We start from the raw sequence: 72,089 nt of genomic DNA on the forward strand, positions 1-72,089 counted from the left end.
TTTTGTGCAGATTTAGGGCTGCTTCGGCATATATGGGAGGCAACCGATTTGCGATGCGAACAGATTTAGTGAAATCAGCGGATTTGGGGGTATACGCAGCTTTGGTCTCTTTAGGAGAGTTTCGGCGAGTACGTGTGCACAGTGATGGGTGGATTTGGAACCACATACGGTTTCTGATTGGGAGGTCGCATATGATTAGGAATGTATCAAACAATATGGGTGCACAGGACGTCAGTATGGATTTGGGGTGCACACGGGTGCCTGACGATTGGGGATGAGGACAGGTTTAGGTGAGTGTCGGCGGGTATGGGTGCTCATGAATTTGTTAGTGTCGGTCGATTTGGGGTTGTGGTGAATCTCAAAGTTATAGTCTCTTTAATAATAGCTGCACTATGTCCTCGCGATTTATTTAAGGTGAATGCTGTCACTCTAAAGTGACCCTTCCTTTGGGAAAATCAAATGTGTATACGTGATTTGGTGATGTCCACGGTCTTAGATGCTCCCGGATTTGGGTTGTCTTTGGTTTTGGGCTGCTTCCGCCGATTTGCGATGCAAACAGATTTAGTGAAATCAGAGGATTTGGGGGTACATGCAGATTTGGTCTTTTTAGGAGAGTTTCGGCGAGTACTTGTGCACATCTGATGGTGCTTTCTGAATGGGACGTTGCAATAGATTCGGATTGCATCAACCAATATCGGTGCACAGGACGTCAGTATGGATTTGGTCCTAGCGATTTCTTTAAGGTGAACGCTGTCACTCTAATGTGTATACGTGAGTATCAACAGGTTTGGTGATGTACGCGATCTTAGATGCTCCCGGATTTGGGGGTGTCTGTGGATTTGGGGTCCTGACAAATCTCACGGTTGTTTCATTGATAGGTACTTTATTAATAGATACACTTCCGGTTTTCTACTCTGCTCTTGCTGTGATTTTTAAGTTGGAAGTTGCTACTTTCTGAACTATTTGAAATTATTTCTCCTCTCGGATAATCTACTCTGTAAGTGGGAAGTGTTGACACCTTTTGGGTGTGCATACGGATTTGGGAGTGCACGTGGATTTTGGTTGTCGGAGGAATTGGGTATAATGCCAAAATTCAAACTGTTTATTTTACAGATACTCGGATAAATAATGCACTTTAACGTTGAGCCTTGTTCTTGCTATTTTTTAAAGTGGATTAAGCTATCTTGTGAAATATTTAAAATGTTTCTCTCTCTAGGATAAACAATTGTACATGTAGGGGCGGACTCGGATTTGGGGGTTCTCAGAGATTTTGACATGTGCGCGGCGAGTTTGGGTACACACGGATTTGGGCCTTGCAGAGTCCTCTTCGGGAAATAGTTGACTTGATCAGTATTTCTGATCGTGTGCTCACGATCACACTTAATAAAAAAAAGGCGGTCATAGCCTGAACAGTTTGAAATGATAACGTCGTGATCATGTGGATGTGTCAGCGGGCTTATCAACAAGCTCCACATCCCGGACGGTGCATCTCCCTCTGCAACAGAATGTTTTACTTCCTCATCGGAAAACCACACTCAGTGTGGATCGGCCATAACATTTCCGATCAACAAACAGTGTTGTAGCAGACAGGCTACAGCGGGGTTTTTACAGTTTAGGAAAATGGGTAAATTCGTGGCTGATGGAATACCGTTTCTGGAGGTACATGGTCAGGCCATTAGTTACAAGAAGTAAAACTGTTGACTGTTTTCCAAATTGAGCGACAATTCAACAATCTACGGCACAAAGAAATTTTGGGATCCTTCTGCAGGATTCCCTTAAAATTAAGTTACAGGAGGAGTAGTTGGTGAGGAAGGCAAATAGAATGTCAGCATTAGGAATACTCTCCTAATCAACGATCAACTTCTGACTGAAAGTTACCATCGGACGTGGCCTCCTCCGCAGTCTGTGGCAGAGCATTCCAACAGCTTCACTACTACCTGGCTAGAAAAAAAAATCCCTCCCTACCTCAAAGCGCGCCTCTCAATTGTGTGGATGTGTACGCTGGTTTCGGATAAACCCAGCAAAGGGAGCATTCTTCCGTATGCACCCGATCTAATTCTTTCAGCATTCGGTAGGTTTCAATGAGATCTCTTCCCCGCTCCCTGCGCATTCTTCAAAATTCCAGTGAGTACAGGCTCCATGCGGCCAAATGGTCCTTAAACGTTACCCCTTCAGTCCCGAAGTTATCCTCGTGAACCTCCTCTGGACTCTTTCCAACGAGGGCACGTCCCATCTGCGATATGGGACCCAAACCTGTTACAAATACACAAGGTGCTGCCTGACTGGAGCTTTAAAGAGACTCGCCGTTATCTCCTTGTTTTTCTGTTCCACTCCCCTTCAATGAGATTACATTGCGTTTGCCTTCTGTACCACAGACTAAACTGTAAATTAACTTTCTGGGACTTTTTCATTTAGTCTCCTAAGTTCCTCTGCACCTTTGATGCTTGAAACATCTCCCCATTTAGATAATAGTCCGCCCTGTTGTTCGTTTTACCAAAATGTATTCGCAGACGTTTCGCAACACGGGCTCCATCCGCCATTGTTTGCCCATTCGTCCCACTGTGTCTGTTTCTTGTTGTACTCGTATTGCTTCCTCGGCACGAAACACCCTTGCATCTACCTTTTTATCTTCGTCACGAAACCATCAATTCTTTGATCCAAATCAATGACAAGAAAGGTTAAAAGAACTGTCCCAATTCTGTCCACTGAGGAACACGATTATTCACCGGCAGCCAACCAGAAAAGATACCCATTTATTCCCATTTACTGCTTCCTGCCTGCCCGCCATTCAGCTCTCCATTCCAGAATTCTTCCTGTAATGCCATCGGACACACACACACACACACACACACACACACACACACACACACACACACACTAGAAGGTTAAGGGGTGACTTGATACAGGTATTTAAAATTATGAGGGGGATAGATCGAGTTGACGTGGACAGGCTTTTTCCATTATGAGTAGGGGAGATTCAAGCAAGAGGAGCGGAAAAAATTTAGAGGTAACGCGAGGGGTAACTTCTTTATTCAGAGAGTGGTAGATGTGTGGAACGAGCTTCAGGTAGAAGTGGTAGAAGCAAGTTCGATATTGTCATTTAAAGTAGAATTGGATAGGCATATGGACAGGTATGGAATGGAGTGTTATGGGCTGAGTGCAGGTAGGTGGGTGGGTCTAGGTGAGAGTAAACTTTCATCACCAAATCCGGCGACACACACACAGATCAACCCAAATCCTTATGAGCTCCCAGATACAGCATTTGGATTAATCACCCTCCCCACTCCCCGTTTTGTTAGGTATTCAGTTATATGGGGCAGTAATGTACAGCATACAAGACTGTATATACCTTTGATCCAGTTAATCGCATTCAGCCAACTCAAGGAGTTGGTTAACTCTCCAGTTGAATTCTATGCACAGGGGAGGGCCAAATTTGTTATCCCCAAATACGAGCACGTCCCCATAACAAGAACAAACCCCAAAATCCGTGTGCATCCATGTGCACCCCGAGACCCTATGCAACCCATTTTCGCTGACACGCAATACCCAACACCAGGTGCAGCCCGCACCCTAAACCCGCTGACACCCCCACATGCCCATGAGATTTTTCCGAGCAAGATACATTCGAAACAGTTGAGAAAATGGCAGCCTCGAAGTCAACAATCCGCACTCAACACATTCGTGTGCAAATCTTGATCCGCCAACACACCCAAATCTATGTGTATCCCCAAATACGTGTGCACGTCCATGTCTGAGACTAAATTTCGAGTGATGTCTAAGTTTCTTCCTTAAATCTCACCGGCGGTTCTTTTTTTCGCATTCGCTTAAATTGCAGCAATTTCTAAATGTACCTTTAAATGTAAATTTAAAATATGTTACAGTATTGATTAAGAATTAAACCAATAGTCTGTAAAGTTGCCCAGCGCTCCGGATAATCGGAATTTACTTTAGCGGAGGCTTTGCATCGATAAATCAAAACTGCCCGCCATGAATCCACAAAACATGTGCATATCACCAAATCAGTGCGCACTCCAAACACACTGACACACCACATATATAATAGATAATTCCAAAGCAGAATTCATGTCCAGCAGTTCAGAAAATGGCTGTTTCAACATTTAAAATTCGCACCACCCGAAAATATGATTGCAAATGTTGATTGGTAAACAAACAGCCCCCGGAATATACGAACATCACAACATCTAATTACGTCCCCGTAATTGACTACAGACCCCTAAATTTGCGCGTATCCCCACATCCTTGTGCTTATTTGCCGCCAAACCCTAAATCAACGCACACCCAAAATCAGTGCTCACCCCATATATTTAAGGACTCAATGTTAAATCCGGGCGCATTCCCAGATCCAATTTCACACCATAGCAGTGTGCACCCCTTATTCTCCGACACTGCCCAATAACTGCACAACCCCATTCAGTGCGCACCCCCAAACCGCTAACATCCTGACATGCAGTTTAGAATCCTGTCAAGAATTCATTCCTCGACATTAAAATCCACACACAGCCCAAAATTCATGTACAACTTCAGATCCGCCAACACGCCCAAATCTTTCTCTCACCCCAAATCCGTGTTTACATGTACACAATCCCAAATCCATGTACGCCTCAAATATGGGCACCACATCAACTAGGAGGGCATCCTAAAATTCATGTGAATATCATACCCCCGGAGAAACCCACTTGCACATTAGATTATCCCAGAGGAATTATCATTCAAAATACTTCATGTCATTTTTAAAATTAAATTCATTATGAAATGAAATGAAATGAAATGAAATGAAATGAAACAACTTTGAGATTCGGCGCACCTCCAAACCGCAGACACCCCAAATACGTGAGAAATCCGTGTGCATCTCCAAATGCAAATGCATCCCCAAAACTTCAAAACCGTGGACACACACCCGCTACTTAGATTATGTCAAAAGAAAAATTTCAGACCTTCACAAGATGACATAATCTGTGTACAACGAGTCCCACAAATGAATGTGGGGGTTTCAGCGTGTTTGGGCTGCGCATAGATTTGGTGATGCGCACCGATTTGTCGATGCACATGGATCTGGTGATGATTTGGGTTGCCTTTTCGATCATGGTGAGTTGACGGATCAAAATTTGAGTGCGCATTATTAATGCCGAGGCTGCCATTTTCTCAATTGTTTTTTATTGATTGTTGCTCCCGGAAAATCTGATGTACAAGTGGCGGAGTCCGCGGGTTTAGGGTGCGCACTGAACTTGCGATTGCGCAATTTTATTTTTTGTCATCGAATATGGGTTGCACACGGTCTTTTGGTTCATATGGATCTGGGGTTGGGCATGGATTTAGGAGCGTTCTCTAATAAAGGGTTGCAAACTGATGTAAGGGTGCGCACCTTTTTACGGATAGCATATTTAGGGTAGAGTCTCCATGTCCGATATAAGGGTGCGCACCTTTTTAGGGATAGCAAATTTAGGATAGAGTCTCCATGTTTTTGTAAGTGCATATCGATTTGGTGACGTACGTAGGGTCTTTGGGATACGTGGTGGTTTTTACCAGACAGCCATTTTGTGTTTGCAATGATTCTCCATCTGGGTCATCTAATATGCCTGTGGGGTGCTCTCGTATTTGAGGATGTGCTCAGATTTGGGGGTGCGGACGGAGTTTAGTGATCAGTGTCCAGTTAGGGGTGTAGACTTGAATACTGGGTTGAACACGGATTTGGGTTGAGACGCAGATTTGGGTGTGTTGCCGATCTGCAAAAGGATTTTGGCGCACATATGGCTTGCTAACCTCGAGACGGTCATTTTCTGAATTGATTGAAATGTTGCTTTGTCTGGGATAATCCATTATGCATCTCGGGTGTCAGAGGGTTTGGGGTGCGCACCGATTTTGGGTTTGCGCAGATTTAGGGCTGCTTCCGCATCTATGGGTGGCAACCGATTTGCGATGCGAACAGATTTAGTGAAATCAGCGGATTTGGGGGTACATGCAGATTTGGTCTTTTTAGGAGACTTTCGGCGAGTACTTGTGCACATCTGATGGTGCTTTCTGATTGGGAGGTTGTACTAGATTAGCAATGCCTCAACCAATATGGGTGCACAGGACTTGGTCCTCGCGATTTCTTTAAGGTGAACGCTGTCACTCTAATGTGTATACGTGAGTATCAGCAGGTTTGGTGATGTACACGATCTTAGATGCTCCCGGATTTGGGGGTGTCTGTGGATTTGGGGTCCTGACAATTCTCACGGTTGTTTCATTGATAGGTACTTTATTAATAGATACACTTCCGGTTTTCTACTCTGCTCTTGCCGTGATTTTTAAGTTGGAAGTTGCTACTTTCTGAACTATTTGAAATTATTTCTCCTCTCGGATAATCTACTCTGTAAGTGGGAGGAGTTGACACCTTTTGGGTGTGCATACGGATTTGGGAGTGCACGTGGATTTTGGTTGTCGGAGGAATTGGGTTTAATGCCAAAATTCAAATTGTTTCTTTTACAGCTACTCGGATAAATAACGCACTTTAACGTTGAGCCTTGTTCTTCCTATTTTTAAAGTGGATTAAGCTATCTTGTGAAATATTTGAAATGTTACTCGCTCTAGGATAAACAATTGTACATGTAGGGGCGGACTCGGATTTGGGGGTTCTCAGAGATTTTGACATGTGCGCGGCGAGTTTGGGTACACACGGATTTGGGCCTTGCAGAGTCCTCTTCGGGAAATAGTTGACTTGATCAGTATTTCTGATCGTGTGCTCACGATCACAATTAATAAAAAAAAAGGCGGCCATCGTCTGAACAGTTTGAAATGATAACGTCGTGATCATGTGGATGTGTCAGCGGGCTTATCAACAAGCTCCACATCCCGGACGGTGCATCTCCCTCTGCAACAGAATGATTTACTTCCTCATCGGGAAACCACACTCAGTGTGGATCGGTCAGAACATTTCTGATCAACAAACAGTGTTGTAGCAGACAGGCTACAGAGGAGTTTTTACAGATTAGGAAAATGGGTAAATTAGTGGCTGACGGAATAGCGTTTCTGGAGGTACATGGTCATGCCATTAGTTACAAGAAATAAAAGTGTCGACTGTTTTCCAAATAGAGAGACAATTCAACAATCTGCGGCACAACGGGATTTTGGGATCCTTCTGCAGGATTCCCTCAAAATTAAGTTCCAGGCGGAGTAGTTGGTGAGGAAGGCAAATAGAATGTCAGCATTAGGAATATTCTCCTAATCAACGATCAGCTTCTGACTGAAAGATACCATCGGACCTGGCCTCCTCCGAAGTCTGTGGCAGAGCATTCCAACAGTTTCACTAAACCTGGCGAGAAAAAAAAAATCCCTCCCTACCTCAAAGCGTGCCTCTCAATTGTGTGGCTGTGTGCGCTGGTTTCGGATAAACCCAGCAAAGGAAGCATTCTTCCTTTTCACCCGATCTAGTTCTTTCAGCATTCGGTAGGTTGCTACCGCCCCCTGCGCATTCTTCCAAATTCCAGTGAGTACAGGCCCCATGCGGCCAAATGGTCCTTAAACGTTACCCCTTCATTCCCGAAGTTATCCTTGTGAACCTCCTCTGGACTCTTTCCAACGAGAGCACGTCCCATCTGCGATATGGGACCCAAACCTGTTACAAATACACAAGGTGCTGCCTGACTGGAGCTTTAAAGAGACTCACCATTATCTCCTTGTTTTTCTGTTCCACTCCCCTTCAATGAGATTACATTGCGTTTGCCTTCTGTACCACAGACCGAAACTGTAAAGTAACTTTCTGGGACTCTTACAGTTGGGCTCCTAAGTTCCCCGGCACCTCTGATGCTTGAAACATCTCCCCATTTATATAATATTCCGCCCTGTTGTTCGTTTTACCAAAATGTATTCGCATACGTTTCGCAACACTGGCTCCATCCGCCATTGTTTGCCCATTCTTCCCACTGTGTCTGTTTCTTGCTGCACTCGTATTGCTTCCTTGGCACGAAATACCCCTGCATCTACCTTTGTATCTTTGTCTCATCAACTCTTTGATCCAAATCAATGACAATCGAGGTTAAAATTAGCGGTCGCAATTCTGTCCACTGAGGAACACGATGATTCACTGGCAGCCAACCAGAAAAGATACCCATTTATTCCTGCTTACTGCTTCCTGCCTGCCCGCCATTCCGCTCTCCATCCCAGTACCCTTCCTGTAACGCCATTGGACTTTCTCTGTTTGCTTCCTGATGCGTGGCGCCTTCGCAAACGTCATCTGAATATCCGAGAAAATGATATTCCCTGTCTCTCCTCCGCGCTCTCTGTTTGTTACTTCATCTAAGACCTCCAAAATGCTCGTCAGCAAGATTTTCATTCACTGAGACTGTGCTGACTCTGACCTATTTAACCATTCCTTTCAAAGGACCATAATCCTTATCCTTATTAATAGACACTGATATTTTCGCAGCTAATGGGGTAAGGACGATTTTGAAAACGTTTCCATCATCCAATTTCCCACCCCTTTTGCTACCTTACATGCCCTTCCTTTGGCTTTAATGCAGTCCTTAATTTCCCTCATCAGCCACGGTAACCTACCCCTGCCATATGAGAACTTCTCCTACTCAGGGGCATATCTATCCTGTGCCTTGTGAACTGTTCCCAGGAAATCCACCCAATTCTGCTCTGCCGTGATCGCCCCCAGTAACCTCCTCCAATCCACCTGGGCAAGCTCCTCTCTCATGCCTCTGTAATACCCTTCATTCCATTTTGATACTGATACATGTGATTTATGTTTCTGCATCTCAGAGCGAAGCATGAGTCCAATCCTGCGTTTTCAGTTAAGAGACTTGTAGCTGTTCACCCTCACGCTTAACTATCCTGACTCACTACCAGGGACCTGACTACCGTAACTTTCTTCTTGTAGGTGGTCCTCCGCCCACACCCTGCCAGTATCCAAAAGTGATATTCCTGTTGTTCAGGGGGATAGCCACAGCAGTATTATGTACTGGTTCCTTAACAGCTTACCCCTTCCTGGCTGTCTCCCATTTTCCTCGGTCCTGTACCTTGGGTGTAACCACCAGGCGCCGGGCCCGGATGAGATTTACCCCAGGCTACTGTGGAAGGCGAGGGAGGAGATTGCTGAGCAGCCGGCGATGATATTTGCATCATCAATAGGGAGACTGGAGAGGTTCTAGAGGATTGGAGGGTTGCGAATGTTTTCCTTTATTCAAGAAAAGGCGGACAGATAGACCAGGAAATTATAGACCAGTGAGTCTTAACTCAGTGTTTGGTAAGTTGATGGGGAAGATCCTGAGTGGCAGGGTTTATGAACATTTGGAGAGTATAATGTGATTAGGAATAGTCTGCATTGCTTTGTCAAGCGCATGTCGCGCCTTACGAGCCCGATTGGCTTTTCTGAGGATGTGAGTAAAGTTATTGAAGCAGGGAGAGCAGTGGATGTAGTGTAAATGGATTTTGCCAAGGCATTTCATTAGGTACCCCATGCAAGGCTAATTGAGAAAATAAGGGGGCATGGGATCCAAGGGGACATTGCTTTGTGGATCCAGAACTGCCTTGCCCACAGAGGGCAAAGCGTGGATGTAGACGGGTCATATTCTGCCTGGAGGTCGGTCACCAGTGGATGTCCCGCCGATCAGTTCTGGGACCCTCAATCTTCGTCATTTTTATAAATGTCCCGGATGCGGAGGTGGAGGGATAGGTTAGCAAGTTTGCTGATTACACTAATGTTGGAGGTGCTGTGGTTGGTAGGGAGGGCTGTCAGAAGTTATTCGGGACATTGATAGGATGCCAAACTGAGCTGAGATGAGGCAGATGGAGTTCAACACAGATAAGTGTGAGGTGGTTCATTTTGGTAGGTCAAATATGACGGCAGAATAATGTATTAATGGTGAGACTCTTGGCAGTGTGGAGGATCAGAGGGATCTTGGGGTCCGATTCCATCAGACGCGAAAAGCAGATGCGCAGGTTGACTCAATGGTTAAGGAGGCGTACGGTGATTTGACCTTCATCAATCGTGGAATTGAATTTTGGCGCCGAGAGGTAATGTTGCAGCTCAAAAGGGCCCTGGTCAGAACCCACTTGGAGTACTGAACTCAGTTTTGGTCGCCTCACTACAGGAACGATGTGGAAGCCATAAAAAAGGTGCAAAGGAGATTTACATGGACGTTGCCTGGATTGTGCAGCATATCTTTTGAGGATTGTTTGAGTGAACTCGGCCTTTTCTCCTTGTAGTGACGGAGGATGAGAGGTGACCTGATGGAGGTGTACAAGATGAGGAGAGTCATTGATCGTGTGGATAGTCAGAGGCTTTTCCCCAGGGCTAAAATGGTTGACAGAAGAGGACACAGGTTTAAATTGCTGGAGAGCAGGTACAGAGGAGAGGTCAGGGGTAAGTTTTTTTTTGCTCAGAGAGTGGTGAGTGCGTGGAATGGACTGCCGGCGGCGGAGGTCGAGGCGGATACTATAGGGTCTTTTAAGAGAATTTTTGGATCGGTACATGGAGCTCAGAAAAATAGAGGGCTATAGGTAAGCCTAGTAATGTCTTAGGTAGGGACATGTTCGGCATGACTTTGTGGGCCGAAGGGCTTGTATTGTGCAGTAGGCTTTCTATGTTCCTATGCTTCCATGTCTGTATATGTCCAATCTATCATCTTATAAGCCTCTCGAATTATTTGAAATTTCCTGGATGTTTGCATCGCAGAGGATCTACATTGAGTCCAACCGCTACATTGAGTTGACCCGCTGCATCTTCCCTCTCTCCAGGGTGGAAACTCACTTGCTCGCCACTGGGCCTTGGACCATGTGGACAACAGAAATACCTACGTCAGGCTGCCGTCAATTGACAACAGCTCAGCGTTCAGCCCAATCATATCCTCAGTTATAATCAACAGAACCCATACCCTGGGCCATTGTATCTCCCCCTGCAACAGAATATTAGACTTCGTCTTCGGGAAACTACCATCTGTGTAGATCGGTCAAAACATTTTTGATCGATTACAGTGTCGGGAAAGACATGGACCTGTTCCTGTACTCACTGGAATTCAGACAGCTTAGTGTTGTCCTCATTGAAACCTATCTTTCCAAATCTGTACTCTGGTCGAGGCGGATACGATAGGGTCTTTTAAGAGACTTTTGGATAGGTACATGGAGCTTAGAAAAATGGAGGGCTATATGTAAGCCTAGTAATTTTTTGGGTTCAGCACAACTTTGTGGGATGAAGGGCGTGTATTGTGCTGTAGGTTTTCTATGCTTCTATGTTTATACATCTCCATATGTCCCATCTATCATCTTGTAAGCCTCGTGAATTACTTGAAATTTCCTGGATGTTCGTATCGCAGAGGATCTATACTGAGCCCAACACGTTGACCGGCTGCATCATGTTCCTCCTCAACAGGTCTACGGTGGGTGAAAACTCACCTGCTCACCACTGGGCTTTGGACCATCTGGACAACAACAATACCTACGTCAGCCTGCGGTTTATAGACAACAGCTCAGCGTTCAACACGATCATTTCAGTTATAATCAACGGAATCCAAATCCTGGGCCATTGTATCTCCCCCTGCAACTGAATGTTAGACTTCCTCATCGGGAAACCACAGTCCGTGTAGATCGGTCATTACATTTTTGATCAACTGATGGTGTTGAGGAAACAGGCAGTTGGACAGAGAGGAAAATGGGCAAAAAAGTGGCTGATGGAATACAGTGTTGGGAAAAGTCATGGATCTTTGCCTGTGCTCACTGGGATTCAGACAGCTTTGTGTTGACTTCATGGTAACCTCTCTTTCCATATTATTATTATTATTATTATTATTACTATTATTATTATTATTATTATTATTATTATTATCATCATCATCATCATCATCATCATCATCATCATCATCATCATCATCATCATCATCATCCAAAATCATATGGAAATAGGTAACACTTACAATGTCTGAAATGAAAAATAAAGAAAGTTTTTAAGTTTGAAAATTATGGTAACACAAAAAAGAAAAGAAAAATAAATTCTAGTAAAGCAAAGAAAAGTGAGGGAAAAAAAGAGGAAGCCATCAGGTGTTCAACCCCGGAGTCATGCGCCATACAAAAATCTTCTAAAGATAAATATCAAACCGCCATTAAAAAAAAATACAATTAGATCGTGAAGGAAATCTGTCAATTTACTCAAATGGCAGTGACGAGCAAATGAACCCCATCTTTTCTCAATATCAAACATAGTTTCGAAGGTTCGAGTTTCTAATTTTCTCCAAACTAAGACATAACATCACTTGAGAGAGCCATTGTGACAGAGTGGGAGCCGACGCGTCCTTCCACTTCAACAGAATGGCCCTTCCAGCTATCAACGTAACAAACGCAACAACATGTTGGTCAGACAAAGATATACCGCGTATATTTTGAGGATTTATTTCAAAGAGTACAGCTAAGTTGTTAGGTTGTAAATTAATTTTAAGTGCTTCAGAAATTGTACAGAAAAACTGACTTCGAAATCTGTTCCAGTATAGAACAGGGCCAAAATATGTGTGTCAGTGTAGCTGTCTCAGTTTTACATCTATCACAATAGCTATCAACATCAGGAAACATTTTCATTTTCCATCTTTTTATTTATTTAAAAAATAAGGATAGATACAAGTCAGAGGAGAAATAATCTCAAATACATATTTCAATAATAGTCCAAAAATGACAAGAGTATACACTGCCAAATCATGTAGAGTATAATATTGTGCTTATATAAAATAAGAACCACAGCTCTTCTTAACAATTCATAGACAAAAAAAAAGACTGAAATAGTAACGATGTAAAATTTCAAATTGGATCAGCGAATGACTAGCACAAATCGAAGAAGTGTTCAGCAACTTCAGAATCCGCATCCAGTCCTCAGTCATAAAAGTCAAATTAAGTTCCTTTTCCCAATCTTGTTCAATCTTACATAAAGGTCGCTTCTCCCATTCTAATAATAAATTATAAATTTTCCAATGGAACCCGTCATCAAAGGGTTCATGCTCATAATAGTATCGGCATCAAATATGCAAGGAAATTTACTTAAATAGTTTTGATAAATGACCAATAATTAGTAAATGTCACTTACCAAAAATGGAAAAAGGATGGATGTCTGGCTGTTCCTAATTTAAGAATGTATTACTGGGATGTTAATGTGCGATATATGTCCTTTCGGTTACACTGGGTTGATAAGAACGAGCGGCCAATTTGAGTAGATTTGGAATTGAAAGCTGTGAAACAGTTTTCTTTAACCTCGTTATTGGGAGCTGTTCTACCTATCCAATTAGGTAAAGTTGCTAATTTAAACTTATACCCTGTGATTAAGTATTCTTTAAATTTTTGCTCCAGTTCTGTAATGTTTTAATCTTAAAAGAAAATAAAATTTGTAGTTTAATTTACCGAAAATATTTTAAGCCTTCTTGAGGGATCCATTTTTTTATTTTGAAAAAATAAAGGTATTAATTCTTCATTTTTAGATCTATTTAAAGAAGATAGACTGGTCTTTTGAAAAATTAGTTGATATATATTCCTTCATACTCACACATTTTACAATATCTTCAAGTTAGACATTACTTACAAAAATATTTAAGTAATTGACCTCATTGAAACCTATCGAATGCTAAAGGAACTCGGTGGGGGGACTGGGAGAGAAGTTTTCCTCTGTTGAGGGAGACTGAGACATGCAGGGGAGATTCAGAATAGAAGCATTCCAGTTTAGACCGGAGATTAGGAGGAATTTCTTTAGCCAGAGAAGAATCGAATTCTGGAATTCGCAGCAGCACTGCAAATATTTACGGTATATTTATGACAAAGATCGTCCGAGGAAAGAGGTTATGTTGAGGGAATTTCAGAATCTGGGGCCTAACGTGAAAAGCAGAACCAAAAAAGGATTACTTCCCGATCTACGTGCAAATTGGCAGAGGGTAAAGAAGATTCGAGAAGAAAATCGATGGCTCAAGAATTGGTTTGTGAGAAGTGGGTTTGAATTCATGAGAAATTGGCTCCAGTATTGCAGAAGGAGGGAGCTGTTCCAATGGGACGGGCTACACCTGAACCGTGATGGGACCTGGATCCCAGCGAGTCGCATAACGAGGGCTGTGGAATTAAACTAAATAGTAGGTGGTGGGTTCAACAGAGTGGCGGAGTCTGAATAAAGTAAAAGAGACAAGTGTGGATAAAGATGAAGTAAAATCAAAAGATTAAAAAAACAAAAATAAGAGTGGAGTGAAGTGAAGCGAAGAAACTTTAAGTGTAAAGAGAGAAAGATGACATGATTTTAAAAGCAAAATGAGTGTAAAAACACTTTATCTGAATTGCCGTCATTTTCCAAATAAGGTCAGTGAACTTGTGGCACAAATTAGTACAAAGGGGAAGTGATAGTGGCCAGTGGAGAAATGGGCTGCATGGTGGAGAGGATTGGGAATTAAATATACAAGTATATCAGTTAATACAGAAGGACAGGCAGGAAGGTCAAGGTGTTCCGGTAGTGCTCGTCATTAAGGATGAGATCAGGGCGAATGTGAGAGAACATATAAGTCCTAAGGAACAGAATGTTGAATTTATCTGGGTAGAGATAACGAATAGTATAGGGGAAAAAAATCACTGGTTTGAGTTGTCAATGGAACAGCGAATAATATCATTACAGTGTCACAGGCAGGAAACAGAGGAATATCTGAGGCATGTAAGACTGGAACAGCAGTTATCATGGGGAACTTTATCGTGCACAATCAATTTGTTCGAGGCAGTCTTGAGGAGGGTTTCATAGACTGCAGCGGTGATGGCGTTCCGGAACAGCGTGCTGTTTAACCAACAAGGGAACGCGCATCCAAGTTCGGCGCTCCCATTCCCCGGAGTATGGAGAGCTGTTACTTTCCATGTGAGACTCAGACTGCCAATATTGCCTACCACATTCTTTCGTGGAGTGTCTGTAGTTAAAAGACTCGTGTTGAGCACTCTGTGCACAACCGTAGGAGTTTCATTTCCTCTTTGGATTTAATTACTCTAGTCTTGGTTATTTCTAATCTGAGTCTGAATGTATTCTAGACCTGACTCTGCACGGACCTTCACCACCGTCCATATCTCTCTCTTTACAGAAGGGATTACAACGTCAGGAGTTTGAGGAGATGTGGTCTGTCATTGAAAACTCGCGAGTTTCTCCGGATGTGCGGCGGAGATTATTCTGGTTTGTCGCATCGCCGCCTGGTGTGGAGGCTGCAACGCACAGGGTCGCCAGAGGCTGCAGAGGGTTCTAGACTCAGCCAACTCCATCGCGGGCAAAACGCTCCCCTCCGACGAGGAGATCTTCAAGAGGTACCGCATCCATTATTGAGGACTCTCACCACTCGGGAAATGCACGGTCATTATTCGTACCATCCGGGAGGAGGTACAGTAGCCTGACGACCCGCACTCAACGATATCAAACACGTTACTTTCCTTCCACCATCAGATTACTAAACGTTTCCTGAATCTATGAACACCCTCGATATTCCCCTATTCTCTGTATTTATTAATTTTTGGAATTTACATTAAATTTACATTTTGGTGAGGTACCGATTGTGCAAATTATCAACTCTCAGGTGGTCTAAGTCACAGACAATAAATCAGATGGTGATTCTGGTGGCAAACACGCGATACAGATAGACAGGACATGTGGCACGCTGGTCTTCACTGAGTACAGGGTTCGGGAGGTCATAGAAGCATGGAAACATCGCCTTTCAGTATGATCATGGCTGATCATCCAACTGAGAACTCTGTACCTGCTTTCTCTCCATACCCCCGATCCGTTTAGCTACAAGGGCCATATCTAACCCTCTTAAATATAGCCAATGAACCGGCCTCAACTGTTTCCTGTGGCAGAGAATTCCACAGATTCAGAACTCTCTGTGTGAAGAAGTTTTTCCTCATCTCGGTCAGAAAAGGCTTCCCCTTTATCCTTAAACTGTGACCACTCGTTCTGGACTTCCCCAACATCTGAAACAATCTTCCTGCATCTAGCCTGTCCAATCCTTTTAGAATTGTATACGTTTCAATAAGATCCCCACTCAATCTTCTAAATTCTAGTGAGTATAAGCCTAGTCGATCAAGTCTTTCTTCATATGCAAGTCCTGCCATCCCAGGAATCAGTCTGGTGAACCTGCTTTGTACTCCCTCTATGGCGAGAATGTCTTTCCTCAGATTAGGGGAACAAAACTGCACACAATACTCTAGGTGCGGTCTCACCAAGGCCTTGTGCAACTGCAGTAGAACTTCCCTGCTCCTGTACTCAAATCCCTTTGCTATGAATGCCTACATACCATTTGCCTTTTTCACCGCCTGCTGTACCTGCATGCCAACCTTCAATGACTGGTGTACAATGACACCCAGGTCTCGTTTCACCTCCCCTTTTCCTAATCGGCCACCATTCAGATATTAATCTGTTTTCCTGTTCTTGCAACCAAAGTGGATAACCTCACATTTATTCACATTAAATTACATCTGCCATGAATTTGCACACTCACCTAACCTATCCAAATCACCCTGCATCCTCTTAGCATCCTCCTCACAGCTAACACCGCCTCTCAGCTTCGTGTCATCCGCAAACTTGGAGATGCTGCATTTAATTCCTTCGTCTAAATCATTAATATATATTGTAAGCAACTGGGGTCCCAGAACTGAGCCTTGCGGCACCCCACTAGTCACTGCCTACCATTCTGAAAAGGTCCCGTTTACTCCCACTCCTTGTTTCCTGTCAGCCAACCAATTATCTATCCACATCAATACCATACTCCCAATACCATGTGCTTTATGTTTGCGCACTAATCTCCAGTGTGGGACCTTGTCAAAAGCCTTTTGAAAATCTAAATATACCACATCCACTGGCTCTCCTCTATCCACTCTACTAGTTATATCTTCAAAAAATTCTATAAGCTTCGTCAGACATGGTTTTCCTTTCACAAATCCATGTTGACTTTGTCCGATGATTTCAGCTCTTTCCATATGTGCCGTTATCACATCTTTGATAACCGACTCTAGCATTTTCCCCATCACTGATGTCAGACTCACCGCTCTATAATTCCCAGATTTTTCTCTCCCTCGTTTTTTAAAAAGTGGGGTTACATTAGCCACCCTCCAATCCTCAGGAACTAATCCAGAATTGAAGGATTTTTGAAAAATTATCACTAGTGCATCCACTATTTCTTGGGCTACTTCCTTAAGCACTCTGGGATGCAGACCATCTGGCCCTGGAGATTTATCTGCCTTTAATCCCTTCAATTTACCTAACACCACTTCCCTACTAACATGGATTTCCCTCAGTTCCTCCATCTCGCTAGACCCTCGGTCCCTTACTAATTCCGGAACAGTATTTATGTTCTCCTTAGTGAAGACAGAACCAAAGTAGTTATTCAATTGGTCTGCCATGTATTTGTTCCCTATGATCAATTGACCTGTTTCTGACTGTAAGGTCACATCCTAGTTCTACAAGACATCGGTGAGGCCACACCTGGAGTACCGTGTTCGGTTCTGGTCGTCCTGCTGTAGGGAAGATGAGCTGGAAAGAGTGAAGAGGGAGATTTACGAGGATTTTGCCGGGATTCGAGTTGCTGAGTTGTGGAGACCGGGCTGGCGTGAGGAGTGTATTCTTTGGGGATCACGGATGACATTATAAAGGTGTATAAAACCCCGAGGGCATAGATAGAGTGAATGCGCACGGTCTTTTACCCCAGGATGGGGAATCTGTAAGCCAGAGTGCACAGGAATAAGGTGAGAGTGGGTGGGGAGGAAGGAGAGACATAACTGATTTATGAGGGGTGGAGAACGGTGCAGGGCGTGGTGAGAAGATTGGTGAGTTGTCGAGAAAGTAGGAGATTGATGGGGAAAGAGGAATAGGATGCGAATTGTGGAGGAGAATGGTTGGAGGATGGACAGAGTGAATGAAGCGGGAAAGTGAGGATAAGGTGGATGAGAGTGGGGAAGAGAGACGGGGTAGGAAAACGGTTTGTAATGTGATTCAAGTTAGCCCTAGGGACTGTTGACAGAGATCCTGGATCTTTGCAGGAATGTCCGTGCACAAGTGTGCACACTTCTCGCAGATGAAATGGTTTTGACGATTGCAACGGTTCCTCCATGCGGACAAGTCGCAGCTTCCGCAGAAGGACGTTCCAGTGTAATCCTTGAACATAATACCAGAAGCCGCTTTCCTATGAAATAATGTTAAGCAATTTCAACAGGGTCAGATCAGCTCCAGGTGGACATCCGTGACAGTCACCAAGCTACTCCCACTGCATCCCGCTAACCACACATCCCCGTGACAGTCCCCAAACCCATCACCCTGACCCCCTTCCTCCTCATAGTATCATTCCCCAATGTAAAGCCATTGCCCCACAGCCCTGTAACAGAAACCAATCCACTATCGCTCACTACCCACATCCCCTGTGCGTCTCCAAACTAATCCCCCTGACCCACTTTATCCCCAATACACTGTGTCAGAATGTAATCTACGATGGTGACGCCCTCACTTCGCACAGCCCCGGTGTGTCTCCAAACTAATCTCACTGCCCCAATCCCAATCAGGTAAAAATCCGAAACTCACCCGTCTTCGCATTTTCCAATCCAATATGTTCTGTGATCCTGTACGATAGCGTTCGAAACAACATCCTGTGAAATTAAACTTCCTCAGTTAATGTTTAGAAGGATCCTTCTTCTTTGTTGTTGTTGCTATTTTATTTCATCATCATCATCATCATCATCATCATCATCATCATCATCATCATCATCATCATCATCATCATCATCATCATCATCATCATCATCATTTTAATGCCTGAACCAGGGAGTGCGAGATATGACGGTCACTCTCTGTCTGACCTCGGGAGTTTGTAATGCGAATTTGCAGAGGGAGATTCACTCTGCAGGAACGCGGGATTGTGTGATCCAACGGTGTGGAAGGAGCTTCACTCTGTGTATCACCCCGTGACTGTGTGACGGAACTGTATGATGGGAGTTTCACGCAGTGTCAGACACCAGAAATGTGCAAGGAAACATTCGGCAGGGAGATACACTCTTGTGTCTCACTCCGGGATTGTGTGATGGGACGTTGTGGAGAAGCTTCAATTTGTATCTGACCCCGGGAATATGTGATAGGACGGTGTGGAGAGAGCTTCACTCTGTGACTGACCCCGAGAGTGTGTGATGGGGCGGTGTGGAGAGAGATTCACTCTGTGTCTGGCTTCGGGAGCATGTGATGGGCGTGAGCTTCACTGTCTGTCTGATCCCGAGACTGTGTGATAGGATGGTGCAGAGGGAGATTCACTCTGTGCTTGATTCAGGGAGTTTGTGATTGTTGTGGATATCTTCCCTTTCGGTGTGACACATACCTGCTCTTCTTTTGAATTAATTTCCAGCAGCCTTGCATCAAAATTTGAACAACTGTTCTTCGCTCCATCGTAAGATATTTCCAACGTGGATATGAAATAACACCGGTCTTCAGTTCTGATCCAGTCCGTGGAACACGATTGCTCTGGAAACCAGAAAGAAAAAGAAGTAAATCTACCAGTGAACCGTCTCATCACACACTCCCACGGTCAGACACAGAGTGAATCCCTCTGCACCATTTAATCACAAACCCAGTGGGTCTAGCACTGTGAGATGCTCACTTTACACACTGAAATTACTCATACTAGGAGTCAATCAGAGAACTAAGCTCGCTTCGTCCGTGCTGTCACAACCACCCGATATCGAACGCAGGGTGAACCTCGTGATGCCCCATCTAATCACTTTGACGCACGGTCAAGTTATCTCCGTCATGTCGCATCATGCACATTCGTGTTCAGACACTAGGTGTCGCTCCCTCCGAGATCGTCCCATCACATACGCCAGGGATCAGACGCAGAGTTAAGTTCCCACCATACCGTCCCATCACACACTCACGCAGACAGACACGGAATGTAGCTTTCCAACTCTCCCTCTCACTCACTCCATCCTTTGTGATGAACAGCGGGGAAGAGGGGGATGTTTGGTCACCTCTTCTGCAGGTGAGGTATTGGCGAGTTTGCCCTTTAGTTTTGGTGATAGTTCTGTTCTTCATTCCGAGGCGGTAGAATTGATGACGGAGATTGGTGTGCGGTCGATTCAGAATTAAATGGTCGGAATTGAGAACAGAGAGGGTATTTTCGTGGATGCAGATGCGGGGATACTGTGATGTCCTGGATTCAAGCGTTGAGTTCAACTCATGGACTTCTAGTTGATATTGGCGCTGCGTCCTATTCATCTCCTGATGCTTTTCCCAAAGTCTCCGGTAGGTTAGGTCGGAGATGATCAGAGACTGACGAATCTGTAACACTGAGATTGTCGTTGTCAGGCGACGCTGTGTGGTGTGTCGGCGTCACGGTGAAGGGAATGTCAGTGTCACGGTGTCGGCTGTGTCGGTGTCACAGTGAGGGTTGTGTCGTTTTCACGTGTGGGCTGGACGGTGTGAGGGTGCGGAACGTGACATTCTCACTGTGAGGGCAGTGAGAGCGTTACTATGAGGGTGTCATGGTGAAGGACGAGCAACATTGAGAGTCCTGTTGGTGTCAGGGTGTTTGCTGTTTCGTAGTCACGGTGTTGGTAGTGTCTGTTTTACCGTGTGAGGGAGTGTGGGTGTCTCGGAGAGGTGTATATCGGAGTTATCGTGAATGCTGTTTTAGTGTCATGGTGAGAGTGACTCCACCTCCACAACGTCCCACCACACTCTCCTGGATTCAGTGATAGTGTGAAACTTCCTAAACGCATCCAATCACACACTCACCGGGTCAAACACAGAATGAATCACCCTCCATACCATCACTTCACACACTCCCGATGTCAAGCACAGAGTGACGCTTCCTCTCTCCATGCCTGCCCTGTGATGAGGAGCGGGTGAAAGAGGGAGATAATGCCTCACCTTTTCTGCTGGTCAACAATTCACAGATTTGAGCCTTGGTTTCGTTGAAAGATCTGTACTTCGTTTCCATCTCAGTGAACCGGTGACGGAGATCGCTGTGCTTTAGTTTAAGATCGGACAGACTAGAGTTGAGCGCAGAAAGCTTGGATTGAAGGATTGAGTTTAACTCATGGTAGTTTCGTTCGGAGGTGACCTTAGACTGACGAATCTGTGATACTGAGAGAGATGGTGAAGGATGTTTAGCGTTCACAGTGACACGTGAGTAAGCGTCACGCTACCGAACGGGTCACAGAGAGTGTTGTGTCAGTGTCACGGTGAAGGGAGTCACAGTGAAGGATGTGCTGGTGGCACAGTGAGAGGCAACGGCGCCACCTTGAGGGGCGTGTCTGTTTCACGCTGAAGGGTATATCAATATCTAGTGAAATGTTTTTAATTGTTACAATGGGGGTCTGCGTCAGTATTGTACGGGGTATGTTCGAGCTGCTGTGAGAGACGTGTCGGTGTCACTGTAATAGGTGTTTCTGTGCCCCGGCGAGAGGTGTGCCGATTGAAAGGCTTGGGAAATGTCGAGTGAGGGGCCTGGTGGTGTCACGGTTGGTGGAATATCTGTGTCACGGTGTGGGGTGTGCTGGTCTCACAGAGCGGGGAATGTCTGTGTCACGCTGAGAGACATGTCATGGCCACGGTAGGTGTGAGAGGGTCACGCTGATCTGTGCAACGGTACTATGGAGAGTACCCGGAGAGTACTATGTCGGTGTCTTTGTGAATTTAGGTGCCGGTATCTATTAAGGGGTTTGCCTGTGTCAGGGTGAGGTGTGGGTAATTGCCTCAGTGAGTGGTGCATCGGTATTATGTTCAGGGGTGATTCTGCCCGGGTAATGGTTTGGGGTACTTTTAAAACCTTGGTGTTTTCCTCTACCCCACACGCCAAGACCTTCTCTTGCTCCTTTCTTTCTGTCCACAGCCCCTTCTTCATCACTTTTCTTGCTACCCTATGTTCCTCAATAGACCCATCTGATCCTTGCTTCCTAAATCTCCCGTCTGCTGCCTTCTTCCATCGGTGTTACAGTAAGTGGTGGGAGTGTTGGTTTCATTTTATAATCTCAGTATATTGGTTTCACTGTTGTGTTTTTTGCAATCTCAATATATTCCACACTCTTTATTTACGTTATGACTCCACTCGGAGACCGTTCCACTCACCATGGATCGACAGACCGGCCACTGTCACGATGAAGGCGGATGTAACTAGGCAGAGTAGGCAGATCAGACGGTACGGTCTATTTCCGATCTTCACGTTCGATTCCTGTTCTTGCGCAGCTGTGGAAAGACCACACGAACACAGGATGATAATAAATACTTATCAAGACCATAGGAACTACTTAATGAATACTTTACTTCATTATCTTAGTGACTGTAGTGATGAATTGCAGCAGACTGGAAAATCTGAGCATGTGGATATTAAGAAAGAGGATGCAATGGAGCTTTTGGAAAGCATCGAGTTTGATAAGTCGCCGGTACCGGACCAAATATACCCCAGGTTACTGTGGGAGGCGAGGGAAGAGATTGCTGAGTCTCTGGTGATGATCTTTCCATCATCAATGGGGACGGGAGAGGTTCCGGAGGATTGGGGGTTTGCGGATGCCATTCCTTTATTCAAGAAAGGGAGAAGAGATAGCCCAGGAAATTATAGAACAATGAGTCCTACGTCAGTGGTTGGTAAGTTGATGGAGAAGAACCTGATAGGCATGACTTGGAGATGAATGACATAATTAGGAATAGTCAGCATGGCTTTGTAAAAGGCAGATCGTGCCTTACGAGACATTGAATTTTTGTGGGGATGTGTCTAAACTCATTGATGAAGGAAGGACAGCTGATGTAGTGTATATGGGTTTCAGCAAAGCATTTTATAAGGTTCCCCGTGCAAGGTTTACTGAGAAATTAAGGAGGAATGGGATCCAAGGGCATATTGTTTTGTGGATCCAGAACTGGTTTGCCCACGGAAGGCGAAGAGTGATTGTAGACGGGTCATATTCTACATGGAAGTCGGTCACCAGTGGAGTGCCTCAGGGATCTGTTCTGGGACCCTTATTCTTCGTGACTTTTATAAATGAACTGGATGAAGATGTGGAGAAATCGGTTAGTAAGTTCGCTGACTACACAATGTTTAGGGGTATTGTGGAAAGTTGGAGGGCTGTCAGAGGTTACAGCGGGACATTGATAGGATTCAAAACTGGGCTGAGAAGTGGCAGACGGAGTTCAACCCAGTTAAGTGTGAAGTGGTTCATTTTGATAGGTCAAATCGGATGGCAGAATATAGTATTAATGATAAAAGTCTTGGTAATGTGGAGAATCAGCGGGATCTTGGGGTCCGAGATCAAAGCAGCTGCGCAGGTTGACTCTGTGGTTAAGACGTCGTACGGTGCATTGGCCATCAACAATCGTGGAATTGAATTTAGGAGCCGAGAGGTAATGTTGCAGCTCTATAGGACCCTGGTCAGACCCTACTTGGAGTACTGTGCTCAGATCTGGTCGCCTCTCGAAAGGAAAGACGTGGAATCCATAGAAAGGGTGCAGAGGAGATTGACAAGAATGTTTACTGGATTGGTGAGAATGCCATACGAGAATAGGTTGAGTGAAATCAGCCTTTTCTCCTTGGAGCGACGGAGGATGAGAGGTGACCTGATAGAGGTGTACAAGATGATGAGAGGCATTGATCGTGTGTATAGTCAGAGGCTTTTTCCCAGGACTGAAATGGTTCACACGAAAGGACATGCTTTTCAGGTGCTTGGAAGTAGGTATAGAGGAGGTGTCAGGAGTAAACCGATCCATACTGAATTCTTTGTCAGTCCCCTACGCTGCCCACAACACGAACTTTCCTCGTATCATCTGCAAACCTACTAACCGTACTGACAGTCAGGAGAGGGAAGGGCAAGAAGCAGGTATTAGAGAGTACCCCAGTGGCTGTGCCCACTAATAATAAGTATTCCTGTCTGATTACTTTTGGGTGGGGACGGCCTACCTGGAGGAAGCAACAGTGGTCGCGACTCTGTGACAGAGTCTGGTCCTGTGGCTCGGATGTGTAGGGAAAGGAAGAGGAATGCGGCAGCGATAGGGGACTCTGTAGTTGGGGGGTCAGATATTCGATTCTGTGGACGCAGAAAGAAACGCGGATAGTTGTTTGCCTCCCGGGTACCAGTGTCCGGGATGTTTCTGATCGCGTCCACGATATCTCGTAGTGGGAAGGAGAACAGCCACAGATCTTGGTGCATACTGGTAGCAACGACAAAGGCTGGGAAAGGGAGCAGGTCCTGAAGAAATACTACAGGAGTTAGGGAAAAAAAAGTTAGGAAGCAGAAACTCAAAGGTAGTAATCGCGGAGTTCCTGCCTGAGCCACGTGACAGTGAGAATAGGAATAGAATGAGGTGGAAGATAAATGCGTGGCTGAGGGATTGGAGCAGTGGGCAGGAATTCAGATCTCTGGATCATTTGGAGCTCTTTTGCGACCAGGGTGACCTCTACAAAAAGGATGGGTTTGCACCTGAATCCGAAGGGGACTAATATCCTGCCGGGGACTTTTGATCAGGCTACTGGGGAGAGTTTAACCTAGAATTGCTACGGGTTGGGAACCGAACTGAAGTGACAGAGGAAAGGGAGGTTGGCTCACAAATAGAGAACGTTTGGAGACTATGGTGAAAGGAAGGATAGGCAGCTGATAAAGAAGGGTCGCGCTCAGACCGATGGTTGACTCACAACTAGAGAAAGCTTGGAGACAGTGCGAGAGGGAGTATAGTCAGGTGGTAGAGAAGGGACGCGCTCAGACCGATGGTTGACTCACAACTAGAGAAAGCTTGGAGACAGTGCGAGAGGGAGTATAGTCAGGTGGTAGAGAAGGGACGCGCTCAGACCGATGGTTGGCTCACAAATAGAGAAAGCTTGGAGACAACGGAGAAAGGAAGGATAGGCAGCTGATAGAGAAGGGACGCGCTCAGTCCAATGTTTGAGGTGGGTCTATTTTAATTCGAAGAGCCGATGAGCTTAGAGCCTGGATCAGCACTTGGAGCTATGATGTTGTGGCCATTACAGAAGCTTAGATGGCTCGAATTCAGGAATGGCAACTTCAAGTGCCGGGTTAAGATGTTTCAGAAAAGATAGGGAGGAAGGGAAAATAAGGTGGGGGCCTGACACTGTTGATCAGGGATACAGTCACCGCTGCGGAAAAGGAGGACGCCATGGAGAAGTTGTCTGTGGAGTCTCTGTGCGTGTACGTTAGGAATAGGAAGGGGTCAATAACTCTAATGGGCGTTTTGTATAGACTATCCAATAGTAACAGGGACATCGAGGAGCAGAGAGGGAGACAGATTCTGGAAAGGAGTAATAACAAATGGATTGCTTTGGTGGGAGTTTTTAATTTCCCAACTATTGATTGGCATCTTCCTAGAGTGAGGGTGTTGAGATGGGGTAGAGTTTGTTAGGTGTGTTCAGGAAGGATTATTGACACAATATGTAAATAGTCCTACAAGATGAGAGGCAGTACTTGATCTGGTTTTGGGAAATGAACCTGGCCAGGTGTCAGCTCTCTAAGTGGAGAGCATTTTGGAGATACTGATCACAATTCTATCTCCTTTACCATAACATTGGAGAGGGAAAGACACAGACAAGTTAGGGAAACTTTTAATTGGATTAAAGGGAACTATGCGACTATCAGGCACGAAGTTGGAAGTTTGAATTGGAAAGCAGATGTTCGCAGGGAAACGTACGGAAGAAATGTGGCAAAGTTCAGGGGGTACTTGTGTGGGGCTCTGAGTAGGAACGTTCCATTGAGACATGGAAAGGATGGTAGGGTACAGGAACCGTGGTGTACAAAGGCTGTTGCATATCACATCAGATGAAAAGAAGGCCGTACGAAAGTTTCAAAGACAAGGTAGTGATATGAATCTAGGAGATCTTATGGCGAGCAGGAAGGAGCTTAAGAATGAGATGAGGAGAGCCAGAGGGAGCCATGAGAAGGTCTTGGCGATCAGACTTAAGGAAAACTCCAAGATATTCTATAGGAATGTTGAGAACAAGAGGATGAGACGTGAGAAAATAGGACAAATCAAGTGAGACGATGGAAATGTGTGTATGGAACCGGAGGAAATAGCGGAGGTTCTGAATGAATATTTGCTTCTGTGTTCACGAAGGAAAATGATCTTGGAGATTGAATGGATGACTTGCAGTGGATTAAAAAGCTTACGAATGTAGAAATTAAGAAAGAGGATGTGCTGGTGCTTTTGGAAAGCATCAAGTTGGACAAGTCACCGGTACCGGATGGGATGTACCCCAGGCTACTGTGGGAAGGGAGGTAGGAGATTGCTGAGCCTCTGGCAATGACCTTTACATCAATGAGGACGGGAGGGTTTTCGGAGGATTGGAGGTTTGCGAATGTTGTTCCGTTATTCATGAAATGGAGGAGGGACAGCCCACGAAATTATAGGCCAGTGAGTCTTACTTCAGTGGTTGGTTAGTTGATAGAAAAGATCCTGAGAGGCAGGATTTATGAACATTTAGAGAGGTTTAATATAAATATGAATAGTTATCATGGCTTTGTCAAAGGCAGGTCGTGCCTCACGAGTCTGATAAAGTTTTTTGAGGACGTGACTAACCACATTGATGAAGGTAGAGCCGGAGATGTAGTGTATATGAATTTTCGCAGGGTATTTGATATGATACCCCAAGCAAGGCTTATTGAGAAAGTAAGAAGTCATGGGATCCAATGGGATATTGTTTTGTGGATCAATAACTAGCTTGCCCACAAAAGGCAAATTACGCTTGTGGAAGGGTCATATTCTGCATGGACTCCTGTGATTAGCGGTGTGCCTCAGAGATCTGTTCTGCGCCACCTACCCTTTGTGATTTTTATAAATAACCTGGATGAGGAAGTGGAGGACTGGGTTAATAATTTCGCTGGTGACACTATGGTTGGTGGTATTAAGGATAGTGTGGAGGGTTATCAGATGTTACAGCGGGACATTGAAAGGATGCAAAACTGGGCTGAGAAGTGTTCGATGGAGTTCCACACAGATAAGTGTGAGGGGTGGTTCATTTTGGTGGGTCAAATATGATGGCAGAATATAGTATTAATGATAAACTCTTGGCAGTGTGGAGGATCAGAGGGATCTTAGGGTCTGAGTCCATGGGACACTCAAAGCAGCTACGTAGGTTGACTCGGTGGTTAGAAAAGAAATACGGAAATTGTCTTTCATCAATCGTGTAATTGAATTTAGGAGCTGCGAGGTAATGTTTCAGTGATGTAGGACACTGGTCAGACCCCGGATGGAGTACTGTGCTCCGTTCTGGTTGACTCACTAAAGGAAGGATTTGGAAGCTATAGAATGGATTCAAATGAGATTTTCTAGAATGTTTCCTGGATTGGGAAACATGCCTTATGAGAACAGGTTGAGTGAACTCGGCGTTTTCTCTTTGAGCAACGGAGGATGAGTCGTGTCAGGGCTGAAATGCTTGCCACAAGAGGACACACGTTTAACGTGCTGGGGAGTCGGTGCAGAGGACATGTCAGGGGTAAGTGTTTTAAGCAGACAGTGGTGAGTGCGTGGAATGGGCTGCCGGCAACGGTGGTGGATTCGGACACGATAGGGTCATTTAAGGACCTTTTGGATAGATACATGGACCGTAGAAAAATAGAGGGCTATCTGTAAGCCTAGGAATTGCTAAGGTAGAGACATGTTCGGGATAACTTTGTGAGCCGAACCGCCTGTATTGTGCTGTAGGGTTTCAATGATTCTCACTATATGAAGGACCTGGAAACCGTAAGAGATTTACAAGGATGTTTCCTGGATTGGGGAGCATGCCTTATAAGAATAGAATGAGTGAACTGGGCCTTTTCTCCTTGGAGTGATGGAGGATGAGAGATGAATTGATAGTGGTGTACAAGATAAGGAGATACATTGATCGTATAGATCATGTAGGCTTTTTCTCAGGACTGAAATGGTTAGCACGGGAGGGAATAGTTTTGTCATAGAGATGTCAGGGGTAAGTTTTTTACACAGAGAGTGGTGAGTGCGTAGAATGGGTTACCGGTGGCGGTGGTGAAGGAGGAAATGATACGTTCTTTATAGGACTCCTGGATAGTTACATCCAGCTGAGAAGAACAGAGGGCTATGGGTAAAGACTTGGTAGTTCTTAGATGGGGACATGTTCGGCACAGCTTTGTGGGTCGATGGGCCTGTATTGTGCTGTATGTTTTCTATGTTTTTTATGTGTCTAAAGCACCTCTCTACAATTTAATCCAGATCATTTTTATACATCACGGAGAGGCGAAGTCCCAGTGACATCCAGAGATACAAATCCTTTCATAGTTGAAGAGCAGCGTTAAACAATCACAGATTGCAGAGCAAAGCGTCACAGTTACAGAGAGAGGGCAGTGCAGGCAGACGATAAGGTGCAAGAGGTCACGACGAGGTCGATCGTGAGGTCAGAAGTCCATCTGAACGTTCTAGCGGGCCTTTCGATAATCTGATATCTCAACCACACCACACACTCACTCCGATGGGAGGGAGTCCGGGTTGGGTAGGGGTCTATGATTAATCTGGCAGATGCACCGAAGCAGCAGGAAGTGTAGACAAGTGTCCACGGAGGGAACATGTTAGGTTTCCATTTTTGGAAAGAGGCACCAAGACGGCTGATGAGACAGTGCAGTTGACATGATGTGCAGGGACTTCAATAAGGCATTTGTTGGGCCGCTCTGCATAATGGGGTGAGGCCTAGGGCGATTAGACAGACAGATTTGATTGGGGATGACCCGCTTGTCCTGATTGGTTGATAAAATGCGCACTGACATTAACAAGTACAGTCACAAGATCCCAGATGGCAGATCACTCTGGGAGATGGAAGAGAGGAAGGGAGGGAGAGACGGAGAAAGAATTGACTGATGAGAGAGGGAGGGAGTGGGGAAGTAAGGAGTGTGGAAGGTGGAGGAGGGAGAGAGGTACTGGATGGCGTGAGACCCAGGGAGAGCTGTCGGGCTACTTTGATTTGGAAGGACGGATCAAGCACAGGGAGTAGATGTAATCTGCCTAGACTTTAACAAGGTCTCAGATGGTACACTGCTTTGGGTGCCGGGAGACAGAGGATACAGGATTATGTGAAAGTGGATGACGAGGAGGAGAGAGAACTGAGGGAGAGAGGGTGTGTTAGTGAGAAAGGAGGTAGACAGGGACGAGAGAGGGGGAAGGAGAAAAGGAGGGGATACAAATCCTTTCATAGTTGTAGAGCAGCGTAATACAAACACAGAATGCAGAGTAAAGTGGCACAGTTGCAGAGAGAGGGCAGTGCAGGCAGACGATAAGGTGCAAGGGGCTACTACGAGGTCGATCGTGAGGTCAGAAAGCCATCAGATCACTCTATTCGATAATCGGATATCTCAACCCCACCACACCCCCACCCCGATGGGATGAGTCCGGGTTGGGTAGGGGTTTATGATTAATCTGGCTGCTGCACCAAAGCAACAAGAAGTGTAGACAAGTGTCCACGGAGGGAACATGTCAGTTTTCCATCTTTGGTGAGAGGGACCAAGACGGCTGATGAGACAGTGTAGTTGACATGATGTGCAGGGACTTCAATAAGGCATTTGTTGAGCTGCTCTGCATAATGGGGTGAGGCCTAGGGCGATTAGACTGACCGACTTGATTGCGGATTACCCGCTGGTCCTGATTGCCAGATAAAATGTACACTGACTTTAACAAGTACAGTCACAAGATCCCAGATGGCAGACCACTCTGGGAGATGGGAGAGAGGAAGGGAGCGAGAGACGGAGAAAGAATTGACTGATGAGAGAAGGAGGGAGTGGGGAAGTAGTGAGGCTGGAAGATGGAGGAGAGAGAGATGTACTGGATGGCGTGAGACCCAGGGAGAGCTGTCGGGCTACTTTGATCTGGAAGGCCGGAACAGGCACGGGGAGTAGATGTAATCTACCTAGACTTTAACAAGGTCTCAGATGGTACAAAACTCCGGGGTGCCGGGAGACAGAGGACACAGGATTAGGTGAAAGTGGATGACGAGGAGGAGTGAGAACTGAGGGGGAGAGGGGGTGTTAGTGCAAAAGGAAGAAGACAGGGACGAGAGAGGGGGAAGGAGAAAAGAAGGAGAGATAATAGGGGAGGAGTGTGGGGCAGAGGGGGAAGAGTGGGGAGCTGGGGAGATAGAACGGCATAGACGGGCAAAGTCTTTTTTTAGGAGAGTGGTTGGGGAGAATCGGGAACCGAGTAGAGGAGGAGATTCGTGTAGGAGAGGGGCAGAGAGTTTGGGGTGAAAGTGGAAGAGAGCGAAGGAGGAGAACGAGGATGTTGTCTAGTCTCGAGGGACTGATTTGTGCAGAGAGGTCGGTCAGTTTGGGACTTTAATTCTTGGAACGTCGTGGTGACCTCACAGAGACGTATAAAACCACGAGCGCTGAATGGGGAGGGTTTAAAGAAGATTTGCAGGGGGGTGGGAACTGGAGGGCCAGAGCAGATCATGGAGCGGGGGTGGAAATAAATTGTGTTAAAAGTTCATGCAAAGTCAGAAATAGAAGTGTTGTGTATGGGTATTACAATCTTCGGAGGCGTGTCTATTTCAATGCGAGGAGTATATTGTCCGGAAGGCAGACAAGCTGAGGGCGTGGATTGACACGTGGAATTATCACATCATAGCCATTAGTGAAACTTGGCTACAGGAGGGGCAGGACGGCAGCTTAATGTTCCAGAGTTCCGATGTTTCAGACGTGATAGAGGCAGAGGGATGAAGTGTGGGGGTTGGGGTGGTGACATTGCCAGTCAGGGAAAATGTTACAACAGTGCTCAGGCAGGACAGATTAGAGGGCTTGGCTACCGAGGCCATATGGGTGGAGCTGAGAAACAGGAAAGACATGATGACCACATTAATGGGGTTGTATTATAGACCACACAATAGTCAGTGAGAACTGGAGGAGCAAATCTGCAGAGAGACAGAAGACAACTGCAGGAAACATAAAGTTGTGATAGTAGGGGATTTTTATTTTCCACATATTGATTGGGGCTCTCATATTGTTAAAGGTCCAGATGGTTTAGTGCTTGTATAATGTCTTCAGCAAAGTTTTCTATATCAATATGTGGAGGTACCAACTAGAGAGGATGGAATTTTAGATCTCCTATTAGGAAACGAGTTAGGACAGGTGACGGAAGTCTGTGTGGGGAAACACCGAGGGACAGTGATCATACAGCCATTAGTGTCAACTTGATCATGAATAAAGATAGATCTGGTCCTCGGGTTGAAGTTCTAAACTGGAAAAGGGCCAAATTCGATGAAATGAAAAATGATCTAAAACGTTTGGATTGGGACAGGTTGTTCTCTGGCAAGGATGTGATTGGTAAGTGGGAGGCCGTCAAAGGAGAACTTTTCAGAGTGCAGAATTTGTATGTTCCTGTCAGGAATAAAGGCAAAGTGAATGAGATTAAGGAACCTTCGTTCTCTAGGGATGTTAGAACTCTGATAAGGAAAGAGAGAATGTATGAAATGTATAGGAAACAAGGAGCAGATGAAATTCTTCAGGAGTATAAAATGTGCAAGAAAATACTTAAGAAAGAAATCAGGAGGGTTTAATGAAGGCATGAGGTAGTTCTGGCAGTCAAGTTGGAGGATAATCAAGAGCTTCTGCAGGTATATTAAGTGCAAAAGGATAGTAAGGGATAAAATTGGTCCTCTTGAAAATCAGAGTGGTCGGCTACGTATGGAAGCAAAAGAAATGAGGGAGATCATAAAACTTTTTTGTATCTATATTTACTAAGGAAACTGACAAGGTGCCTATGGAAATGAGGGAAACAAGTAGTGAGGTCATGGAACCTATAGAGGTTGAAGAGGAGGAGGTGATTGCTGTCTTGAGGCAAGTCAGAGTGGATAAACCCCTAGGCCCTGATATGGTTTACCCTCGGTCCTTGAAGGAGACTGGTATTGAGGCAAGTCAAAGTGGATAAATCCCCAGGCCCTGACAGGGTTTACACTCAGACCCTGAGGGAGACTCGTGTTGCAATTGCAGGGACCCGGGCAGAAATATTTAAAATGTCGGTATCCACGGATCAGGTGCTGGAGGATTGGAGGATAGCTCTTCCGTTTTACGTTATTTTTTTTTAAAAAAGCTCTAAAAAAATCTGGGAAATTATAGGCCGGTAAAATTACCATCAGGTGTAGGAAAATCATTGGAAGGAGTAATAAGGGATAGAATCTACAAGTATTTAGAGAGACAGGGACTCATTAGGGAGAGTCAACATGGTTAGTGCGTGGTAGGTCATGTTTAACCAATCTAATACGGTTTTTCGTGGAGGTTACTAGAAAAGTGAATGAGGGGAAGGCGGTGGATGTTGTCTATATGGACTTCAGTAAGGCCTTTGACAAGCTCCCGCATGGCAGGTTAGTTAGGAAGATTCAGTCCCTAGGTCGCAGTCGTGGTAACATAAAGTAAGAAGAAACCTCTTACATATACATGGTGAGGTAGTAAATTGGATTAGACGTTGGCCCAACGGAGAAACCAAACAGTGGTAATGGAGGATTGCTTCTCTGAGTGGAGGCCTGTGACTAGTGGTGTGCCACAGGGATCAGTGCTGGGTCCATTGTTACTTGTCATCTATATCAATGATCTGGATCATAATGTGGTAAATTGGATCATCAAGCTTGCTGATGATACAGAGTTTGGAGGTGTAGTGAACAGTGAGGAATATTTTCAATGCTTGCAGAGGGAATTGGACCAGTTGGAAAAATGGGCTGAAAAATGGCAGGTGGAGTTTAATGCAGACAAGTGTGAGGTATTGCTCTTCGGCTGGACAAACAAAGGTAGTTCATACAAGGTAAATTATAGGGCACTGATGAGTGCAGTAGAAGATAGTGATCTGGGAATACAGATACAATAATTCCCTAAAAGTGGCGTCACAGGTAGATAGGGTAGGAAAGAGAGCGTTTGGCACATTGGCCTTTATAAATCAGAGTATAAGAGTTGGAATGTTATGTTGATGTTGTATAAGGCATTGGAGCGTAGAAAAATGAGGGCAGATTTGAAAGAGGTATATCTACTTGGATAGATCGTTGGCTGTTCGGCAGGAAACAGAGAGTGGGAATAAAGGGATCCATTCTGTTTGACTGCCAGTTACCTGTGGTGTTCCATAGGGGCCCGTGCTGGGGACTCTTCTTTCTACGCTGTATGTCAACGATTTGGATTATGGAATAGATGGCTTTGTGGCTATGATTTCTGATGATACAAAGTTAGGCGGGGTGCCGGTAGTCCTGAGGAAACAGAGAGTCTGCAGAGAGACTTGGATAGATTGGGGGATGGGCAAAGAAGAGGCAAATGAAATACAATTTTGGAAATTGTACGTTCATGCACTTTAATTGATGAAATAGAAGGGGAGACTATTATTTAAAAGGGGAGATAATTCAAAGTTCTGACATGCAACGGGACTTGGGAGTCCTCGTGCAGGATACCCTTAAGGTTAACCTCCAGGTTGAGTCGGTGGTAAAGAAGGGGAATGCAATGCTGGAATTCATTTCTGGAGTAATTCAGTTCTAGGAGCAGGGATGTGTTGTTCAGGCTCTATAAGACACTGGTAAGATCTCACTTGGAATACTATGTGCAGTTTTGGGCTCCTTATTTAAGAAGTGCTGTGCTGACGTTGGAGAGGGTTCAGAGAAGATACACTGGAAAGAATCCGGGAATGAGAGGGTTAACATTTGAGGAACGTTTGACCGCTCTTGTACTGTACACCTTGGAGTTGAGAAGAATGTGGGGGGACCTCATAGAAACATTTCGAACGTTGAAAGACATGGACAGAGTGGATGTGTCAAAGTTGTTCCCCATGGTGGGGGAGTCTATTACGAGAGGACATGACCTACGGATTGAAGGGCGCCCATTCAGAACAGAGATGCGAAGATTTTTTTTTTTTTGCCAGAGGGCGGCAGTGGAGTTCAGATCATGGGGCGTATTTAAGGCAGAGTTTGATAGGTATCTGTGTAGCCAGAGCATCAAAGGTTATGCTGAGAAGGCGGAGGAGGGGGAACAAATGGGAGAATAGATCAGCTCATGATAAAATATCGGAGCAGACTCGATGGGCCGACTTGCTCTCCTCTGCTTCTTTGTCGTATGGTCTTATAATATTATGATGGGTATACAGAGAGGGAATGCAGGAAGGATTTTTCCACTGTGGCTAGGGGAGAAAAAAAAAACAGAGGACATGGGTTAAGGGTGAAGTGGGAAAAGTGTAAAGGAACATGCGGCGGGGCCTCTTCACACAGAGAGCGCTGGGACTGTGCAATGAGCTGCCAGATGAAGTGATGAAAGCAGGATCACTTTTAATATTTAAGAAAAACTTGGACAGGTACATGGAATGACGGGTATGGAGGGATATGGTCCAGGTGCAGGAGACAGATGCATTCGAAACTAGGACTCTTGCGACTAAAACAAGTGACCCTGCAGACTGACGTCATCACTGTGAACTCTGACCTGTTTGTGCAGTGGTTGGCAGTCCGCCGGGTCCCGAGGAAATGGGCGGATCTTCGTCCTCAACGATGCGGGTTTCCTCTTTCCGAAAGTTCAGCTCTGAGTAGGTGGAGGTCACACCGTCTGGGAGAGAGAGGGAGAGAGAACAGTTAAGAAAGAGGGTGAGAGCGGTAGAGATTGGGTGAGGGAGTCGGGGAGAGAGAGAAGAGCGAGGGGTGAAGGAAGAGAAAGAGGATTTAAGAGAGTAGGAGAGAAGGGCTGAGACAGCGAGCGAGAGAGAGTGAGGGTGGTGGAGAGAGGACAGAGACGTGGAGACAGAGAGAAGGCGATAACGACGGTCAAAGATGGGAGAGCGCGATGCGGGCATTGGGCAGGAAAATGCGACAGAAAGAACTGGGAGAGAGAACGGGGAGAGAAAGGGGAGAGAGTGAGAGAAAGGGGGTAGAGGGGGAGAGCGGAGTGAGAGGTGTGAGAGATGAATGGAGGGGAATGAGAAGGGAGAGGGTGGAAGTGGTAACGAGAACAGGAGAATTTCAACGAGTGGGGAACGAGCGAGGGTGGCAGAGTGTCGGGAGCGGGAGAGGGGGTGAATACAGGAGGGGAAGGTGTGAGGGGAGATGAGCGGGAAACAGCGACAGAGAGAAGTGGGAAGAACGGGCAGAGCTGACCGGGTTATAAGAGTGAGCAGAGATAGAGCGAAAGAGTGCGAGGGGAAGACCGAGAGTAATAGAGACGGTGACTGTGATAGAGAAGAGACGGGGGCAATGAGAGAGGGCGAAGAGAAGGGGACAGTGGCAGACAGCAGGAGAAAAAGAGTGAGAAAGAAACAGGGGAGGAAGGCAAAGAGGAGACAGGGTAAGAGAAGGGGAAAGAGAGAAAAGACAGTGGGGTTAGAAAAGGGAGAGAGGTGTTAAAGTTTTATACCGCACTCCCTCCTCACCGTCTCTTCCACTGTGCACCCTCCTCACCACAACAGCACGACACTAACACATTTCCACCACCTCCGCGAGACACAGCTCGCTCCTTATTGCCCCTTCCTCCACTCGCCCTATACCATGCCATCTTTCCACAGCACTCCTTCCACACTCCATCCGACGGCGCTACCTCTATTTCGCCCCTCCCAGGGCGCAACATTCCGCACCGACCATCAAAGAGAGCTCCCCCCTCTACGCATCTCTCACGCTTTCCCTCCGTGTTATTCTCAAACAGGGAATCATTCTGGTAAACTGTAGGTTTGCCCTGAGACCTCTCGACAGGATCGGACACGTCACCTAAACAGGTAAAAACTAACAAAGTTGAAACTGACCTCGATCTGTCCGGACCGGGGGCGCCGAAGGGGTCTTGAAATTAACTTCCACGTACGATACATGAGGTTCAGCTGGGGACAGAAAATTGAGGGTCAGACACAGAGTGAAGCTCCCAGCTCACCTTCCCATCCCACACTCCCAGGTTCAGACACAGAGTGAATCCCCCTAAACACTGTCCAATCTCACACTCCCGGGGTCTGACATAGAGTGAATCTCCCTCCACACCGTCCCATTACACACTCCCGGGGTCAGACACAGAGTGAATCTCCCAACACACTGTCCCATCAAACACTCCCGGGGTCAGACACAGAGTGAATCTCCCTCCACACCGTCCCATTACACATTCCTGTGGTCAGACACAGAGTGAATCGTACTCCACACCGTCCCATCACCCACTCCCGGGGTCAGACACAGAGTGAATCTCCCTCCACACCGTCCCATCACACACTCCCGGGGTCAGACACAGGGTGAATCTCCCTCCACACCGTCCCATTACACATTCCTGTGGTCAGACGCAGAGTGAAGCTCCCTCCACACCGTCCCATCACACACTCCCGGGGTCAGACACAGAGTGAATCTCCCTCCACACCGTCCCATCACACCCACCCCGTGGTCAGACACAGGGTGTATCTCCCTCCGCACCGCCCCATCACACCCACCCCGTGGTCAAGCAAACATTTAATCTCCCTCGCAACGTATTTCTGACCCCCTTACATCGGGAAGGAGTCTCTGAGTCCGTTTTTGTGAACGTCACATTCATATAAGTCTCGCTGTCGTCCATCCTGTCGAGGATTCTCTCCGTCTCTGAGCTCAGAAAGGGGAAGTAACCGTTGACAAAGGAAGCCCGTGTTTACAGGGGAGTTTGACCGGCAGCAACAAACACCAGATGAAGTGTTGATAAAGAGACAGGCCGAGAGCAGGGGGAGGAGTTGTCGGGCAGGAGGCAGTTTGATGGTGTGAATGTGCGTGTTCTCGAGAGGTATGTATGGCGGGGGGAGGAGTTGTGAGAGTGGGGACAAAGAGCAGGAGTGGACAATGAGGGAGTATGGGAGAAGTCAGAGAGGGAGAACTGGGTGAGAGTGGGCAGAGAGGGAGGAGCGGAGATAAAAATGGGGAGTGTCAGATGTTGGAGAGAATGGGTATAGAGAGGGGGAAGCGGCGGGGAATATTTGCAAGAACTTAGGGGTAAGAAGGAAAAAGTAGACAGCGGGGTGACGGAGGAAAGGAAGAGAGAGAGAGAGAGAGAGAAAGGGACATGGAGTGGGAGAAGAGTAAGTGAGGGAGGACAGAGAGTGTTACAGGGGGGAGGAGGGATGCAGGGGAGGGTCGATGGAGGGATGGAAAGAGAAAGGGAGAAAAGAGTGGAAGAAGTGGATCAGAGTGGGATGAGACGAGTGAAGAAGAATTGAAAGGGAGGATATGTGTCACTCATACAGAGCCTCAGTTGACAAGATGAATTTTATCCCCTCGGCACCCAACCGCCACAAGCGGTTGGTCCCTGATTTGACCGTCGGACCCTCCTACTTCTCTTCTCATCGCCGGGGATTCAGACCCTCTCTGTGCGGGAAACCACGGCGCCGGGGACATACACCCAACACCCACCGAAGCAAGCGAGCCCATCCCTCCGAGTGAAATGAACAGCTCCTCACAGTCTCTCTTTTTCTCTCTCTCTCTCGCCCCCGCCCTTCGAGTGAAATCAACAACTCCTCACAGTCGCTCTCTCTCTCTCTCTCTCCCCCTCTGAGTGAAATGAACAACTCCTCACTGTCTCTCTCTCTCCCTCCCTCCGAGTGAAATGAACAACTCCTCACTGACTCTCTCTCTCCCCCTCCCTCCGAGTGAAATGAACAACTCCTCACTGTCTCTCTCTCTCTCCCTCCCTCCGAGTGAAATGAACAACTCCTCACAGTCTCTCTCTCTCCCTCCCTCCGAGTGAAATGAACATCTCCTCACAGTCTCTCTCTCCCTCCCTCCGAGTGAAATGAACAACTCCTCACTGACTCTCTCTCTCCCTCCCTCCGAGTGAAATGAACAACTCCTCACTGTCTCGCTCTCTTCCCCCTCCCTCCGAGTGAAATGAACAACTCCTCACTGACTCTCTCCCTCTCTCTCTCTCTCTCCGAGTGAAATGAACAACTCCTCACTGTCTCTCTCCCTCTCTCTCTCTCTCCGAGTGAAATGAACAACTCCTCACTGTCTCTCTCTCCCTCCCTCCGAGTGAAATGAACAACTCCTCACTGTCTCTCTCTCTCTGTCTTTCTCTCTCTCTCCCTCTCTCTGTCTCTCCGAGTGAAATGAACAACTCCTCACTGTCTCTCTCCCTCTCTCTCTCGCGGAGTAAAATGAACAAGCTCACAATCTCTCTCTCTCTCCCCCTCACATCCGAGTGAAATGAACAACTCCCCAATCTCTCTCTCTCTCTCTCTCTCCATCTCTCTCTCTCTCTCTCTCCCCTGTCTATCTCTCCGACTCCCCCTCCTCCGAGTGAAATGAACAACTCCTCACAGTCTCTCTCTCCCTCCGATTGAAATTAACAACTCCTCACTGTCTCTCTCTCTCCCCCTCCCTCCGAGTGAAATGAACAACTCCTCACAGTCTCTCTCTCTCTCTCTCTCTCTCTCTCTCTCTTTCTCTTTCTCTCTCTCTCTCTCTCAGATCTACACCAAATAAACACTAGAGGAAGTCGCGAGAAACAGATTGCTATGTTTAGACCATGCAGTGTTCAACAGTGTTCACGGGGTCAGACAGAGTGAAGCTCCCTCCACATCACGTTCTACACCCCCCCCCCAACATCGGGAAGGAGCCTCTGAGTCGGTTTTTGTGAACTTCACGTTCATGTAAGTCTCGCTGTCGTCCATCCTGTCGAGGATTCTCTGCGTCCCTGAGCTCAGAAAGGGGATGTAACCGTTGACAAATGAAATCCGTGTTTACAGGGGAGTTTGACCGGCAGCAACAAACACCAGATGATGTGCAGATAAAGAGACAGGCCGAGAGCAGGGGAGGAGGTGTCGGGCAGGCGACAGTTTGAGGGTGTGAAAGCGGGTGTTCTCGAGAGATGAGAGCGGCGGGGTGAGGAACTGTGAAAGTGGGGAGATTGAGGGGAGGGGGGATGAGGGAAGGATGTGGAGATCGGAGAGCGATAAATGGGTGACAGGGGGCCGGGAGCGAGGAGCTGAAATAAAGAGGTGGTACGGTCAGAAGTAGGAGATAATGGGTATAGAGAGGAGGGAAAGCGGCAGGGGATATTTGAAGATAATTTAGGGATAAGAGGGAGAAGGCAGAGGGCGAGCTGAAGGGGGAAAGAAAGAGAGAGAGAGAGAGGGCATGGAGTGGGAGAAGAGTAAGTGAGTGAGGACAGAGAGTGTTACAGGGGGGGAGGAGGGATGCAGGGGGAGGGTCGATGGAGGGATGGAAAGAGAAAGGGAGAAAAGAGTGGAAGAAGTGGATTAGAGAGGGATGAGACGAGTGAAGAAGAATTGAAAGGGAGGATATGTGTCAATCATGCAGAGCCTCTGTTGACAGGATGAATTTTATCCCCTCGGCACCTAACCGCCACCAGCGGTTGGTCCCTGATTTGACCGTCGGACCCTCCCACTTCACTTCTCATCGCCGGGGATTCAGACCCTCTCTGTGCGGGAAACCACGGCCCCGGGGACATACACACAACACCCACCGAAGCGAGCGAGCCCCATCCCTCCGAGTGAAATGAACAGCTCCTCACAGTCTCTCTTTTTCTCTCTCTCCTCCTCCTCGCCCCCGCCCTTCGAGTGAAATCAACAACTCCTCACAGTCGCTCTCTCGCTCTCTGTCTCAGTCTCGCTCTCTATCTCTCTATCTCTCTGTCTCCCCCTCCCTCCGAGAGAAATGAACAACACCTCACTGTCTCTCTGTCTTTCTCTCTCTCCCTCTCTCTCGCCGAGTAAAATGAACAACTCACAATCTCTCTCTCCCCCTCACTCCGAGTGAAATGAACAACTCCCCAATCTCTCTCTCTCTCTCTCTCTCTCTCCTCTCTCTCTCTCTCTCTCTCTCTCCTCTCTCTCTCTCTCTCTCCTCTCTCTCTCTCTCATCTCTCTCTCTCTCTCTCTCTCTCTCTCTCTCTCTCTCTCTCAAATTTACACCAGAGGAAGTAGCGAGAAACAGATTGCCATGTTTAGACCATGCAGTGTTCACGGGGTCAGACAGAGTGAAGCTCCCTCCACATCACTTTCTGCCCCCCCCCCCCTCCCCACATCGGGAAGGAGTCTCTGAGTCCGGTTTTGTGAACTTCACGTTCATGTAAGTCTCGCTGTCGTCCATTCTGTCGAGGATTCTCTGCGTCCCTGGGCTCAGAAAGGGGATGTAACCGTTGACAAAGGAAGCCCGTGTTTACATTGGAGTTTGACCGGCAGCAACAAACACCAGATGATGTGCAGATAAAGGGAGAGGCCGAGAGCAGGGGAGGAGGTGTCGGGCAGGAGACAGTTTGAGGGTGTGAAAGCGGGTGTTCTCGAGAGATGAGAGCGGCGGGGTGAGGAACTGTGAAAGTGGGGAGATTGAGGGGAGGGGGGATGAGGGAAGGATGTGGAGATCGGAGAGCGATAAATGGGTGACAGGGGGCAGGGAGCGAGGAGCTGAAATAAAGAGGTGGTACGGTCAGAAGTAGGAGATAATGGGTATAGAGAGGAGGGAAAACGGCAGGGGATATTTGAAGATAATTTAGGGATAAGAGGGAGAAGGTAGAGGGCGAGCTGAAGGGGGAAAGAAAGAGAGAGAGAGAGAGGGCATGGAGGGGGAGAAGAGTAAGTGAGTGAGGCAGAGAGTGTTACAGGGGGGATGAGGGATGCAGGGGAGGGAAAGAAGGAGGTGTATTTGTGACTTATGCAGAGCCTTGTTGTCAGGGAGAATCTTATCACTCGTCTCCTCCCCCGCCCCAGCGGTTGTTTCCTTGTTTGACCGTCGGACCCTCCCACTTCTCTGCTCACCGCCGGGGATTCAGACCCTCTGTGTGCGGGGAACCACGGTCCCGGGGACAAACACCCAACACCCACCGAAGCGAGCGAGCCCCCTCCCTCCGAGTGAAATGAACAACTCCTCTCTCTCTCTCTCTCTCTCTCTCTCTCTCTCTCTCTCTCTCTCTCTCTCTCTCTCTCTCTCTCTCTCTCTCTCTCTCTCATCTACAGAATATTTACAGCAGAAGCAGTCGCGGAAACAAGATTACCATTTTTAGACTATGCAGTTTTCAACAAACAATATGGGTGTCTCGATATTGAAGTTAACAGGAAAATTAATCACGCTGATCTGTATCTCCGGTTTCACTCTCCTCTCCAAATAGAACATACGTTGAGGCTTATCAGTATTTCAGAGAAGTCTTGAAAGCCTGCGGCTACACTGACTGGTTCATCGTTAAATGAACAAATGAATAGCAGGGACGTCAGCCCAACAGATGGAGTTCAGGAGCTCTCTGAAACACCCTCCATCACCTTCTGTCTATTATCCTTTTCGCTCTCTGCAGAAGTCACTGTCTCCCGATCTCTCCCAATAAATGTACCAATCTCGCTTCAGGTTCGCACCTCTCTCCCCGCTCGCTCTCTCTATCTCTGTACACCCTCCCGCCGTGAGTCTTTTCCATCTCAGTTCTCTCCACACTAAGCCTTCCCTTTCTGTCTTTACACCCTCTCTACTCCACTTTCTCACATCCCATTCTCTCCCGCTCACACTGTGCTTCCCCTCAGTGAAATGTGACAGGGACGTTTCCAGGAAGGGCGCCGCCTGCTGGAGATCCGGGATCAGTTTCATTCTCCACGGTGAGTAAGGGCGAAGACTAAAGGAGAAGTGGGGTTTGGAACTGAAGGGGTGGGGGGAAGATGGTAAGTAGGATATTAGTGTCGGTGGCGATGTGCTGAAGTGGTGTGTGTGTGTGTGTGTGTGTGTGTGTGTGTGTGTGTGTGTGTGTGTGTGTGTGTGTGTGTGTGTGTGTGTGTGTGTGTGTGTGTGTGTGTGTGAGAGAGAGAGAGAGAGAGAGAGAGAGAGAGAGAGAGAGAGAGAGAGAGAGAGACGGCATCAGCAAAACAAGCACTTCCGGGGTCAGACACAGAGTGAATCTCCCTCCACACCGTCCCATCACACACTCCAGGGGTGATACAGAGTGAATCTCCCTCCACACCGTCCAATCACACACTCCAGGGGTCATACAGCGTGAATCTCATAAGAACATAAGAGATAGGAGCAGGAGGAGGCCAATCGGCCCCTCAAGCCTGCTCCGCCATTCAACAAGATCATGGCTGATCCAATCTTAACTCTAGTTTTCACCGAATCCCACAAGGCAACAGTGCCAACCAACAGGGCACCATGCCGCCCATTTTATTTTATTATTCATCCCGCCCAAACCCATGTGATCACCCGGGGAAAAAAAACCGAGTTGCCAATTGAGGAGAAAAAATCTGGAAAATTCCTCTCCGGCCCATCCAGGCTATCGAAAACTGGTCCTGGAGATCACATGGCTGATCTAAACCTAGCCTCATGTCCACTTACCTGCTCGCTCACCGTATCCCCTAATGCCATTTTTATCCAGGAAAATGTCTATCTCCATTTTGAATTTATTGAGTGTAGTAGCTTCCACAGCTCTCTGGGGCAGTAAATTCCACAGCCCCACTACCCTCTGAGTGAAGAAATTTCTCCGCATCTCAGTCCTGGAACGGCATCCCCTCATTTTAAGATTATGCCCGCTAGTCCTAGTTTCACCCATCATTGGGAACATTCTCCCCGCATCCACCCGATCAAGCCCCTTCACAATCTTATATGTTTCAATAAGATCGCCTCTCATTCTTCGGAACTCCAATAAGTAGAGTCCCAATCTACTCAACCTCTCATCATACATCAACCCACCCATCCCCGGAATTAACCTAGTGAACCTTCTCTGCACTGCCTCGAGAGCCAGTATGTCATTTCTTAAATATGGACACCAGAACTGCACGCAGTATTCCAGGTGTGGTCTCACCAATACCCGGTACAACTGCAGTAAGACCTCCCTGTTCTTATACTCCATCCCCCTAGCAATAAAAGCCAGCATTCCACTGGCCTTCTTGACAATCTGCTGCACTTGCATACTAACTTTTTGTGTTTCCTGCACCAGGACCCCCAGATCCCTTTGCACAGAAGCACTTTCCAGTTTCTCTCCATTTAGATAATAACTTGCTCTATTATTTTTCCTGCTAAAGTGCAAGACCACACACTTGTCAGTATTATATTTCATCTGCCAAATGTCTGCCCAATCACTAAGCCTATGTATGTCCCCCTGCAGGGTTTCAATGTCCTCCGCACTCCTTACACTCCCTCCCATCTTTGTGTCATCAGCAAACTTCGATACGTTGCACTTAGTCCCTTTCTCCAAATCATTAATATAGATTGTAAAGAGTAATCTTCCTCCACACAGTCTCATATCACACTCCCAGGGACAGGCACAGAGCTAATCTCCGCCCGCACCGTCCCATCACACACTCCCGGGGTCAGACACAGAGTGAATCTCCCTCCACAACGTCCCATCACAAACTCTCGGGGACAGACAGAGAGTGAAGTTCCCATCACAATGACCCAAAATGCACGAAATTCTTGAGATACAGCGCGAATATCCCACTCTGGATCCCACTACCAAGCACATCTTTCCCTCCACCCCCTCTTTCTGCTTTCCACAGGGATCGCTCCCTACACGACTCCCTTGTCCACTCGTTCCACTCCCACCCCCAAACTCTTCTCACCGATCCCCCTCCTGACACTTATCTTGTAAACGGAACAATTGCTACACCAGCACTTACACTTCCTCCCTCACCACCATTCCGGGCCCCAGATAGTCCTTCCAGGTTAGGCGACACTTCACCTGTGAGTCGGCTGGTGTGGTATACTGCGTCCGGTGCTCCCAGTGTGGCCTTTTATATATTGGTGAGACCCGACGCAGACTGGGAAACCGTTTCGCTGAAAACCTACACTCGGTCCACCAGAGAAAGCAGGATCTCCCAGTAGCCACACATTTTAATTCCACGCCCCATTCCCATTCTGATATGTCTATCCATGGCCTCCTCTACCGTCAAGATAAAGCCACACTCAGGTTGGAGGAACAACACCTTATATACGGGCTGGGTAGCCTCCAACCTGATGACATGAACTTCCGTTAATGCCCCTCCTCCCCTTCTTACACCATCTTTGACATATTTAGTTGTTTTTTCCCTCTCTCTCTGCCCATCACCCTGCCTGTTCTACTTCTCCCTCTGGTGCTCCCCATCCCCCTTTCTTTCTCCTAGGCCTCCCGTCCCATGATCCTTTCCCTTCTCCAGCTCAGTATCGCTTTCGCCAATCACCCTTTCAGCTCGTAGCTTCATCCCACCCCCTCCAGTCTTCTCCTATCATTTCGCATTTCCTCCTCACCCCACTACTTTCAAATCTCTTAGTATATTCCCTTCCATTTAGTCCTGACGAAGGGTCTCGGCCCGAAACGTCGACAGTGCTTCTCCTTATAGATGCTGCCTGGCCTGCTCTATTCCACCAGCATCCTCTGTGTGTTGTTTGAATCTCCCACTCTGCCCATTGTCCCCTCTCAGTGTCGGCTCAGAACTGAGAAACTGATATGGGGTTGAAGGGAGGACTAAATCCAGACATCAACTGTCTCACACAATTCCCTGTGAACGCAGTGAGGGAGGCGTTTTGGGGCGAGAGGAGGAGTGGCAAAGACGATGGGGCTCTATGTTTGTGGTGAGTGGTGTGGAATGCGTATCGGGGATGAAGGGGATATCTGAGGATGGGAATGTGGTAGGTGAAGAAGGGGTTGAAGGAGTCGGAGAAACGTAGAAACATAGAAAACCTACAACACAATACAGGTCCTTCGCATCCCTCAGAAATTACTAGGCTTAACTGTAGCTCTCTATTTTTCTAAGCTCCATTTACCTTTCCAAAAGTCTCTTAAAAGTCCCTATCGTATCCGCCTTCACCACCGTTGCCAGCAGCCCTTTCCACGCACTCACCACTCTCTGAGTAAAAGACTTACCACTGACATCTCCTCTATACCTACTCCCCAGCACTTTAAACCTGTGTCCTCTTGTGGCAACCATTTCAGCCCCGGGAAAAAAGCCTCTGACGATCCACACGATCAATGCCTCTCATCATATTATACACCTCAATCAGGTCACCTCTCGTTCTCTTTCGCTCCAAGGGGGAAAGTCCGAGATCACTCAACCTATTCTCAGAAGACATGCTCCCTAATCCAGGCGACATCCTTGTAAATCTCCTTTGCACCCTTTCTATTGCTTCCAAATGCTTTCTGTAGTGAGGCGACCAGAACTGAGCACAGTACTCCAAGTGGAGTCTGACCAGTATCCTATATAGCTACAACATTACCTCTCGGCTCCTAAACACAATTCCAGGATTGATGAGGGCCAATACACCGTACTCCTTCTTAACTACAGAGTCACCTGCGCAGCTGCGTTGAGTGTGCTATGCACTCGGATCCCGAGATCCCTCTGATCCTCCACACTGCCAAGAGTCTTACCATTAATACTATATTCTGCCATCACATTTGACCTACCAAAATGAACCACCTCACCCTTAATCTGTATTGAACATCTGCCACTTCTCAGCCGTTTTGCATCCTATCAATGTCCTGCTGTAACCTCTGACAGCCCTCCACCCTATCCACAACACCCCCAACCTTTGTGTCATCACTATCTCTATAATCCTCTCCCACGGAGAGATCTGACACCTGACCAGGTTAGTTTCTCAATACTAAATCAAGTACAGCCTCTCCTCTTGTAGGCTAATCTACACATTGTGTCAAGGAACCTTCCGGAACACATCTAACAGACTCCATTCCATCTAAATCCATTACTCTAGGGAGATGCCAATCGATACTTGGGAAATTAAATTCTCCCATCACGACAACACTGTTATTATTATTACAGCTTTCCAGGATCTGTTTCACTATAGGCTCCTGGATATCCCTGTTACTATTAGGCAACCTATAAAAACACTCTGTAAAGTTCATGACCTCTTCCTGTACCTACAGAGACCCCGTAGACTTTCCCTCCACGGCGTCCACCTTTTCCGCAGATGTGACACGACCTCTGATCAACCGTGCCACGCTCCCATTTCTTTTCCCACCCTCCCAGTCCTTTCTGAAACATCTGAAACCTGGCACTTGAATGAACAAATCCTGTCCCTGAGCCATCCAACCCTCTGAAATGACCAATACATCATCTCTCCAAGCACTGATCCACGGTCTAAGCTCTCTGCTTTGTTCACAACACTCCTTGAGGTAGTATAGACATAGCAAGCTTTCGGTCTGAGCTCGTCCCTTCCCTTTAAGCTCCGTGTCCTCCCTCTCGCACTGTCTCCAAGCTTTAAGCCAACCTCCTCTTCCCTAGTCACTTAAGTTCGGTTCGCAGCCCCCACTCCCCCGCCAACAATTCTAGTTTAGTGATAGGACGGAGAGGAGGGAGATTCACTCTGTGCTTGACACCGGGAGTGTGTGATGGGACTGTGTGGAGGGAGCTTCACTCTGTGTCTGACCCCGGGATTGTGTGATGGGACGGTGTGGAGGGAGATTCACTCTGTGTCTGACCCCGGGAGTGTGTGATGGGACGGTGTGGAGGGAGATTCACTCTGTGTCGGACCCCGGGAGTGTGTGATGGGACGGTGTGGAGGGAGATTCACTCTGTGTCTGACCCCGGGATTGTGCGATGGGACGGTGTGGAGGGAGATTCACCCTGTGTCTGACCTCGGGATTGTGCGATGGGACGGTGCAGAGGGAGATTCACTCTGTGTCTGACCCCGGGAGTGTGTGATGGGACGGTGTGGAGGGAGATTCACTCTGTGTCTGACCCCGGGAGTGTGTGATGGGACGGTGTAGAGGGAGATTCACTCTGTGTCTGACCGCGGGATTGTGCGATGGGACGGTGTGGAGGGAGATTCACCCTGTGTCTGACCCCGGGAGTGTATGATAGGATGGTGTGGAGGGAGATTCACCCTGTGTCTGACCCCGGGAGTGTATGATAGGACGGTGTGGAGGGATATTCACTCTGTGTCTGACCCCGGGAGTGTGCGATGGGACGGTGTGGAGGGAGGTTCACTCTGTGTCTGACCCCGGGAGTGTGTGATGTGACGGTGTGGAGGGAGATTCACTCTGTGTCTGACCCCGGGAGAGTGTGATGGGACGGTGTGGAGGGAGATTCACTCTGTGTCTGACCCCGGGAGTGTGTGACGGGACGGTGTGGAGGGAGATTCACTCTGTGTCTGACCCCGGGAGTGTGTGATGGGACGGTCTGAGGGAGATTCACTCTGTGTCTGATGTGCGATGGGACGGTGTGGAGGGAGATTCACCCTGTGTCTGACCCCGGGAGTGTATGATAGGACGGTCTGGAGGGAGATTCACCCTGTGTCTGACCCCGGAAGTGTATGATAGGACGGTGTGGAGGGAGATTCACTCTGTGTCTGACCCCGGGAGTGTATGATAGGACGGTGTGGAGGGAGATTCACCCTGTGTCTGACCCCGGGAGTGTATGATAGGACGGTGTGGAGGGAGATTCACCCTGTGTCTGACCCCGGGAATGTGTGATGGGACGGTGTGGAGGGAGATTCCCTCTGTGTCTGACCCCGGGAGTGTGTGATGGGACGGTGTGGAGGGAGATTCACACAGTGTCTGAACCCGGGAGTGTGTGATGGGAAGGTGTGGAGGGAGATTCACTCTGTGTCTGACCCCGGGAGTGTGTGATGGGACGGTGGTGGATTGTGATTCACTCTGTGTCTGACCCGGGAGTGTGTGATGGGACGGTGTGTTGGGAGATTCACTCTGTGTCTGACCCCGGAGTGTGTGATGGGACGGTGAGGAGGGAGATTCACTCTGTGTCTGACCCCGGGAGTGTGTGATGGGACGGTGTGGAGGAGATTCACTCTGTGACTGACCCCGGGAGGGATGTGGGTGACGGGACGGTGTGGAGGGAGATTCACTTTGTGTCTGACCCCGGGAGTGTGTGACGGGACGGTGTGGTGGGAGATTCACTCTGTGTCTGACCCCGGGAGTGTGTGATGGGACGGTGTGGAGGAGACTCACTCTGTGTCTGACCCCGGGAGTGTGTGATGGGACGGTTCTGAGGGAGATTCACTCTGTGTCTGACCCCGGGAATGTGCGATGGGACGGTGTGGAGGGAGATTCACCCTGTGTCTGACCCCGGGAGTGTATGATAGGACGGTGTGGGAGGGAGATTCACCCTGTGTCTGACCCCGGGAGTGTGTGATGGGACGGTGTGGAGGGAGATTCACTCTGTGTCTGACCCCGGGAGTGTATGATAGGACGGTGTGGAGGGAGATTCAACCTGTGTCTGACCCCGGAGTGTATGATAGGACGTGTGGAGGGAGATTCACCCTGTGTCTGACCCCGGGAATGTGTGATGGGACGGTGTGGAGGGAGATTCACTCTGTGTCTGACCCCGGGAGTGTGTGATGGGACGGTGTGTGGAGGAGATTCACACAGTGTCTGACCCCGGGAGTGTGTGATGGGAAGGTGTGGAGGGTGATTCACTCTGTGTCTGACCCCGGGAGTGTGTGATGGGACGGTGTGGAGGGTGATTCACTCTGTGTCTGACCCCGGGAGTGTGTGATGGGACGGTGTGTTGGGAGATTCACTCTGTGTCTGACCCCGGGAGTGTGTGATGGGACGGTGAGGAGGGAGATTCACTCTGTGTCTGACCCCGGCAGTGTGTGATGGGACGGTGTGGAGGAGATTCACTCTGTGACTGACCCCGGGAGTGTGTGACGGGAGGTGTGGAGGGAGATTCACTTTGTGTCTGACCCCGGGAGTGTGTGACGGGACGGTGTGGTGGGAGATTCACTCTTGTCTGACCCCGGGAGTGTGTGATGGGACGGTGTGGAGGGAGTTTCACTCTGTGTCTGACCCCGGGAATGTGTGATGGGACGGTGTGGAGGGAGTTTCACTCTGTGTCTGACCCCGGGAGTGTGTGACGGGACGGTGTGGTGGGAGATTCACTCTGTGTCTGACCCCGGGAGTGTGTGACGGGACGGTGTGGAGGGAGATTCACTCTGTGTCTGACCCCGGGAGTGTGTGATGGGACGGTGTGGTTGGAGATTCACTCTGTGTCTGACCCCGGGAGTGTGTGACCGGGACGGTGTGGAGGGAGATTCACTCTGTGACTGACCCCGGGAGTGTGTGACGGGACGGTGTGGAGGGAGATTCACTCTGTGTCTGCCCCCGGGAGTGTGTGACGGGACGGTGTGTTGGAGATTCACTTGTCAAGCCTCGGACAGTGTGGGGTCATCCTCACATGGTCTGGCACAAACCTCTTCCTCGATTGGGCTCATTTCCAGCAACTTTGAACCATTGTTTCAACATTTTTCTTCGCCTCATCGTGAGGTTTAATGAGATAAACAGCGACTTTCCTGTTGATCCATCCCTGTGAACACGTTTATTCTGTAAATGGGAAACAGAGAACAGTGAGTGGCTATCTGAGATTTGCTGACAGAGAAATTCTGAACCCACAGAGAGACATCATGTCATCGCTGGTGTAAATAGTCCACGGGTACCCCCACTGAAGAGAGATTACCACTGCAACCATCTATTTTTCACAGGATCGCTCACTGTAGATATCTGTCTTGAAGACACACACCCCAAGTTCAGGAACTGTTATTTCCCCTCAGCCATCAGGAAGAGGGTACGGGAGACTCACGGCACACACCAGAAGATACAGAAACCGCTAAAACCCCGCAACCATATGGAAGGATGCCCATACCACCAGGTTCAGGGACAGTTATTTCCCCTCAACCACTCGGAAGGAGGTACAGGAACGTTTGGACTAACACCGCAGGGTCTGGAAAAGTTATTACCCCTCAACCACCAGGAACGGTTCCAGGAGCCTCAGGCTCACACCACCAGGTTCAGGAATCTTATGACCCCTGAACCATCAGAAATAAGGTACTCAGAACTCACATCACCAGGGTCTGTAACTGTTATAACCCCTCAACCATTAAGAAGGGGGTACAGGAGCCGTTGTTTAAAGAACGCTCTAAAAGTAATCCGGGAAAGTACTGGCCGATAAGTCTGACGTTTGTAGTAGGTAAATTATATGGAGGAGTACTAAGGGATTGAACCTACAAATATTTGGATAGACATAGACATATTAGGGAGAGTCAATATGGCTTTCATTGTGCTAGGGTCATATTTAACAAACCTATTACAGTTTTCCGAGGAGGTTACCAGGAAAGAGAATGAAGAGAAGGCAGTGGATGTTTTCTACCCTGGACTTCAGTAAAGCCTATGACAATGTCCTGTATGGAAGCTATGTTGGAAGATTCAGTCACTAGGTATACATAATGAAGTAGTAAATTGAATTAGATATTGACTCAGAAGGTCAAGCCAGAGAGTGGTAGTGGAGGATTGCTTCTCTGAGTGGAGGTCTGTGACTTGTAGTGTGTCAAAAGGATCAGAGCTGGGTCAATTGTTGTTTGTCATCTATATCATGGATCTGGAAGATAATGTGGTAAATTAGATCAGTAAATTTGCTGATGATACAAAGATTGGAGATGCAGTGGACAATGAGGAAGGTTTCCATTGCTTCCAGAGGGATTTCGACCTGACGGAAAAATGGGCTGAAAAATGGCTGATGGAGTTTTAATACAGACATGTATGAGGTATTGCACTTTGGAAGGACAAAATCAAGGTAGAACATAGAAGGTAAATGGTAGGGCACTGAGGAGTGCAGTAGAACAGAGGGATTCGGGAATACAGATACAAAACACCGTAAAAGTGACTTTCACAGGTACACAGGGTCGTAAAGAGAGCTTTTGGTATATAGGCCTTTATAAATCAAAGAGACTGTGTATAAGAGTTAGAATGCTATGGGGAGTTTACATAAGGCATTGGTGAGGCCGAATTTGGAGGACTTGTGTGCAGTATTCGTCACCGAATTACAGGAAGGATATTAATAAGATTCAAGGAGTGCAGAGAAGGTTTACAAGGATGTTGCCAGGGACTTGAGAAACTGAGTTACAGAGAAAGGTTGAATAGGTTTGGACTTTATTCCTGGAGCGTAAAAGAATGAGGGGTGATGTGATAGAGGTATATAAAATTATGATGGGTACAGATAGAGTGAATGCAAGCAGGCTTTTTCCACTGAGTCTACGGGAGAAAAAAAGCCAGAGGGACATGGGTGAAGGGGAAATGTTTAAAAGGCAGAATTGGGGGGGGGGGCTTCTTCACACAGAGAGTGGTGGAATTGTGGAATGAGTAGCCAGGTGAAGTGGTAAATGCGGGCTCATTTTTAACATTTAAGAAAAACTTGGACAGGTACATGGATGAGAGGTTTATGGAGGGATATGGACCCAGGTGCTGGTCAGTGGGACGAAGCAGAAAAATGTTTCAGCAGAGCCAGGAAGGGCCTAAAGGCCTGTTTCTCTGCTGTATGTTCTATGGTTCTGTGGTTCTAACAATCTGCAATCTCTCTGCAGATCTGCTCCTCCGAATAGAGCAGAGTATTCGCTGTTCAACAGTTTAACTCCAATATCATCGCAAAACATTTCTTATTCCTCATTTGCTCACTTCCATTCATGAAGGAAGAGCAGTAGATGCAGGTTATACGGATTTCAGCAAAGGCATTTGATTAAGTACCCCATGCAAGGCTTATTGAGAAAGTAAGGAGGCATGGGATCCAAGCGGACTTACTTTGTGGATTCAGAACTGGCTTGCCCATAGAACTGGTTTTCCATCGTGGCTGTAGACGGGTCATATTCTGTATGGAGGTTGGAGATAAGTGGTGTGCCTCAGGGATCTGTTCTGGGACCTTCACTCTTCCTGCTTTTTTTAATAAATGACCTGGGTGAGGAAGTGAAGGGATGGGTCATTAAGATTGCTGATGACACAAAGGTTGGAGGTGTTGTGGATAGAGTGACGGGCTGTTATAAGTTACAGCGGGATATTGATAGAATGTAAAACCGGGCTGAGAAATAGCAGATGGAGTTCAACCCGGATAAAAGTGAAGTGGTTCATTTTGGTAGGTCAAATATTATGGCAGGATATAATATTAGTAGTAAGACTCTTGGCAGTGTGGAGGATCAGAGGGATCTTGTGGTCCGAGTACACAGGACGCTCAGAGCAACTGCACAGATTGACTCTGTGGTTAACAGGGCGTACGGTGTAGTGGCCTTCATAAACCGCGAAATTGAATTTAGTAGCCCAGAGGTAATGTTGCAGCTACTTCGGACCCTGGTCAGGCTCCACTTGGAGTATGGTGCTCAGTGCTGGACGCCTCACAAGTATGTACCTCAAGAATGGTTGAAAAGAGAGAAATATTTAATAAACATACTGCTGGTGGCTGGTAAAAAAAAAACTCTTACTAGGAAATGATTATCAGAAGAGATCCCAGCTTTAAACGCAAGGATGGAAATTATAATGGACATTAACAAAATGGAGAAGAAAACAGCATCTGTTACTCATAAATTGGAACAATTTGATTCATACAGGGGAAAATATTTTAACCACATAACACCTCATAGGCCTGATTTTATTCTCACAAAACAATGTTGTTAAAATAAGATCACTTCCTACTTGTACATCGTTTTCTGCTTTTGCTTGTTCTTTCTTTCCTCTCTGTTCTGTAAATGCAAACCTCAGATAAATATCATGTGGAGATTTGTGGCATATATGGCTATATGATAAATATGTACTATATCTGAGATACATCTTATGGAAATGTATGGTTGATGGTGAATTTCAATTAAAAAAACAAAAAAAAATTGAATCAGTACCAAGGAGATTCACAAGGAAGTTGCCTGTATCGGGGAGCATGGTTTATGAAAACAGGTTGAGTTAAATCAGCCTTTTCTCTTCGGAGCGAAGAAAGGGGACTTGATAGAGGTGTATAAGATGATGAGAGGCATTGATCGTGTGGATAGTCACGGGCTTTTTCCCAGGGCTGAAATGGTTTAAGGTGCTGGGGAGCAGGTACAGAGGAGATGTCAGGGGCAAGTTTTTTTACTTAGAGAGTGGTGAGAGCGTGGAATGGGCTGCCGGCAACGGTGGTGGAGGCGGATACAACAGGGTCTTTTAAAAGAATTTTGGATAGGTACATGGAGCTTAGGAAAATAGAGGGCTATGTGTAGACCCAGTAATTTCTAAGGTAGCGTCATGTTGGGCGCAACTTTGTGGGCCAAAGGGCCTGTATTGTGTTGTAGCTTTTCTATGTTTCTATGTTTCCACACATAAAACCTCACTTAGACGAGTTCTCTTCTCTGTTCTGACTGTGTTGTGTGGTGACATTCTCTCAGCCCTATAATGTTACCCCTCCTCCTGTTATTCCTTCCTTTACTCTCGTCTAAAATTATGGAAACCCGAAATATCGTGCTGTTCTGCTTATTCCTCCTACACCCAATTCACAATAGTGGCTGTAAAATCATAGTCACTGTGTTGATTCATGCCCTGAGCTCAACTGCGCTTCTTAGAAGCTTCCTGCATTGAAATATACGGAGCTCAGGGCACCAGTCGCATGATGCACAACTTTTTGACTCCTGACTTTTTCTGAGGTCATAGCACTATCTGTCTCCATATCGACTCCGCTATCTGCTCTCGAACTCTGAAACCCATCCCCCTGCAAATCGAGTTCAACAACGCTCCCAAAAACTCTCATGCACATTACTGACCAACCTTCACTCTAGGATATCAGCTCTACTCCAGTTTATGTGTAAACCGTCTTCCATCTCTTCTGTTGACATCTCACGTTCCTTGGAATAAACACAATGAATTCTGAAGCCCTCCCACGTGCACCCTAGCTTGAGCCACGTGTTAAACTGTATGGTCTTCCTGTGTCTGGGCACACTGGGACGGGTGGTGATCCTGTCCTTTAATTTAATATCTAAATCCCTGACCTCACTCTGCAGAACCACCTCCCCATACATACCGATTTAATTGGAACATATATGGACCAGGACGTCGAGCTGCTCACTCACCCACTCACACACAAAAGAGTCATAGAATCTTTTTGCAATTTCAGTTGAGCCTCTTTCTATTGCACTTAAGTCAACTACATTATTTCAAGGTGTTAGGAGAGGGGTCACAGAACATTCCCATTGAAATCCTCTCAATTCACATCTAACCCTGTCGTGCTCTCCACCCTCAAAATGTTTAATCAATTTCGCGCCACTATACGTTCACATCAGTTCAGTGTTGGGTCCCGTTCATAGAAACCATCTATTTCTTCCCTCCACTCTCGATTCAGTTTTTAGACAATGGGGTTTGAACGGTCTTATATGCATTAAGGATTTATGTTTAATATATTTAAACATAATGATATATTTAATAGTTCTGATAATCAGTGCTGTAAATATGGCCTTCCGCACAATCATTTGTTTTCAGTACCTGCAGATTCTCCACTTTGTCAATGAAAAAATTCCCTCTGTTCCTGATCTACCACTTGCTATGTTGTGGGACAAACTCACTCTTAGCTCTAATAATAAATTGCTGATCTCTGTACTATACGCTCAGCTGGTGTCTTTGGGAGTTCAAGATCTAAATAAAACTACGACTAGCTGGGAGGATGACCTTGGTGTGGATCTGGCTGAGGGATATTGGGCAAAAGCACTGAATAGGGTTCATTCCTCGTCATCATGTGCTAGACTCGGGCTCATACAATTTAAATTTTACACAGTACATTTAAGTGAAGCCAGGCGTGCTGACAAATATACGGGGACAGGTGTTCCTTCTCTCCGGCTGGTTTATTGCATGCATTTTAGTCTTGCCCTCGGCTTGATGTCTACTGGGTATTTTTTTTTTAATTATCAGTCAGGTTTTGGGGGTGACACTGAGACTGTGCCCGTTTATAGCTGTATTTGGTGTGGCAGATGATGTTTTGGGTTTAAATGCAAACCAGTCGGATATCATTTCACTTACATCGCTTTAGGCCCGTAGGAGAATCTTGCTGGTCTGGAAATCTGCCACTCTCCCATCTGCTGCTGCTTGGTTAGAGGACGTAATGTTTTATTCTGAAATTAGAAAAGATTGAATTCACTCTGAGGGCGACTGTGAGAAAGTTCTATTCGAAATGGGGGTCTTTCTTGTCATATTTTGGGAGTCTTAAGGAATTACCTACTAGTTGAGGACATTTGATTGTACTTGGGAAGATGCTTCCCTTTCACACGCATATGGTTTACCTCACAGGGTGGTGGATGATTTGTAATATGAGTGTATTCTGGATCATCTGAGATGTTGTAGATGTGTGTGGGATTTCGTCTTGAAGTTGTGTGGGGGTATGGTTGTGAAATGTCCTTTCTTGTATTTGTGAAGTGTTGTATTGTAAATACATTAGCCGTCATTGTATGTTCGGGGAGGGCTGGTGAGTGGAGGTTTGTTTCGGGGTCAGATACAAAAGCAAAATGGAGGAAAATGTAATCCATTATGTATTCTATATTATGCCGTTCCTTCAGTAAAATATATTATAAAGAAAGAATCATAGAGAAGGGACGGTGTGCTGTGAAAAGAGGAAGGAAGGGGAGGAGAGTGGGGCCACAGAAAGGATGTTCAGATTCAGCCGTTAGTGCAGAACGTGTGCGGCGCCATCTTCTTGTCTTTGTTTGTAATCTGTTTAAAGGCCGACATTCACTGACCCATGGCCAGGAGTCACAGAGAGAGTGAGAATTCCTCCATATAATCCTATAAGACTCCTGGAAACATACAGTGAATAACTCTCTCTCGTCAGCGATCCATCACACACCCCCGGGATCATACACAGAGTGCAACTGCCTCCATATTGTTTCAACACACACTCCGGGGTCACACACAGAGTGAAGCTCCGTCCACACCGTCCAAACGCAGTTCCTTGGTCGGATAACCAGCGAAACTCCCTAAATATTATCCCATCACACACCCGGGGTCAGACATGTGAAGTACCTCCCGCACCATCGCAGCACACCCTACCGGAGTCAGCAAAAGTACGGAACCCTCTCCCTCCTCTGGTCTCCCCACTCACCAATGCCCAGCTTTTCGACTTTACAGTAGTCTTGAATTGTGTGTGTCTCTCGGAGATGGCGTCTGTGTGTGAGCGGATTGTGTGCTGCCGTTAGAGGAAGGAAGGGGAGGAGAGAGGAGGCCAGAGAAAGGGTGGTTGGTTTGCAAACACTGATGCAAGTGGTGTGGAATCACATCGCCGGCCTGTGCCTGCAGAGTTGTGGAGAGATTCAGATCCTGGCGATCGATAGCCGTGGTACGGGGGGAGGTGAAACACCAGCCATCATCTGTCCCTCATACTCCGCACAATTGCCTGTGTCACAGAGTGGGAGGAGAGTGGAGGGGCGACGTAGATGGGGAGCGTTTAGCGGGTGGAGTTTATCACAGTCACGGGGCGGGGCGTATGGTTATGTACGCGATGACGGAGACGGCGAAGTGTGTCACGAGAGGATGTGGGTCACGGAGACGGGGTTGCTTGTAGGAGAGGGATAGGTGACGGAGACGGGAGTGGTGTACTGCAGTCTGTGTGACGGTGACTGGGAGTAGTGTCGGAGTACGGTGACGGTGACTGGTAGTGGTTTTCGACAGGGAGGGTGTTATGCATACGGGGAGGACTGTATTCGAGTTACAGTGCAGGGCCTGACTCTGTGTTGGTATCGTTGAGTGGTGAGATCCTGCTGTGGTGCAGAGCCTGTCAGTGTGTCAGTGTCACGATGAGGGGCGTGTTCATGTCAGATGTGTGTTGTGGCAGTGACACCGAAACACATTCAGTGTCCCATTGAAGAACATCTCCGTGTCACAGTGAGGGTTGTGTGCCCCGTTCATAGCTTATGTAAACGGTACTGTCCCCCCTGCAATCAAGTCTCACTAATATCTGCCGTGTTTAGCCTTAGATGCGTTGACCCCTGACCTGAGCGCATCTGCCCTTCAAACAATACTTCCCGCATTGAAACGTACACAACTCAGAACATGAGTCCCAGCAGGCTCAACATTTTGCTTCCTGACATTTTCAGAAGTCTTTGCAACATCTGACCCAACAACCACTCAATTATCTGTAATGGCGTTCTTGTTTATATGTCCCTGCAACTCTAGTTTATACCACCACTCTCCCCTTTTAATGGCAAACTTTACCGCTGGGATATTAGTTCCAATCCAGTTCAGGTGTAAATTGAGAGAGTTGCTCATGGGAGAGCAAGGTGGGGGCGGTGTGGCGCGGTCGCCAGCCAGGTGTCTGTGCTGCCCCCCAGTGTTCGTTCGGCAGAATACAATCTCTGTTGTGAACAATTGTAGATTACCGTGGCATTCAAAATACCCAGGGGCCTCAAGCTGCATAAACGTGTGTGTGTGTGTGTGTGTGTGTGTGTGTGTGTGTGTGTGTGTGTGTGTGTGTGTGTGTGTGTGTGTGTGTGAGTGTGTGTGTGTGTGTGTGTGTGTGTGTGTCTGTGTGTGTGTGTGTGTGTGTGTGTGTGTGTGTGTGAGTGTGTGTGTGTGTGTGTGTGTGTGTGTATAAATCATTTGTGAATGTACTTACTGATACCCTAAATATATCCTGCTATATTTATATTTTATACATATTATGTGCACTTCAACACTAACTCTTTAGCCACATTTTAAACAAAATGTTTTTTCTAATTTTTTCCACCCCTGCACATACATAAGTTTGAAAAACCGGATGCCTTTTCCTACATATATACTGGTGACGATAACGACAGCATAGCATCGAGGAATCTCGTTCTGGTCTGCAGTACCTCTTTTCCCATCACCTAACAAAGACAACCCTATCGATACAGCTCGCCAGATTTCAACCCCTACCCGCTGCTGAGCCACAGAACCATAGTTAGTTCCAGAGACCTGACCGGTGAGACTTTCTCCTGCTTGGTCATTTGCACCTCTCCCCTCCCATCCAGAAGTATCCAAAGTGGTCTACCAGTTATTGAGCGGGTTGGCCACAAGGTGTCTCTGTACCTGCTCTTGCTGATTAACCCTTTACATCTTCCTGTCTGTCACCCAGTTTCCTGTATCCGACACCCTGGTTGTAAATACCTGAATACATGTCTTCCACGTCATCCCCTCAGCTTCCGGAATGATCCCGAGTTCAGCCAGTTCCAGTTCCAACGCTGTTACACAGAGCGTCACAGCGAGATGCGTGTGGGTTCATGGTATGGGTCGCTTAGCGTCCGGTCAGGGTTGAGTCCATGTCATGGTGAGGGGTGCGTACGTGTCACTGTGACAGCTGTGTGGCTCTCTCACTGCCTAAGCCGTCTGTGAAGTGGTTGTTCTCTGTGTTTCACAATCTATCATCAAAGTCCTTGACCTACCCCACTCCTTTCTCTGCCCCCTTGATGAGTTTAAATATGTCTTTTTGCTCCTCTTGCAGAGCAGTGAACGTAAATCACCGAACAGAACAGACACTTTGGCCCACAATGTTGTGGTATACCAGTTGAGCTAAATCACTTCTGACTGCATAACAACAAACTACCTGCATTCACCGCACATTAACGTCCCTGTCGAAGAGGCACATGAACCCCTCTCTTTCTGAGTTCGTCAATGAACCTCGTGACTAGTAAAGCCGCCCCTGAACTTTGAATACTTCCCACTTCACCACGACTAATACACCCGAAACCGGGAATGTTGAGCTGACTCTTCTGTCCGCCCTGCAACGGCGTCTCTACAATATCATAGTTCCAGCCGTTGACCCCTGCCCTGAGCTGATCTGCCGTTCGTACAATACTTCCTGCATTGAAACGGAGGCAGCTCAGAACATGAGTCCCAGCAGGCTCAACCTTTTGCTTCCTCATTTTGTCTCTGGTCTTAACAACATCTGTCCCTGAAACTAATCTACTAACCATTTTGGCATTCTGATTTTCATCCCCCTGCATTTCTGGTTCAATACCTTCCTGCCTCCTCTTTAATGGCAGAGCTTCCCGCTGGGATATTAGTCCTGTCCAGTCCCGGTGGAAACGGTGAGATTTGATCAGTGGCGGAGAAAATGAAGGGACTGCGGAACATGTGGTGGGGGGGGGGGGGGGGGGGGGCGGGGCGGGTGGTGTGCGCCGGCCTGCGGACAGTCGTATGTGCCGCCCCCAAGTGTTCGCTCGGCAGAAGACAACCTCTGTTGGTGGTGAATCCAGATTTCGGTCGCATTCTGTGGACCCCGGGACTCAAGCTGCGTTGTGGCCGATTTTAAGCCTTATATATTACAGGTGTTTTTGCACCTTGGTCCTGGAGTAACGCTGTTTCGGCCAGCTGTACTAATGGCTATTCATCTAAGATTGAATGAAAATTAAACTTTTCATTGTACTGAAATAGGACATAAACTGGTCGCACCTTCCTCGGAAGAGAACCCAATGATCCAACTATCAGAAGCCCTCATTCATATCACAGCATCTTAGCCACGTGTTAATCGGTGTTGTCTTCCTATTTCGGGCCACACTAGCAGGAACCGAACTTCTCCTCCCACTTAAGATTGCTGAGGATACGCTGAGAGTGGTAGTGTCCCTGACACTCGGGAGGCAAAATACCGTCTAGGAATCTCTCTATCACACACAGAACCTCTTTTCTAATATAAAAACGGACAGTAAAACGCTTTCTAATTACATAAAGCGAAAAGGCTAATGTGAACGCGTATCCAAGTTTCGGCACGCCCATTCCCCGGAGTGTGGTGAGCTGTCACTTCCCCTTTAAGACTCAGGCTGCCATTTTTTGCCCGCCACATTCATTCCTGGAATGTCTGTAGTTAAAGGGCTCCTCAACCATAGGAGATCCCTTTCTGGTACCAGTGTTTGTGAATCCGTCTTTGGTTTTCTTCAATGTGTTCTTGTTTATTTCGCATCTGAGTCTGAGTGTATTCTACACCTTGCTCTGTACTCACCTTCACCACCATCCATAGCACTCAGATACCGAAGGGATGACAACTTTAAGAGTCTGGGGATCTGTCGTCTATCGCTGAAGATTCGGAAATTTCTCCAGAGGTACAGTGGAGAGGATCAGGATCTGGCCTGGAGCCTGCAACTCAGAAGGTCGCAAGAGGCTGCAGAGGGATGTAGCCCCAACCAGCTCTATCATGGCGAACCATCCCCTCCATGGCTGTGGGCTGAATTTGAGAGGATGGGGAGAGTTAAATGAAATCCTCTCTGGCATCACAATGTCCATCTCCATCCATTCCCTGTACATCCACACGCCTGTCAAAGAAGCACTTAAACACCTCTATCGAACTGTCTCACCCACAAACCCTGGCAGCGCATTCCAGTCACCCACGCTGTCTGTGTAAACAAGACCTTGCCCATTACAGCTCATATAAGCATACCTCTTCTCACCTTAAACTCTGCTGTATTCGAAATTTCTATCCCAGGGGAGAAACGTACAGGTTATCTCGTCTGTCTATGTCTTTCGAAATGAGAAATACCTGTATCTCTCACCTCTCACACTACACCACTCCAGGAAAATTTGCCGGTTGTCTGGTCTATCTGTGTCTCTCGTAATAATATAGAATTTATCCCCCAGAAAATGGTCATTTATTTATTTTATATTCCTCATTTCCACCCATAGGGCCTCACTTAGACGAGTTCTCATGTCTGTCGTGACTGAGCACGGCGGTGACATTTTCTCTGCCTAGGGTTTTCACCCCTCCTCCTTCAATTCCTTCCGTTTTCTTTCTGATGTCCAACGCTGGAATTGAATTGAATTGTAAAGCAGTGAAACTGTCACGCCTGTAGGTGTCGCACTCTCCTTGAAAGGTCCCACTGAGATTTTCCATCATTAGGTCACCTCTCCGACCGTATCCACAGTAATATACCCTTTGCTAAGGGTGAGAGATATCCGGAGGAAGGTGGTAGGTGTAGTAACAGACGTCATCTCTCCCTCATAGTCCCCACAATTGCCTGTGAACGCAGTAAGGGAGGCGAATGGGGCGGTGACCGAGATGGGGATAGTTTAAGGGATTGCGAGGTAACGGAGACGTGGGAGGTGCCACAGGAAGGTAGGGGATAACGGAGACGTGACGTGTGCAGGGGAGGGAATAGGTCACGGAGACGTTGTAGCCTGTAAGGGAAGGGGGCTACTGAAAGTGAGTTGATAATGTGTAAGGAGTGTGTGACAGAGACAGGGAGTAGTGCAGGTAAAGGAGAGGTTGACGAAGACGGGTTCGGGTTTAAGTGATGGGGTTTGTCAGGCGGAAGGGGCGGGGCGTAGTGAATGTTGTAGATGACCCAGCCGGAGAATATGTGCAATGTAGGGACAGTGTCACGGAGACGGGGTAGATTGTAAGGGAGGGACGGGTGACGGTGTGGTGTTATGGAGGGAATGTATGACTGGCACGAGGAGTAGTGTTGGAGAGGGAGTGTTTTACGGATCTGGGGAGGGAATTTGTAGAGGGAAGGTGTTATGAACACAGCGAGGAAGTTTCCTTGTTGCAGTGCAGTGTTTGGTTGTGTGTGGGTGTCACTATGTGGGGCGTGTTTGTATCTCGACGAGGGTTGTGTCGGTGACACAGAAATACTGTAAGGGGTTTTTGAATGTCCCTTTGAAGATGGCGTCGGTGTGTGTCTTTTTCACGGACAATACCATCAGTGAATTGGCCGTTCCCTTTGTTTGTCGATAAATCGTCGAGTTCCGTGATCTACACAATCCTTTGCTTTGCTCTTCCCACCCCATAAGCTCAAATCACTCTTCTCTTTCTACAGAGCAGATAACATAAATCACACAACAGAGCAGACTCTTCGGTCCAAGAGTTGTGATATACCAATTAAACTGAATTCCTTCTGCCGACACAACATCCGTGTCTCTGCCTTCCCTGTGCTACTAAAGAGCCACTTAAAAGCACTCTCTCATTGGGACTTTCTATCTACTGATTAAGGAACCTTTCTTAACTGATTAAGAAAACTATCCCAGCGGTCCTTTCACAGTGTGAGGCTCACAGTCAATACCAAGAATGTTAAACTCACCCGATGTCACAACCTGATGTCTCTTACAACAGACTCCGAACTCTCCACAGATTTGTTCCTCTAAATCCCCAGACTGTTCGGTGGTCGATAATGTAGCCCCATGAACGAGTTCATACCTTTCTCATTCCTCACTTCCACCTTTAAAGCCTCGCCTCAGCCTAAATTATATATGCAGTAGGACGAATAAAACAGTGTTAAACTGGAAGGTTGAGCTATCCTACCTGCTCCTCCTGCAATCAATCTTACTAATGGCTAAACTATCATGCTTCCAGTGGTTGGCCCCTACCCTCAGCTCATCTGCCTTTCGTACAATACTTACTGCTTTGAAGTAGACGGATATCTGAACATGAAATCCAGAGGGCTCAACATTTTGCTCGTTGACTTTATCTGAAGTCTTAACAACATCCGTCCGAACAATGAATCCACAATCTGTTCAATCATTCTGGTTATCAACCCCCTGCATCTCTAGCTTAACAAAAAACACAACGACCACTTTTTTTTAATGGCAAAACCTTCCCGCTCGGATATTCGTTCTGCTGCGGTTCTGGTGTAAACAGAGAGAGTTGATCGATGGCGGAGAAAATGAAGGAGCTGCACAACGTGGGGCGATATGGCGCTGCCTCCAGACTGGACTCTGTGCTGCCCCCAGTGTTCGCTCGTCAGAAGACAAGCTCAGCTGTTGTAGCTTGCAGATTTCGGTGGCTTTTAAAGTGCCTAGAACCTCAAGTTGCTTATATATAAATATGTGCGCGCGCGCGTGCTTGTGTGCACGTGTACATAAAGCATGAAAGTATTTCATTGATATCCTACATATGCTTGCTACCTTTCTATTTCATACATATTATGTGTGCTTTGTGCCTCGTGTGACAGTTGGTTTTGTGTTTAGCAGCTTGGCACCGACGGTCATGTGTGATGGAATTGCCGTAAACGTAAATTGAATTGAATTGAATCCGTCTCGTCTGTAGAGGTCGCACTTTCCGAGAAAGAGAGCCTAGCGATTCACATATCTGAAGACCTCGTTCCAAACCTTTTCCTATCTATATACTGGTGAGGATAACGACCGCATACCATCGAGGAATCTCATTCTCGTTCACAGTAACTTCTTTTCCCTTCCCCTAACAAAGACAACCCTATCGATACAGCTCGCCACATTTCACCCCCCTCCTTTCTGAGGAACAGAACCATAGTCAGTGCCAGAGACCTGACCGGTGAGACTTTCCCCTGCTTGGTCATTTGCACCTCTCTCCTCCCTTCAAGAAGTATCCAAAATGGTCTACCTGTTATTCAACAGTTTGGCCACAAGGGGTCTCTGCACCGGCTTTTGCTTTTAGCCCCTTCCACCCTCTTGTTTGTCACCTAGTTTCCTGTATCCTACACCTTGAGTGTTAATACCACTCTATATGTCCTCCCTATCACCCCCTCAGCTTTCCGAATAATCCCGAGTTCCTCCTGTCCAGTTCCAACTCTGTAACGCAGAGTGATAGAAGGTGCGGCTGGATGGTTTTCTTTCATCTCGCAAAAGGAGCATTCAACTTTCTTGCCAGTCATTGCTACTGCTCTGACTGTGCGATTACAAAGAAAGAAAACTTTCTTTGTAATAAACTGAAAACAAATCAAACAGCATTTTTTTTAACTACAGTCAGTCGCCCAAGACTCTCTTCTTTGAAGATTCAAAGAGATAATCCCTCTGACTTCCACTGAAATCCAATATCCCGACACTCTTTCCCTCTTATCTGGCTCATCTCACAGACAGACAGACAGACAGACACACACACACAGACACACACACACACACACACACACACACACACACACACACACACACACACACACACACACACACACACACACACACACACATTCAAACACTGAGTGAAATTCTCCGCACACCGTCCCATCACACACTCTCGAGTTCAAACACAGTGAATCTCCCTCCACACCGTCCCATCGCACACTCACGGGGTCAGGCACAGAGTGAAACTCCCTCCACACAGTCGCAGCACACTCTCCTGAAGTTAGACACTGGGTGACACTTTCTCCAGACCGTCCTATCGCACACACCCGGGTTCAGACACAAACTGAAGCTTACTCCCCCCGGGTCCCTTCAGAAACTCCCATGTTCAGAAGCTCCTTCCCTCTCACCAATCCCCAGAACTCCGCCGTTCCAGTAGTCTTGAATTGTGTGCCGGCTCGGAGAATGTGCGTGTGTTTCTGTTCAGTGAATGTGCAGGGAACAGGAGAGAATTGGAAGAGGGGATGGTTTTGGTGAGAGAACAGACGTAGTGGTGAGATAGCGGTCACTGGGATGAAGTGTTATCGAACCAAACGATTGGTCTGTTGACAGAGAACAGTGCAGAGGCTCAGAACCGAGAGATCGATATCCGGTGAAGGAGTCTGGTGTAACACCAGACGTCACCTCACCCCGTCCTCCCCAGACTTCCGTATGAACACAGACAGGGAGACGTGTAGAGGAGAGTGAGGGTTAATGGATCCGTGGAGGACCTGCAGGTGATGGAGCGGGTCAGGGAGACAGGGAGAGGAATTGTAGAAGAAGGAGATAATGGAGACGGCACGGAGTGTAGGGGACGGTGTGTTGATGGAGACAGGGTGTGTAGAAGAAGGTGGCGGGTGGCGGAAACGGGAGGACTGTAGGGGAAGTTGTGGATGACGGTGACGAGGATGGTCGGCTGGGAAGGAGGGTTGATGACGAACAGGAGACTGAAATCTCAATGAACCAGGAACACCCTCTTCCCCTCCGCCAGCATATTATTGAACGCCTCAGCACCACCTCCACATTTCATGCGGCATTTATTAGCTTTTTGCATTGAACAGTAATTTTACATACTTGCACCCTACTGATTCTTCAAAAGATCAAATCTCGGGTGGTCTAAGTCACAGATAATAAAACAGACCGTGAATCCGGTAGAAAAGATGCGATACAGGGGGACAGGACATTTGACACGCTGGCCTTCATCAGTCAGGACACTGAGTACGGGGGTCGGAGGTCACGTTGCAGTTGCAGATGACGTCGGTCAGGCCGCACTTGGAGTATGGAGTTCAGTTCTGCTTGCCTTGCTCTAAGAGAAATCTCAACGAACTGGAAGGATTGCAGAGGGAGATTTCCGAGGATGCTACCGGGACAGGAGGGACTGAGTTATGGAGCGAGGTTGGGAATTCTGAGACTTTTTCCGGTGACCTTACAGAGGTGTACAAAACCACGAGGGGCACAGATCAGGCGAATGCGTGCACTCTATTTCCCCAGGGCGGGGGTATCGAGAACATTAGGGACATGATTGAGGTGAGAGTAGCTGGAAAGAGTAAAGAGAGAGCGAGAGCAGTTAGATTTTTTTAAAAAAGAGATGGGATGGGAGAGAGGGGTGGACAGCGAGTAGAGACGGGGGAGAGAGATTATGAAGAGAAGTGAGAAGATTTGGGGAAAAAGGACGCAAGAAAGCGAGTCGAATGAAATGAGGATGTAATAGAGAAGGTGGGAGAGGAGGAGAATGAGAGAGAGAGAGTTTGGAGGAACGGGAGTAAAGAAAAGGCGAGATGACGAATAACAGAACGATAGAAAAGATGAGTTATTGAGAGTCGGAGAGAGAGATGGGGAGAAGGAGGGTGTTGTCATTTGATTGAAGTCAGCCCCACGGGCTGTTGACAGAGATCCCGGATCTTTTCAGGAATATCCGAGCACAAAGGTTCAGACTTCTCACAGATGAAACGGTGCTGATCTTGTTTGCATCTTTTACCTTTACATTGACTGCATTTGAAATTTCCATCTTTCTTTTTGTAAACCACTTTAGAGGCCTCTTCCCTGCTAAGGAGGGAGAAACAAGTTGAAAGATGACAAAGCTCCTCCATCAGAGAGCCCCGAGTCAATCCCCGAAATCGCTGACGCACTCCCTCACCTTTGACCTGTGACAGACCCCAAAATCTCCTATTACACCAGTTTCCCAGCATAACCCTGTGTCAGTTTCTAGAATACTCACACTGTCCCAGTCTCGCCCTGCAGCCCTGCATCAGTCCCCAAATTTATACGGCGCCCCTCGTTCTCCACACAGACCGGTGTCAGACCACAGAATAATCCCAGTGCCCCACTTTCTCCTCACAGGTCCTAAAATACACCCATAGCTCCACTCTCTCTACAAGGACACATGTCAGTCCCCAAACCGCTCCCCCTTCTGCACACTCTCTCAGGAGGCCTGCTTTCTACAGCAAAAAACTCCCACTTCCCACTCTCACCTCACAGATCAGTGCCAGTGCAATGTACACACACTGCCTCACTCTCTCCCCACAGCCCCGTGTCGGTCCCCAAAATACTCCTAATTCGCACTCTCACCCCACAGACCCGTTCCAGCCCTGAAAATAATTCCACTGCCCAACCTTCTTGTTCGAGACCTCTGTCAGAAAGCAAACACTCCCACTTCCCACTCTCTTCCCACAGAACTCTGTTAATGCCCAAACTAATGTCAGTGACAAATTCTCTATCCACAGATCTGTGTCAGTCCCCAAAGTACTCCCACTGCCTCACTCTCTCCCAGGACCTGTGTCATATAACCATATAACATATGACAATTACAGCACCGAAACACGCCATCTTGGCCCTTCTAGTCCGTGCCGAACGCTTACTCTCACCTAGTCCCACCGACCCGCACTCAGCCCATAACCCTCCATTCCTTTCTTTTTCATATACCAATTTAAATTGTAAATGCCAATACCGAACCTGCCTCTGCCACCATTACTGGACGTTTGTTCCACACAGCTACCACTCCCTGAGTAAAGAAATTCCTCCTCGTGTTACCCTTAAACTTTTGCCCCCTAACTCTCAAATCATGTCCTCTTATTTGAATCTCCCAAACTCTCAATGGAAAAAGCCTATCCATGTCAACACTATCTAACCCATCAACCTTCTACGCTGCAAATAATTTCCCTCTAAATTAGGCGCTGAAACCCAGGCAACATTCTAGTCTATCTTCTCTGTACTCTCTCTATTTTTTTTTTATCTCTTTCCTGTAATTCGGTGACCAGAACTGTACACAATACTCCAAATTCGGTCTTACCAATGATTTGTACAATTTCAACATTTCCTCCTCTACACCATGCCCTGATTTATCAAAGCCAGCATACCAAAAGCTTTCTTCACCACCCTATACACATGAGATTCCACCTTCAGAGAACTATGCACCATTATTCCTTGATCACTCTATTCTACTGCATTCTTCAATGTCTTACCATTTACCATGTATGTCCTATTTGGATTATTCCTACCAAAATGTAGCACCTCAAATTTAACAGCATTAATCTCCATCTTGCCATCGTTCATCCCCCTCTTCTGACTGGCCTAAATCTCTCTGCAGGGGTTGATAACCCACTTCATTATCCACAACGCCACCCAAACTAATCATGTGGCCGACTCTCTTATCAGAAACCTGGATGACCCGAAATCTCACCCCATTTTGCATTTTCCAATCCAGTATGATCTGCCTTGGTCGTCGACGGCTTTGTTAATAAAAATCTGTGAAATAAAATTATTATCAATAAGGATAAATCGAGCACGAATTAGGTCAATCTGACACCGAGAGTGTGTGATGGGACGGTGCGGAGGGAGATTCACTCTGTGTCTGACCCCGGGAGTGTGTGATGGGACGGTGTGGTGGGAGATTCACTCTGTCCCTGACCCCGGGAGTGTGTGATGGGACGGTGTGGAGGGAGATTCACTCTGTGTCTGACCCCAGGAATGTGTAATGGAACGGTGTGGAGAGAGATTCACTCTATCTCTGACCCTGGTAGTGTGTGATGGGACGGTCTGGAGGGAGCTTCACTCTGTGTCTGACCCCGGGAATGTGTGATGGGACGGTGTGGAGGGAGATTCACAGCTCCCTCCACTTCGTCCTATCACACACTCCTGGGGTCAGACACAGATGGATCTCCCTCCACGCCGTCCCATCACACAATCCCCGTTTCAGACATAGAGTGTGATTGTCTCCACACCGTCATGCCACACACTCCCGTGGTCAGAAGAAGAGTGAATCTCCCTCCTCATCGCCCCATCACACACTCCCGGGGTCAGAAACAGAGTGTATCTCCCTCCACACCGTCCCATCACACACTCCCGGGGTCAGATACAGAGTGAATTTCCCTCCACACCGTCCCATCACACACTCCCGGGGTCAGAAACAGAGTGAATCTCTCTCCACACCGTCCCATCAGACACTCCCGGGGTCAGAAACAGAGTGAATTTCCCTCCACACCGTCCCATCACACACTCCCGGGGTCAGACACAGAGGGTAAGTGTCTCCACACCGTCCTGTCACACACTCCCGGGGTCAGACATAGAGTGAATCTCTCTCCACCCCGTCTCATCACACACTCCCTTTGTCAGAGACAGAGTGAATCTCCCACCACCCCGTACCATCAAACACTCCTGGGTCAGACACAGCGTGAAGATCCCTCCACACCGTCCCATTACACATCCCGGGGTCAGACACAGAGTGAAAGTGCCTCCACAGTGTCGCGTCACACACTCCTGAAGTTAGACACTGGGTGACGCTTTCTCCGGACCGTCCTATCGCACATACCCGGGTTCAGACACAAATTGAATCTTACTCCCCTTGGGTCCCTTTAGAAACTCCCATGTTTAGAATCTCCTTCCCTATCACCAATCCCCAGAACTCCGCCGCTCCTGTAGTCTTGTATTGTGAGTCCGGCTTGGAGAATTCACGTGTGTTTGTATTCAGAAGATGTGCAGGGAACAGGAGTGAATTAGAAGAGGGGTGTTTTAGGTTGGAGGACTGGCGTGGTGGTGAGATATCAGTCACTGGGATGATGTTTTATCGAACCAAACGATCGGCCTGTTCACACAGAACAGGGCAAGAGGCTCAGAACCGAGAGATCGATATCCGGTGGAAGGGGGCTTGGTAGTGTCACACCAGACGTCATACCACCCCCTTTCTCCACAAAATTCCATTTAGACAGAGAGAGAGGGAGGCGTGCAGAGGAGGAAGAGGGTTTATGGAACCGTGGAGGACCTGCAGGTGATGGAGCAAGTCAGGGAGACAGCGTGAGGAGTTGGGGAAGGAGGAGATAATGGAAATGGCATGGAGTGTAGGGGACTGAGTGTTGATGGAGGCAAGGTGCGTAGAAGAAGATGGCGGTGGCGGAAATGGGGAGGGCTGCAGAGGAAGTGGCGGATGACGGTGACGAGGATGGTCGGCTGGGAAGGAGGGTTGATGACGAACAGGAGACGGATAACTCAATGAACCAGGAACACCTTCTTCCCTCCGCCAGCATATTCTTGAACGCACCAGCACCACCTCCACATTTTTGTGGCATTTATTAGCTTTTTGCACTTGACATTAATTTTACATATTTGTGCCCTACTGATCGTTGAAAAGAAGAAATCTCAGTGGTCTAAGTCACAGATAATAAAACAGACCGTGAATCCGGTAGAAAAGATGCGATACAGGTGGACAGGACATTTGACACGCTGGCCTTCATCAGTCAGGACACTGAGTACGGGGGTCGGAGGTCACGTTGCAGTTGCAGATGACGTCGGTCAGGCCGCACTTGGAGTATGGAGATTCAGTTCTGCTTGCCTTGCTCTAAGAAAAATCTCAACGAACTAGAAAGATTGCAGAGGGAGATTTCCGAGGATGCTGCCGGGACAGGAGGGACTGTGTTATGGAGCGATGTTGGGAATTCTGAGGCTTTTTTCGGTGACCTTACAGAGGTGTAGAAAACCACGAGGGACACAGATAAGGGGAATGAGTGCACTCTATTTTCCCAGGACTGATTGTATCGAGAACATTAACGCACATGATTGAGGAGAGAGTAAGCTAAAGACAGAAGCGGGGAGCGAGTTGTGTTAGGTAAAAGGGGACACAGTGGAATGGGGAGAGTCGTTAGAGACGGAGTAGAGAATCGAGGGAAAGACCGGAATAGAAGGGGGGAATTGGGGGATGAGGATGCAAGAAAGCGGGGTGAGGAAAATGGGGATGAAACTGAGGAAGCGGGAGTGGAGAGGGATGAGAGGGAGACTTTACAGGGACGAGGGTAAAGAGAGGGCAAGATGTTTGAGTAAGATTGCGATAGAAGGAAAGAGGAGAATAGGGTAAGGGTGAGGGGCAGCGGCGCGGAAGGGGTAGTGCGAGTGGTTAAGAGAAATGGAGGAGAAAGACGGTTTTCTCATTATATTCAAGTCGGTCCCCACTGGTTGTTGACAGAGATCCTGGATCTTTACAGAGATATCCGGGCACAATTGTGCAGATTTCTCACAGATGAAGCGCGCACGAACCTGATCGCAAGGTTTAAGCTCCAGTGTAATATGTACATACAGCGCATTCGGGGTCTCCACCGCTCAGCCGGAACATGACATTCGAAGCCACTTTCCTGTCAAAGAAGGGGTAAACAATTTCAACGCACCTCCAGCAGTTAGTCCCCAAAACCAATGAAACCCTCCCTCGCCATTTGAGTGCTGTTGGGGGGCGGAGGAACAACCTGCTTGGGAGAAACGACAGTGGCTGTGCCACCGGCACAGATTCTGGCCTTGGAGCTCAGAAGGGTAGGGAAAGGAAGAGGAGGGAAGAGGTAATAGGGGACTCGATAGTTAGGTGGTCAGACAGGCGATTCTGTGGACGCCACTGGACCTATGGCACCCCAACATCTCCCACACCCCCACTTTCCCAGCACAGCCCTGCGTCAGTCACCACAGTAATCCATTGCCCCACTCTCTACCCACAGATCGGTGTCAGTGCCCAGAATAATAACAGTACCCAACCTTCTCCTCACAGGTCCATGTCAGTCCCCAAATTATTCCCACAGCGCCAGGGTCTTCCAACGCCCCATGTCAATCCTCAAAATGCTGCCACTTTCTTTACTGTCTCACCACAGGCCTGTGTTTTCTGCCTAAGTACTCACACTCACCACTCCCACCCCCACAGATCAGTGTCAGTCCTAACTGCACCCACTGCCTGACTCTCTCCCCACAGCCCCGTGCCGGTCGCCGAAATAATCCTACTGCCCAACCCTCTTCTTAGAGACCTGTGTCAACCACCAAAACATCTTCCGCTTCCCATTGCTCTCCCCACGGACGTGTCTCAGTCCCCAGAGTACTCCCACTGAACCATTCTCTCCCCACAGATCTGTGTCTGTCCCCCACAAGTACACCCCCTCCCTCATTCTCTCCCCACAGACATGTGCCAAGCCCCAAAGTGCTCCCACTGCCTCACTCTCTCCCAAAACCTGGGTCAGATCCCAAAGAGATCCATAGCTCCACTCTCTCCCTACGGCCCCGTGCTAGTCCCCAAAATACTTGCGCTTCCCACTCTCACCCCAAAATAATCTCAATGCCTCGCCTTCTCCCGAAAGGTCTGTGTCAACCACCAAAAGACTCCGACATCGCACTCTCATCTCCCCACAGCCCAGGTCAGTTCCCACATTTGAAGAAGGGAAGTCTGAGGGTCAGAACGGGAGTGCGGCGGGAGCCATTTTGATTTTTTTTCTTCTTCAGATCGGAGGTAAGAGAAGCGGGACTGCGCAGGCGTGTGACGTCGGTCAGTGAAGCGGGGAAGATTTTAAAAGGAACAAAGCCTCAGCGAGCAGCGTCGTTTTGCGGAAAGCGGAGTGAGCCGGGAGCAGAGTGAAGGCTTTAAGGGCTTTGGCTCAACAGGGTTAGGCGGAAACCGGCGAGGCATGGTAGGTTTAGTTTTTAATTTTTCCTGTTATTCGAGGAAAGGGGGAATTATGAGTGTGAGGGCAGCTTGTTGTTCTCGGTGTCGGATGTGGGAGCTCCTGGAGTCTCCTAGCTTCCCCGGACGTCCACATCCTGCGCCAGTGAGCGGAGCTGCAGCTCTAAGGGACGATGTTAGGGAACTGGAGCTACAGCTCGATGAACTTCGTCTTGTCAGGGAGAGGGAGGAGATGACAGAGATGAGTTACAGGCAGTTGGTCACACCAGGGCCACGGGGGTGGGTCACGGTTAGGAGAAGGAATGGAAAGAGTCAGGTACTAGAGAGTACCCCTGCGCTGTACCCCTTGAAAATACGTACTGTTTTTAGTTCTGTGAGGGGGAGGCGAAAACCTACCTGGGCGAAACGACAGTGGCCGTGCCTCCGGCACAGAGTCCGGCCCTGTAGGTCATAAGGGTAGGGGAAGGAACAGGAAGGCAGTAGTAATTGGGGACTCGATATTTAAGGGATCAGATAGGCGATTCTGTGGACGCAGTCAGGAGACCCGGATGGTAGTTTGCCTCCCTGATGCCAGGGTCCGGGATGTTTCTGCGGTGGTTACGCAGGATAAATTAGAGGGCTCGTCTAGGGAGACTACTTGGGTGAATATGAGGAATGGGAAAGGTTTAGAAACAATTACACACCACCTAATGTGGAACGAGAATTGGAGGAACAAATTTGTCAGGAGATAGCAGCTATCTGTAGTAAGCATAAGGTTGTTATTCTGGGAGATTTTAATTTTCCACACGTAGACTGTGAAGCTCATTCTGTAAAA

At 47.5% G+C, this 72,089-nt stretch overlaps 1 protein-coding gene and 1 long non-coding RNA gene across 2 annotated transcripts in view; both read right to left on the reverse strand.

Annotated features, from left to right (window-relative positions):
- Positions 1 to 16,405: 16,405 nt before the first annotated feature.
- LOC140720467 (C-type lectin domain family 12 member B-like) lies at positions 16,406 to 36,499 on the reverse strand. Its single transcript, XM_073035317.1, has 8 exons — positions 36,396 to 36,499; positions 35,681 to 35,752; positions 34,378 to 34,497; positions 22,079 to 22,195; positions 20,879 to 21,094; positions 19,332 to 19,474; positions 18,548 to 18,612; positions 16,406 to 18,155 (listed from the first exon to the last, which is right to left on the reverse strand). The coding sequence occupies exons 1-8, from the start codon at positions 36,460 to 36,462 to the stop codon at positions 17,966 to 17,968; spliced, it is 990 nt and encodes a 329-aa protein (XP_072891418.1). The 5' UTR covers positions 36,463 to 36,499; the 3' UTR covers positions 16,406 to 17,965.
- A 28,095-nt stretch (positions 36,500 to 64,594) lies between these two features.
- Positions 64,595 to 72,089, reverse strand: part of LOC140720489 (uncharacterized) — a 179,483-nt gene continuing 171,988 nt past the window's right edge. The window contains exons 2-3 of the long non-coding RNA XR_012097196.1: positions 67,040 to 67,104; positions 64,595 to 65,403 (exon numbers count right to left, since the gene is read on the reverse strand). This is a non-coding gene — a long non-coding RNA (uncharacterized lncRNA). The remainder of the gene's footprint in view (positions 65,404 to 67,039; positions 67,105 to 72,089) is intronic.

Source organism: Hemitrygon akajei, unplaced genomic scaffold, assembly GCF_048418815.1.
Source record: "Hemitrygon akajei unplaced genomic scaffold, sHemAka1.3 Scf000043, whole genome shotgun sequence".
NCBI lineage: Eukaryota > Metazoa > Chordata > Chondrichthyes > Myliobatiformes > Dasyatidae > Hemitrygon > Hemitrygon akajei.

Excerpts from the sequence above, each read along its gene's own strand:
- LOC140720467 (XM_073035317.1), bottom strand. The coding sequence starts at position 36,462 with ATGGACGACAGCGAGACTTATATGAATGTGACGTTCACAAAAACGGAC. Across the intron at positions 35,753-36,395 it reads CTCAGAGACTCCTTCCCGAT|CTGAACCTCATGTATCGTAC; the intron begins GTAAGGGGGTCA and ends TTCTGTCCCCAG. Across the intron at positions 34,498-35,680 it reads CCCGGTCCGGACAGATCGAG|ACGGTGTGACCTCCACCTAC; the intron begins GTCAGTTTCAAC and ends TCTCTCTCCCAG.